At 40.5% G+C, this 71,174-nt stretch overlaps 3 protein-coding genes and 1 pseudogene across 14 annotated transcripts; 2 read left to right on the plus strand and 2 right to left on the minus strand.

The window, feature by feature from the left end:
- The first annotated feature begins 1,320 nt into the window (after positions 1 to 1,320).
- On the plus strand, positions 1,321 to 26,142 carry Nfe2l3 (NFE2 like bZIP transcription factor 3). The gene is made up of 4 exons (XM_076835585.2): positions 1,321 to 1,875; positions 18,007 to 18,183; positions 24,582 to 24,665; positions 24,838 to 26,142. The coding sequence occupies exons 1-4, from the start codon at positions 1,321 to 1,323 to the stop codon at positions 26,050 to 26,052; spliced, it is 2,031 nt and encodes a 676-aa protein (XP_076691700.2). The 3' UTR covers positions 26,053 to 26,142.
- Positions 26,143 to 28,575: 2,433 nt separating this feature from the next.
- Hnrnpa2b1 (heterogeneous nuclear ribonucleoprotein A2/B1) lies at positions 28,576 to 38,325 on the minus strand. 5 transcript variants are annotated; one of them, XR_013088903.1, is made up of 13 exons: positions 38,110 to 38,325; positions 35,449 to 35,484; positions 35,241 to 35,351; positions 34,933 to 35,079; positions 34,362 to 34,572; positions 34,133 to 34,234; positions 33,973 to 34,053; positions 33,253 to 33,315; positions 32,082 to 32,201; positions 31,616 to 31,738; positions 30,909 to 30,991; positions 29,471 to 29,543; positions 28,576 to 28,904 (listed from the first exon to the last, which is right to left on the minus strand). XR_013088903.1 is itself a non-coding variant. In XM_076835614.1 (12 exons), the coding sequence occupies exons 1-11, from the start codon at positions 38,113 to 38,115 to the stop codon at positions 30,930 to 30,932; spliced, it is 1,062 nt and encodes a 353-aa protein (XP_076691729.1). In that variant the 5' UTR covers positions 38,116 to 38,325; the 3' UTR covers positions 28,576 to 28,904; positions 30,909 to 30,929. The 5 variants fall into 5 exon arrangements, 3 of the variants coding, with proteins under 3 accessions (XP_076691729.1, XP_076691714.1, XP_076691737.1); XR_013088902.1 differs by having other exon boundaries at positions 29,408 to 29,543; XM_076835614.1 differs by lacking the exon at positions 29,471 to 29,543.
- Positions 38,326 to 39,277: 952 nt separating this feature from the next.
- Positions 39,278 to 47,092, plus strand: Cbx3 (chromobox 3). 8 transcript variants are annotated; one of them, XM_076835528.2, is made up of 6 exons: positions 39,278 to 39,363; positions 40,320 to 40,373; positions 42,956 to 43,098; positions 43,689 to 43,851; positions 45,348 to 45,442; positions 45,839 to 47,092. In XM_076835528.2, the coding sequence occupies exons 2-6, from the start codon at positions 40,350 to 40,352 to the stop codon at positions 45,963 to 45,965; spliced, it is 552 nt and encodes a 183-aa protein (XP_076691643.1). In that variant the 5' UTR covers positions 39,278 to 39,363; positions 40,320 to 40,349; the 3' UTR covers positions 45,966 to 47,092. The 8 variants fall into 8 exon arrangements, with proteins under 8 accessions (XP_076691643.1, XP_076691632.1, XP_076691663.1 ...); XM_076835517.2 differs by having other exon boundaries at positions 39,285 to 39,371; XM_076835548.2 differs by having other exon boundaries at positions 39,287 to 39,363; positions 40,325 to 40,373.
- A 9,104-nt stretch (positions 47,093 to 56,196) lies between these two features.
- LOC143381859 (large ribosomal subunit protein uL5 pseudogene) lies at positions 56,197 to 56,786 on the minus strand (annotated as a pseudogene).
- Positions 56,787 to 71,174: the final 14,388 nt, after the last annotated feature.

A 71,174-nucleotide genomic window follows, 5' to 3' on the forward strand; every position in this document is an offset into this window, starting at 1 on the left:
AATCCTGGAGTTCAGCCAGCTCCCCTGACCAACTCTAATGGGACAAAGGTCTCTAAAAACACCTTTTCCTGTCCCAAGCCCTTCCCTTCCTGCTGTAAGCCCCATAAAAGTCCAGTCTGGTCAAGCTACCACGCGGTTTCTCCTCAGACTCTTCCCCTGTCCTCTCTGTGGGTCTGATGGAGTTCCACCAGGGAGTGATATCTCAAATAAAGCCTCGTTCGGAGGCCTTTTAAAATATGCCACCTTTGGTCGCTGCCCACCTTGCCTGCTCTTACACTTATTAGTCCTATTTTACATTGAAGAAACTGAGGCACGGGGAGAGTGAACTATTTGTTTAGTGTCCAGCCAAGGAAGCAGTGGAGGATGCACATAGAGGCACCTGTAAACCAGGTGTTTGGAGCACTCTGCTAAAGGAGCAAAGGATACCAAAAGGGAGGGCCTTCAGTAGTGAAGGTTCTATGAGGCTGTGTGAGTGATACTGCTTGATCCCAATGAAAATTTGGAATTCATGTGTCAAATTCCCGACTATGTCTATTTCACCTGGCCTCATCCTATTTGACAGGCGTTATTATCCTCATTTACAGATAAGCGAACTGAAGAACAGAGAGTTAAATAACTTATCCAAGATCACACCACTGCTGGTGGTGGGGATGGAATGTGAATTCAGTGAGCCTACCCTTAACACACTGTGCCAGCCAGGTGTCCTCACACGAAGGAAAGCCCTTTGCAAGCCGCCAGAAGCTTCGAAGCTGCCCAGTTACGTTCCCCCCTGTCTATGCAATCTGTCCCTTCCACCCACTTACTCTGGCCCCACCACTCCTACCCAAAGCCTTCAGTGATGGTGGCCCACTACATGGCCACAGGTCGCCAAGGACCATCGGCTGCCCAGAACAACATCTGTTCGCACAAAGCTTTGTGCCTCCCGACCCCGGGCAAAAAGAGGCCTTGAGCCCAGAGCCCCGCCCCGCGCGGCCCCTCCCACGGGCGCGGGCCCCGGAGGCCGTGGGCGTGTCCCCAGCAGCGGCGCCCGCGGCGCTGGGCGGGGTCTGACCTCCGCGCGGGGCTGCGGGCGGGCTAGGGGTGCAGGTGGCTCCTCCTTTCTCTCTCCGGAGTGCTGGCCGAGCTGGCTGCGGAGGGAGAGCCTTTGTGCCCGGCTGGGGGAGCCCGCGACGGCTGCTGCCCGCCCGGGCCCATTGTTTCACTTCTCTATCTCTTCCGGGCAGGTGCCCGCGGCGCGCTGGGCTCGCACGTGCCGCCGCGGCGGCTGTAGCACTGAGAGCAGCGGACCCCGATAGGGGTGTCCCCGGGCGCGCGGCGGAGATGAAGCTCTTGAAGCAGTGGTGGTCAACCGGCGGCGGCCTCCTCCACCTCACCATGCTACTGAGCTTGGCAGGGCTCCGCGTAGATCTGGACCTGTACCTGCTGCCGCCGCCGCCCACCCTACTCCAGGATGAGCTACTGCTTCTAGGCGGTCCGACCCGCTCTGCCTATGCGCTCAGCCCCTTTCCAGCCTCGGGTGGGTGGGGGCGCACCAGCCTGCTTCACCCCAAGGGCCGGGAGCTGGACCCTGCTGCGTCACTCGAGGGCCAGCTGCTCCGGGAGGTGCGCGCACTCGGGGTCCCCTTCATCCCCCACACTCGGGTTGACGCGTGGTTGGTGCACAGCGTGGCTGCCGGGGACGCGGCCGGGACCCATGGGCTACTTGGTGCCGCCGCCTCGTCGGGTGCGGGTGTGGACGGTGGCAGCCAGGAAGCGCCGGGAGGCGGCGGGGGCCCCCGAGCGGGTCGCAGTAGCCCTTTGGCCGCCGAGGAGGAGGAGAAGGCACCCTTGGAACCGACGGCGCAGGTGCCGGACGCTGGCGGACGCGCAAGCCAGGTAACCTTAGAGAGGGACGCAAGCGAGTGCGGCGTCTACAACGCTCGGGGCTGAGGAATTGGCCTTGAGCCCTCGAGGCTTGTGGTGGAGCTAGGTTGCGGGGCTGTCAGAGTTAGTTGGGGGTGGGGAGAGGAAGAAGGAATGGTATTAGATTTTTTGCGCACTCTTTTGGTTCAGTACCTCGCATGCATGGGAATGTCTTTCCCTGGTACCTGGGACTAGAGGATAATGGAAATGGTCTTGATCTCTATGAGGATGCGCGTTTCTCCTAAGAACCACGCTGCGGCTCACCATGAGTTTAACCCGATGGTTGTCCGTGTGTGTGTCTTCCCGGGAGTAAGGAGCCGAGTCAATGTGCACTCCAAGGCCAGCCAGCAGTCGGTCCCTCAGCGACCTAACTAACCATCAACCTCGCCCAATTATTAGCATACCCATTATTAGCATACAGATAACAGGTACCCTGACAGTGGCTTGTGACCAACATGGTCCCTTTGGTTTATTGGTACAGCCTCTTTTGCAGCTTAACTTTTTTCTTTTAAACAAAATTCACCAAGTTCTGTACATTGAAATATCTAGTGCTGCCCAACACTAGACCTCCTTATCCATAGTTCCTACCAGCGGCTTTTTAAATTCCTTCTTGACCCAAATCTTAGTGTAAACTGGTATGGATCAACAAGTGTTCCTTGGGATATTTTGTGTGTGTGTGTCTGTGTGTGTAGTGGAGTCTTACGCAAAATGGAAATTGGGGCTAAACTGGTTTGTTTGCAGCACTTCAGAATCGCCCAGTTTGTGTAGGCAGTTGCCTGACGGGCTTCTCCACCCTGAGAGAGGGGTCATTGTGCGAAGTTCTAGGTGATTCATTGTTATGCTGATCTGATCTCTTCCTCCTCAAGGCCACCGGAACTAAGGGGGATGGGGTTGGTGAGTCTTGGTGGGCTCCTGTCTTTTAGAAAAGTTGAAGGTTCTTCCTGCAACACTAGCTCTTTCTTCAGATCTGGGGCCTGGGGGGGGCCTGTGGCCTGTCTCACCCTAGGAGGACTGCCCTGCTTCCTTACCTGGATCTGTAATATATGGGGTTATAACCCACTGCTGGATGCTGCACTAGGTTATCATCCTGCCCCCCTCACAGCTGAAGACCAGCCTGTTTGCAAAGTGAGCTGGGACAGGAGGGAGGGGAGGCTGTGTGCTCCTGAGGACCTACTTCCTAGGGAGGACCTGGACTTGCATGTGTGGATCAATTAGCTGTCTTAGCTGCCAGATGACTTGGTTCTGTTCAGTCTGGTAGTGACTGTTGAGACTTTTAGAGTTTCCATGCTATGTCCCCTTTGTCAGCAATGCCTCTTGCTTAAGCCTTGTGAGGTCCAGAGGCAGGCATGTATCTAGTCTGTATTTATGGAAAACAGAAGTCCAATGAGTTAGGGGACTTGATTAAAGCCACACATTAATTAATGACAGAGGTGGGACCAGAATCTGAGTCTCCTGTGTCCTAAACTGGCTCATAAATTAAGCAATGGGCCCTGTACTCAGGCTGTCTGGACAAGCATACACCTGGGATGGGGTGACTCAGCTCCCCCACTCAGCTTGTCTCCTGCCCCTAGGAGAACTGCTCTCTGGTGCTGGGTTTTTAAAGAGATTTTAAATTCATAATGAAGACCATGACTTTGGGGAAAAAATGGTCTAGGGAAACAATACCAGTCTTTGCGCTTAGCTACCTGGTATTTATCACTTACTAGCTTCCCTCCCTCCCACAGGTTTTTTTAATCACTCCAAGCCTCCATGTCTCCTAGGTCAAGAGGAGGATGTTGTGCTAGTTAAATGGGAAAAGCATGTGTGAGGTGCCAATGAATGTGCCTGCCCCATAGGGTCGAAGTAGGAATTAAAATTTCATCCATAGAAAGGGCTTAGTCCTGCATCTGTCTCAAGTACTTAATACATGTAAGCTTACTATTAACTTGGAAGAGGAATCATACTTTACCCCGTAGGAACATTATAGGTATTTTTTCTTTTTTTATTTTTAATAGATAAGTCTAATGGCTTACAATTGAGTTGCAGGACATTCTGGTTTTAGTGTATATTTTTTCATAATTTTTGTACACATGCAAAAAATATTTTGGAGTAGGGGATTTTCCTAGTAGGTGTCAAAAGATGTACTGCTTTGGTCTCACCTCTTTTTTTTTTTTTTTTTTTTTTTTAAGAGAGAGAGAGAGAGGAGAGAGAGAGAGAGAGAATTTTTTTAATATTTATTTCTTTTAGTTCTCGGCAGACACAACATCTTTGTTGGTATGTGGTGCTGAGAATCGAACCCGGGCCGCACGCATGCCAGGCGAGCGCGCTACCACTTGAGCCGCATCCCCAGCCCTGGTCTCACCTCTTAATGGAGCTAATCATTATCTGAAAACAAACTCCTGGAATTCCCCAGGCCCAACAAGCTTCCCTTCATAACCACAGCCATTCACTACAACCAATGAATATGTCCTTCAAAGTTGGCACAGGTTAAACCAAGACATGAACAGCTTTGTAGAGTAGGATGTTTGAGCATATTTAAAGATGCATGGCTGCCTGCAGTCAGCATCAGTATTTGAGAGAACTGTTGCTACTTTGAACCTGAGAGGGCTTGTGGTTTGTCTGTGACAGTGACCTATCACAGGACAGACAGGTCCCATCTGGGACCTCTCTATTTACTGACTTTTGGGCTGCTTTCTTCAAGTCATGGAAATCTAATACAGTTAGTATTTAATTCTAAGAGTAAAGGGAAAAGATAAAAGTTTCTTGATTGTTAAAGTAAAATCTGTTTTCATGTCAAAATCAATAATCACTAATGCCTGAGATGAAACACAGATATTTGCCTGTTTTTAACTTACAGTCATGATACAGAAGTAGTCTCATAATTACATTGTAGCTCAACAAAATTTTACAGTAAGCTTCTCATTTTGCTTACTAACAGACATTGTAAAGTGTTTATGGTCTTGCATGGGAAAGGAAGGCACAAGTTACTATATTAATGTCATGACTGCTGTAGCAAAATGCCACACTTAAATAGAAATTTACTGTCTTACAGTTTAGGAGGCAAGAAATCTTCAAAGTGTTGGCAGCATTGGTTCCTTCTGAGGCCTGTGAAGGAGGATCTGCTTTGGGGTGGGTTGCTGGTGATCTTTGGCATTTCTTGGCTTCAGCAGCATCACCTCAATGCCTACCTTCATCTTCACTGAGTTCTCCCTGTGGGTGTATCTGTGTCCAGGTGGCCCTTTTTATAGGAACATCATTCATATTGGGCAAGGATCCACCCTGACATCTTAATTTATCTAGTCACACTGGCAGTGACCCAATTTCCAAATAAGATTTCATTCTAAAATTCTAGGAGTTCTGACTTCAGCATAGGAGGGACACAGTTCAACCAATGACAGTCACCATTGCCCTTCTGTCAACTCTTGGGGGTGTTCATCTTGCTTAGGCTCTAGCCATTAAAAGCTAAGTCACCTGTTTCTGGGAGTGACTGATCTGTGTGTAGAACCATCTGTGTGTAGGACTTGGGACAAGCTCTTGAGGAAGTTGGCTTTTGCTGACTTGATGTGCAAACCTAGGAACCTTAGTTCAAACCATCTTTTTCTACTCAAACTTTGACCTCTATTGGCAGGTTACAGAGAAATATTTTATAACAACTTTTGAATCATTCCCCTCCTCGCCATCTCCCCTGCTTCTGTGTTCAGGCAGTGGGAAATCAGCGTGCAAAGCCATGGTCTGGGGGGTCATGGGTACTGACACTGGAGTCTGGCCAGCCAGGGTGATCTCAGCTCTACCATTGTCTGATAACACTTCATGTGTGTGTGCGTGCACACACACACACACACACACACATGTGCTCTGGATTGAGCCCAGAAATGCTTTACCACTGATATACATCCTCAGCTCTTTCTTTTTTTATTTTGAGCCAAGGTCTTCCTAATTGCTTAGGGTCTTGCTAAGTTGTTGAGGCTGACCTTGAACTTGCAATTCTCCTTAGCTTTGCTGGGATTACAGGTGTGCCCCATCATTCTTATCTCTCTGAGTTTTGATAAGAGTACCTGAGAGAGTTGTTGGAGGATCAAAAGAGATAGTGCAGGTCAAGTGGGCAGGGTTGGTACGTAGTAGACTTTCAGTATTAACTATTACTGAACTGAGAGCTCTATAATAACCCCTCCCCAGCTTAGCCCCATCACTCTATTGCCAGGTGCAGATTTCTAAAGCACACCTTGGTGCATCTCCCCACTTCCATTTGGAGAGCCGCCACTAGCTCCCTATCACCTACTAATTCTATATATTGTCATTCAGGGCTCTCAAGTGGCCCATTAACCCATTCCCCACCTGCCCTTGCTGAACTTGTTACCCCTGGTGCTCTGCCTGAAGCCTACTTTCCTGCTCAGATCTTTTCTCCTTCCACTCCCCATCCCCATGCTACCTCTTTACTGTTTCCCTTGCCTAGAGTTTCTGCCTTTCATTCCTGCCATGCTTTCACTGTTAAATTCTCAGACTGTTCCTGTTCTTCCTTGGGCTCCATTGCACTCTGGAACCTTTTTTTGTAAGACTTGGCACCCTCTACTTTGAACTGTGGTGTCTTGAATGTGGAAACTGGGTCTTTACTTTTCCTGCAGTAGCACCCAGGGCCAGGGTTCAGAGCAGAGGACAGTACAGTTAGTGTCTGTTGCCCACTTACTGTCCAGGGTTGCACAGGGGCTTTACAGCCCTTCCAAGGTTGTCACAACTCTGAAAATGCCTTGGGTCCTTCGGGGCCAGAGTTCCAACTAGAAAGTAGGTCAGACCTGAAATCCTGACCATTTAATGCCAACTACTTCAGTGGCTGGAGCAGAGGAGGGCAGACCGTCAGGTTGGCATTATAATGAATCAGGTGGTGAAACTTGGGATTGCCTCAAGTTGTAGAGCACGGCAGTGACCTTGCTGGAATAGAGCAGGACACTGTTCCTAAGCACCGAGTAAACCACACCTCCCGCCCACTGCAAACTGCCAAACAATAGCTGCTCCCTTTCATGGCAGCCTTGTGAGAGGGATAGTTCGTTCTCAATATCAAGTTGTTGAGGATTTACATTCATACTTAGGTACCAGGGCAGCTGAGGTACATGCTTGGGTTGCTTTTGGTCAAGTTGTAGGCGGTGCTTGGCAGAATATGGCCATGTCATGGAGGCAAGAAAAGACCTTTTGAAAGAGGCTAGAACTGAGTTTCCATCTATGAGTCAGGCTCCTCCAGACAAATAGAACCAGTAGAGTATGAATAAATAAATACACAAAGATTGATTTCAGAGAACTGGCTGACACAGTTGTGGAGGCTGGCTGTCTGAACTCTGTATAACAGAAGTCTTGGAAAGAGCAGGAGCTGGGATGCTGCATGCTTGAGGTGGAATTTCTTCTTCAGAGAATTTTGTTTTTAAAGCCCTACAGCTGATAAGACGAGGCCCACCCAGATTATTGAAGGTATTTGAAGTCAGCTAGTTTATTGCTGATGTTAAGCACATCTACAAATGTCTTCAGAGCAGCACACAGGCAGCTATTTAATTGAAGAACAATACTGTAGCCTAACCACATTGATATAAAACTAAGCATCTATACTCCATGTTCTTCTGGTCTGTCATTCACTCCCAAATTGGCAAAAGGAGGATATTAACATCTTTCTTTGAGCCTTCTTGTGAGGATTAAATGACACTACATTAAGCCAGGTGTGATGGCACACTCCTGTAATCCCAGCGGCTGGAGAGGCTGAGGCAGGAGGATCTCGAGTTCAAAGCCAGCCTCAGCAAAAGCAAGGTGCTAAGCAACTCAGAGAGACCCTGTCTCTAAATAAATACAAAATAGGGCTGGGGATGTGGCTTAGTAGTTGAGTCCCCCTGAGTTTACTCCAAAAAAAAAAAAAAAAAAGACACCATATTGAAGGGTTGGTACCAATTCCTAGTGTGGTAATAGATGCTCAACTAATGACTCGCTGCTGCTGCTGAGCCCCAGGTGAAATTGCCAGGAAACCCTTGCCTCTCCAGGAAATTGCAAGTGATTGCTCAGTCATGCAGTGACCTGCTTTGGCCTGAGAGAAACCCTTCCCTCCTCAAGGGGGAAGTCACACTGGAAATGGTTGGATGAATTGGGGATGTTTGCATTAAGATCTGGATGAGGGGGTGGCTGGGACTCAGTGATAGAGCACTCACCTGGCGCATGAGGCACAGGGTTCAATCCTTAGCACCACGTAAAAAAATAAAATAAAGGTCTTCATCTACAACTAAAATGTGTGTGTGTGTACATATACATATGTGTATATATATGTGTATACACACACACGCACACACACGCATGTAAGATCTGGCTGGGGAAGGAACACAAGCACCATCCTCCAATATCTGAAGAGCTGTCTTGTGAAGGAGACCCTGGACTTGCTGCGGAGGGAGAAACCCCGAGCCAGACTGAAGCTTTCCTGAGGTTCAGCTACAGGAGAGACTTCACCTTTCTTCAGAGCTTACTTCTCCTGGAGTGGTCGGTGACTGCATCAGTCACCTGGGTGCTTGGTAAAGTGCAGAGGGGGTGGTGACAAATGACTTGTGTAAGTTGATACAGCAGGAATGGAAGCCGTTTATTGTAGGATCTGAGCGATATTTATACATTTTACACAGCTTATCTAATTAGCATAAAATAGATACAGCAGTCAACCAATAAGGAATCTCCACACTTAATGGCTCGCTTTTGTTACTTCACAAACCACTCCCTCTGGCATTTTGCCAGGCACCATGCAGACTTGTTTACAGACTCTAACATTTCTTGTCAAAATACCAGGTGCCATCCTGATTTGTTTACAGACCTTAACATCCTCCCTCAGGAATTCCCAGTGTCCAGCAACACCTGGGTGGAGGGAGGACTATGCCAACACCCCTTCTGGGAATTTAAAAGCTTAGGATAACTAAAGGACTGGGCCAGCGGGACATGCTTGGGTAAAGGACCAGGGCTACCCCAAGTGTTTTTAAAGTTGAAGCCTAATTTCTTTTTATTATTTCCCTGCATATTCCAAAGAACTTTTCTCTGGATGGAAATGGAGTAGGTTGGGGGATGTGGAACTGTCTTGCCAAAAAAAAAAAAAAAAGGTACTAATTATGAATGCATAACTTGCATGTAGATGCAGCTTTAAACTCAAGTTCTAGAACTAGAGAGGCTGAGGGAAAAGTACCAGAACAGGAGGGAACTTTCTGAAGTATTCTATATTGTGGTGTGATATGGGTTACATGGGCGCCTGCATTTGCTAAACCTTTGCTAAGGTTTCTGCATTCCTGCATGTGTCAGTCCAACCCCAAAACTGAAAGATGAATTGAGTGGGGAGGGGTGAAGTTATTGACATGAATGCTGGGTAATTATTGAAACTGGGTGATGGGTACATGGAAAGTTCACTGTAGTACTCTGCATTCTATTTACATATGCTTGGTATTTTCTATAACTTAAAAAGTTATAGAAAAGTACATTTCGAGGACCAGGTAGCCTATCTGACCTGCTGGGGTAAACAAAAAATTAAGTAAAAGAGATCCTAAGGAAATCCCCCATCCCTGGCCCTGGCCTGCAGGAGGGGTTACTTTCTTGAGAAGCAGCCTCATTTCAAATCAAAGCCTTTGAGTTGGAGCTCAGGCCCAGTGTTGCAGGCATTGCGGTGCTGGTGGTTGGAAGCCTGGTGGTGGTTTTGCCTGACCTCTTTTGGAGGGGGTTACCTCAAGCGGGTATCTGTCCAGTTTATAGCTGTCTCCCTACTTCCACCAGGGATCTTCAGAAGTGAGTTTGGCTTATCACATGTCTTACTACAGAAAATTCCAAGCGTACATCACCAGTGGAGAGATGGACACTAGGATAATGACCTCCATCTCCCATCGTCCAGCTTCATCAGGTCTAGTTCATGATGGTGTTGATTCATCCATGAGTCTCTCACCCTTTCCCCCTTGTAATATTCTGATTTTTTCCCCCTGTGCTGGAGAGTGAACGCAGGGATTGGACCCAGGGCCTCCACATTTTGGATAAGCACTCTACCACAGTGCTGGGCCCCAGCCCCTCCCTGCTCCCTTGTTTTAAAATAGTCCCCAACATAATTTTTTATTTCCCCAGACATTTCTTGTGTAAACTTTCTGCAGGGACTTTCCAAAGAGAAAAGTCCAACTTTGATTCTTTATTACTACTCTTCCCACTACTTTTCATTGGCTAGAAAACCTGCAAATATTTCAATATATACTCCTGAAGTGTGAATGTGAAAACTCTTCTAAACTGTGCCATTAGCATACCTATAAGAAATTAATAACAATTCTTTAATAGCAAATATTCAGTCAGTGTTCCAAATTTCCTAATATTTCATGAATAGTCTCTTGTGGTTGGTTTGAAGCATAACCCAAATAAGATCCCACCTGGCATTTTTGCCAGCTGTGTCTGCATAATTAAGAAACAAACAGATAAGAACATGATCTGGATGGGATCCGATGTTCCACCACCACGGTCAGAATCTGTGCCTCAGTATGAGGGAGCAAGTGTGGGTCATAGTGGTGATAGGGAGCAGAACTCCCCCAGGTGGCTCATGAAGAGACTGAAGTGAATGACTTCTTACAACCAGGTGGATTAGGGCAGATGGGGGTGTTGGTGTTGAGGAATGTTGGAGAACCCTGGAGGAAGAAGTGCCCTGACCCTTCCTTTTCCAGCCTCCTCCTAGTGGACTCAGCTGATTTCCAGCCAGCTTCAGAACCTCAGATGGCAGGACTCAGCTTCCAGGGGATGTACATGGATCTGGAGGGACAGACAATACCCCAGTACTAGGGCTAAGAGCTGGCCATGGAATAAAAATGCTTGCAGCCAGATTCCTGGTTTTGTCACTCACTAGCAGTGTGACTTTAGGAAAATTGTTTAACCTCTGTCCTCACTTTCCCCCTGTAAGAAGGATGGTAACAGTACCTACCTTGAGGGGATTCTGAGCAAATTAGATGAGATAATGCCCATGATGCCTGGTCCACAGTGAGCACTCCATAAACCTGAGCTATAATTATTATAAGCTGTTATTAAGAACCACCCAGGCCAAACAGGGCACTGTCTCGCTTTATCTGGCTTCTTGTCTCTGTAGCCCTGATGACTCCAGCTTGCCTCCAGCCTAGAGACCAGCCTCCGAATTCTTTGGCCCTAGTGTTTCCCTCTGATGTCACCCTACTCATAGGCACCACACTGTTCTTTGTCTTTGAAGGTTCATCCAACCCCAAAGGCCGAAGCAGGTCTCAATCTCTCCTCCCCATGATGAGTAAATGAAGGGGCCTGTCAGTCCAGCTGGGACTGCTCACAAAGGGTCTTGTTTTCAGGAGGAAAGTCTCCACCCCATTGTTCAGGTTCTGAGGGCCCAAGCTGAGAGGGTTCTGGCTCCTTGCAGAGAATGAGATGGATCAGTTCCCAGCTGAGAATGTGGTAGAGAGGACCTTTCCTGGAGGTTCCAGTTCTCTGTGAGTCACCAGGGTTTTAGTTGTGATTAAGGGCCCCAACTCACAAGTTTATGATGGCTTCCTATGGTAAGCGTGGAAACTGACTTTTTTTTTTCTTTCTTTTTTTCCTTCTTTTTTAAAAAATATTTATTTATTTTAGTTTTCGGCGGACACAACATCTTTGTTTGTATGTGGTGCTGAGGATCGAACTCGGGCCACACGCATGCTAGGTGAGCGCGCTACCGCTTGAGCCACATCCCCAGCCCCTTTTTTTTTTCCTTCTTAATTGGGTCCCAGTACCACAAGGGTAAAAATCACCTACACACAAATAAAAAGGAACTTAATGATGGGTTTAGCTTGCCTATTCTTTAAAAGCCTGGACCATAAACCTCCATCATATACAACACTACTTGTAAAACATCCATGTATCTCAGTTCTATGCCATTGAGTTGAGAAAACAGGAAACAAGAGAACAGAGATAATAACTGCTTCCTACCAGGGGCCGGTATTGCTTTCTCTTGAAACTGCAGTTGAGTTATTGACAGTCCGTCATTGATTGATTCTAACTTCTCAGAATCAAAAAGGGGTAGTAACTAATGTTTATAAAGTGTCTTGATATGTATGAAGACACTTTTTTCAACTAATTCATTAAAATGGGAATTATTAGATAATACTGACCTCATTTCAGAGTTGGGGAAACAGGGTCAGAGAGGTTACACAGCCATCAGGGTGCAACAGGCCTTTTTACTGTCTGTCAGACTTGGGCCCTTGTAGCAATAGTCCATTTAAGGCTTTACAGGCTGCAAATGATATTACAAATGCCACAGACCTTTTTCACTTTATAAATATTATAAGAGTGAATCCTACTCTTCCCTCCCTTGAGATAACTGGCATAGTTGGATTCTCTGGAATGCAGACTTCCAGGCTGAGTTTAGTGTGCAGGAGGGAAAGCAAGGGTCCAGCTATGGTGTGATCAATACTGGGATGTGGAAAGGCATGATCTTGGGTGAGGGAGCTCTCAGCAACTGGAGGCCGGCTGCTCATGGAAGTTACAAGTCCTTCCTTGTAGGGGATCCGGGGTACATCCCCACATGCATCATGCTAACTAATTGTGGGGATAATTTTTTTTTTTTTTTTTTTTTGTCTATACTTGTGAAGTATAGACAAAAAAAAAAATTTAGCTTCCTAATATGTTCTGAGTAAATGAGAGGTAAATGAATACAGGAAAGACCATCTAAGATATTTATTCCTTAGGGCTGTGCAAGTTTTAGCATTGCTCTTCCCTAGGTCTGTGGGATTCAGCCAACAGTTTGCAATCAGGATTCTCAATAGTTATGTAGGCTCCTCTTTCTCCTTGTGGCCTCATAGGCAAGGTGACCATATCAGACAGTTCTGGTTTACCCAGTTAATTATTGACAGCACCCTCTTATCCTCTCAAAAGTGAACTGGTGAACTTAACAGCTGTGATGGCCACTTATTCATAGACCTCCTGGAATGTCAGAGATAAGGAAGCCTTTGAGGAAACCAGATTATCAAGGTTGAAATGAATCTGCCCCGGGTCTGTCTGCCTCCCAGTCTTCTAGAACTGGAGAGAGAAGAGGAAATACCCAGAGGCAGCAAAGCATAAATACCTACCCCAAAGATGACTTGAACTTAGTTCCTTGAACAACTCACTGTGAGAGCACTCAGGCTTTCTCTTACTATTCGAATCTGTCCCCCACTTTAGTCTAGAGCTGCCCCTGCTGTCTTCATATTCAGACATACATTGTTATCTGTGGGGTTGTAGCTGCTGATGAGCTGCATTTTTAGTCTTTTAATTGTTGAATATTAAGAAAGAAACAGACCCAGGGTAAAGGGATGTGGGGAAATGGGTATGCTCAAATACTATTGAAGACAGTGTTAAAATGAAACAGCCTTTGGGGGAGGGGGGGTAGCAAATTGTCATATCCCATGAAAAAAAAGTTGGAAAATTGTCAGAATAATTTCTTTGGAAAGCAAAAATTCCTAGTACAGAACTTATGGGGAAAAACTCTTGGGAATAGTCATGAAAAATATTAAACTAATAGCAAGAATCACAAAGAATATAGATGCCAAACTTGTAGCCTCCTCATTGCCCCTCTCCATCCACTTCCTATCTTCCTCAGTCTGCTCTGTTTTGGTGGCTTCTCTTTTTGTTTTTTTAACCCTTGAACCCAGGGGCACTTCATCACTGATCCACATCCTCAGTACTTTTTATTTTGAGACAGTCTCAAGACCAGTTGCTCCAACTGGTCTTGAACTTGATCATTCTGCCACAGACACCTGAGTTGCAGGGATTACAGCATGCCCTGGGCTCCGCCTGACCCTTCAATATTAGGATTCCAACATTACAGTTCCTGAAGACTCTGCGCCAAGCCCCTCCTCGCTCTGTACTCTCTTGCTGGGAATCTCATCAGTTTCTGTGACCCTGCTCCCCACCCCAACCTGTCTTGATGTGTTACCTTCAGGTCTGACATTTACTCTGATTTCCAGAGTCTTAGTATGATTGACATTTCTACTTGTCTTTTCACATCTTAAACTGAACCATGTCCGAAATGGAATAACTGTTTCCCATTTCAGTTGTTTTCCCCTCAGCTATCCCAAGTTATTCAAGAGTCAGATCTAAGAGTCAGTTAGTTCTTCCCTTTACCTCCTGTTTCTGTTTCAGTGACAAGCCCCAACTAATCTTTTCCCAAAATATATCATGGTTTTCCCCACTTCCATCTGTATCTGTCACCATCCCTTTTCAGACTGTCATCCACTGAGATCACCAGAGTAGCCTCCTCACCTCTTTTCCCACTTCCACTCTTGTGAAGACTGGAGGTGAGACAAGTAGAAATGACCTAACACGACTACTGATGAATGAGAAAAAGACTAATGTTTCATTGTAAAAATGAGCAAAAGAAATACATATACTTTTAAACTTGTGAGACTGAACATCTTTTCAAACTTAAAAAAAAGTAAGAAGAGTACATATATCCTTTGCCCTGATTTATGTGTTGTTTACATTAAAGAGTGAATTAAAGCTATTGTATCCCTCAATTCCTAGATACTTTAGTGTGTTCCTTGAGAACAGTGATTTTCTTTTCTGTATCCAGTTATCAAAGCCAGGAAGCTTAACATGCATCTAAGATTATTATCTACCTTACTGTCTATATTCAGAATTGGTTGCCCATGAAGGTGCTTTATAGTTACTTTCTCTTCTGGATTACCATCTAATCCAGGATTGTACATTGCAATTGAGTTACTGTGTCCCATTAGTCATCTTTAGTGGAAAAGTTTCAATTTATTTGATGTTTCCTCATAATTAGATTGAGAGTAATGAATTTTTGACAGGAATATAGAAATGGTAGTGTTCTTCATATTAGGAGCACCATGATGTCAGTTTACCCATTTGGGAAAGATGGTATCTGCCAGGTTTTTCTTGTAGTGTTTTTCTCTTTGTAATTAAAAATAATCTGCAGTGATAATTTGAGACTATTATTTAAGAATCTTGTTTCTTACCAAATTTTCACTCCATAGTTGTAGCATCTATTGATGGTTTTCTAGCTCTGTCATTCTTTTTCCATATTTATTGTTTGTATTCTACTGTAAGAAAACATTTTTCCCTCATTTATTTAGCTGTTTATAGTTGAGTAGATTACTAAATAACTTTATTCAGTGAGTTATGATCCATTATTCTATTAGATTTTTAACCTAGTTTTAGCTTCCTGCATTGTGTGTTCTGGTCCTGTAGAATTTCTCTGTCCTTGGTCCTCCTTTCCCTGAGCTCACACACACCCAAAAAAAAAAAACACAAAAAAACAGTTTTCCAGACTAATGTTTACTTGATCCATTTCCTTGTGGGCTTGATTTGTTTCCTTTTGCTATTATTTATACAATTTTATGGGTAACATTCTCAAGTTGGCATGTTGACATAGGTGTTCATCTGTGTTGTATTAATTCAACATAATACAGAATAAGGGGACCTTGCATTGTGCTTCTAAAATTGATTGTGTGATTTAGAAATTAGAAGCTCCTCTGTCCACCAGCAGCAAAGTTAGCTGTGTTGGGAATCAGAATTTTTCAATTTGGTCATCTTCAAATTTAACAAACCTTGCTTGAGCAAAAGATGAAAGGTTAAAAAAAATAAGTAGTGGCCATTTATTCCGTTTCCAGATTTAGAGAGTATTAGCATTGTAATTGCATCAAAGAACAATCCATCAGACATAGGATCCCTACCAAAGTCTTAGGATGTTGTATCTAAGAATTGAACATTCAACAAATGTCTGTTTTGGGTCTACTATGTGCTGGACACTAGGGTAGACAGATGGCATATAGCAGCCCCCAAGCAAACAAGAGACCCTCCCTCAAGAAACTAGCATCCTAGCAGGACAGACAAGAATGCTAACAAATACATACAGTAATTTATCAGTTAATTGCTGAATTCTGTGGGGATAGGAGACACAGAGCAAGAGAGGTAGATGTTGGACTGAGAGGTTTTTGTTTTTTGGTACTGGGGATTAAACTTAGGAGCACCGCATACATACATTTTTATACACACACACACACACACACACACACACACACACACACACACACGAGGGTCTTGCTGAGTTGCTTAGAGCCTCACTAAGTTGCTGAGGGTAGGCTGACTTTGAACTTGTTGGTGGGATTATAGGCGTGCACCACTGTGCCTGGCAAGAGGTGCTTTTTAATGGCATGGTTAAGAAAGAAAAGTAAACTTAGGGGTTGAGAATATAGCTCAGTTGGTAGAGTGCTTGCATTGCATGCACAAGGCCCTGGGTTCAATCCCCAGCAACACACACACACACACACACACACACACACACACACACTGAATTTAGAGAACTGAATGAAGCCACAAGAAAAGGGGGTAGAGTTGAAGTCAGCACCTTATAGGGCAGCCAATCCAAGGCTGCAAAGTGAAGGGGTCCTTGGTGGGCCTGAAGACAGTTTGGGGACATTGCTATTTAGAGATCAGGGGATGAGTCAGCAAAGCAGAAGCCTTAGGGGATCTAGGAGAATAGGGGAAGAGGTACTTGGATGCAAGATGAACAAACTGTTTCCAGGAGGAGGCAGGAACTAAAGTCAGATTTTGCTGGTAGGTCAAATGAAGATGGAGAACTGTTGGATTTGGGAGACCTTGTAGGCTGTTTTAGTGGAGTGGTGGGCAAAAAAATTCTCATTGAAATAGATTTGAGAGAGAATACACTGAGTCCAGATAACTCTTTGGAGGATTTTGCTCTAAAGGGGAGCAGAAAAGTGGAATGGGACCAAGGGTAGTGTGTGACCGATGGAGGGGGTTTTTACACATGGCAGGCATACATTAGTAGGCTGATAGAAATTGCCCGACTGATGGTGCACCGCTGTTGACACAGAGGAGAAGGGAGAGTAGCAGGTCCAACTCAACTTACTAGCGGGATTATGAGGTGTGTACACATGAGACTGACTATGCTGGGAACCAGAGTCACCTGCAGTGTTGGGAGGGAAGCAGAATGTGTCCTGGAGTTTGTACAGATAGAGAAGCCAGAGAAACCAAGTGGGCCACCAGGATATCTGCATCCCTTTTCTGCTTTTTTCCTTGCTTCTGGCATCTGTGGATTTTCATTTCTTTGATCTTCACCTTCCTACCTCTCCCCCACCCCCCAACTTAAAGAATGAACATTTCTTTGGATTGGTGGGGGGGGGGGGGTGCTATCCTTGAGTTAGTCTAGTTAGTGCCATGTTCCTAGAAGTCAAAAATTAAAGAGATCCTTTGAAAGAGTTTGAGAAGCCTTATTGTTACAGGAAAAAGATTATAGAAACTTCTAATATCATAACTGAAATAAACAGTATGTGTTAAATTGTAACTGTCTAGAAGAATCTTTTTTTTAAGTCTCCTTAGCAAATTAAAAAGTGGAAGGACTCATCTGAGTAAATAGTCATATTGATATAGTTCTGATTATAAAAGGAATACGTGTTTGTTGTATTCAGTTACAGAAGTATGTATAGCAAAGTCAGTCCTTTCCCAGTTTGTCCCAACCCATCCTGCCTTCTAGAAAGAATCACAGTTAATAGTTTGTAAAATAACATTTCCCAGATTTTTTGTTTGTTCCTGGTCCTGGGGATTGAACCCACAGCTTGGCATCTGCTAGGTAAGCACTCTGCAGCTAATCTACATTCTCAGTTCTTTTTATTAATTTTGAGACTAGATCTTACCAAGTTGCCTAGGCTGGCCTAGAATTTGAAACCTTCCAGCCTCAGCCTCCTGAGTTGCTGGACTTTTAGGTATGCGTCACTGTACCTGGACTCCCAGATTTTTCTACATACACAGGTATTTAATCAATGTTTCTTTCCATTTAGCTGCTTGATGCGTTTTCAATAGAGAACTAAAGAAAAACTAACTAACTGCAACACTGATTTCCAGATTTAATATGCAAATATTTTAAATTCAAGGTCTGTATACACGCTTATAATTTAAATTGTCCGTGTTGGAATAGCCCATCTCAAAATTAGTGCTTGTCCTCGTTTCAGAATTAAATGTTTCTTTGATACTGAAATAATGAAATGCCTGTCGTAGCATTTGACGTAAGGGTTTATAAAATCACTAAACAATTAAGTGAAATGCCATTTGCTTATTTTATTTGGGTTTCTAAGCACATTGTTGGGTACTTTTTAGGAGAATCAAGTACCAAGAGAGAAGTATGAAGGTATGGATCACAGATCTGAGGAGGAAGAAAAGGAGGAAAGGGTGTGGGGCCAGAAGGAGAAATTACAACAGAATAATGAAGATGAAAACAAAGTAGCAGATAAACCTGAGTGGGAGGCGGAAAAGACTGCTGAATCTAGAAATGAGGTGAGCACATCAGAATCTTCTAGTCTTGCCATTTTGGCTTTTGTGTAGCTTTGTGGCATTGACAATTTACATTGAGAATGAATTTTGCATGTAAGTATGCTCCGCTGTTTCAAATCTGACATGAAAAAGTATAATTAGACTTAAAAAAGAATCAGCTCACAGAATGTTTTCTCTGGTTAAACTCAAGATTTTGCAGTACATGCACACATACCCTCCAGCAACCTGCTAGCAGGTTTTGCTCATTGTGTTTGCCAAGATAGGGGATAAGTACATGACTGACATTCTGGACCCAAGCTGGCTGGGTCCTGGAGAACAAGAAAGAAGACTAACCCTGTAGCCAAATCACCCTCAATTCCTGCTAAGGCTTGAGTCCAGATCTGCAGTCTGCTAGTGGGCCAAGCAGACCCATTGACATCCAGGAGCACATTTCATACTTCTGGTCTCTCTTCTAAGGGGCCAGGCCTGGTGGTCCACCTTATTGGCTACTCATTGACTAAACGTACTCTGAGAGAAGAGGTATAGAAAGATGAACTCTAGAAGCTTGGCTGAAGGGATGGGTTCTTCCTGCAGCCTGGTCTTACCCTCTTCTTTTACTTGGACCACATCTGGTTTCTTTTCTGTCCTGCTGAGGTCCTGCCTAGAAGCCTGGCACACAGGTGCTCCAGAAACAGGCCTGGGGATTCCACAGACCTTTAGTCACATGGCACTTCTACCCAGAAGGAACACCCTTGCAGATCTTGTCCTGATGGGCCTTTTCACCATGACCTGCTTCAGCATGTCCCCTCCCTGGGAGGTAGGGGTTGACCCTGGTCTGTGAACCCTCTTGGAGGATGGAAAATACCATGTCTGGCCCATCCCAGACAGTCCAACCTCACTGAGGTTTTGACCATGTAACATTACAAACATTACTTGATTTTTTTATGGAATGAAATCAGAAATAGCTTTGTTCTCTTTGCCTACCCACTACTCTTCCTGCCCCTTCCAGCCTGTTCTAACCTGTTCTAGGGGAACCAGTTCTTCCTTCCACTGTGGGTAAAATCTAGGGCAGGTCACATGACTTCTAGATAATCAGATTTTAAAAGTTCTTCTGGTCATTCTAATGCACCAACTGACAAAATAATCCAGTGTAGTTCTCAAAAATTTACAACCAAAATTTAGCTTCTTCCCTCTTCCCATCTCATCTGTTGAACCCACAGGCTTTTTCCTAGTGTGGAAAATGTGTGTATGGCCATGTCCTCTAATTCCTCAGTTTGTCCTCTTCTGTCTATTAGGCTGTTTTCCCTGGGGCTGAGGATATGGAGTGGTAAGAATTCAGGAGAGGTTATTTGGCACCAACTGGGCATTGTTTCCCTTGACCTTGGGATACAGTTTCATTTCAGATTAGTTACTTTCATTTTGTAGATTCTTTGGGGAATCCCTGCTCTTGTAGCTAGGCGTCTTTCATCTACCTTTCTCTTGAAAAGGGCAAATGCATCTTCACCTCCATCTGGTCCTCTGGATTCTTAAATATTCAGCCACAGTCTCCGCATCAGGCCCTATCAACCACTAGCTGGCTGTCTAGCATGGGTTCCTGGCCACATGCTTTTTACACCCTTTGTATTTCTCAGGCAAGACCTGAGAAGTAGACTGCAGGGAGCACACACCAAGTTTGTAAGTAGTTCTGTCTGAGGCTTTTCTGTTCTTTAGGTAAGAAGGAGGGTAGAGAGATTCACCCCATTTTCATTCCCTAACTTCTTCAGCTTCAACTCATGTATGCCCTCCATCTCAGTCTAGCATTTCATTTCAAATTTCTAAGCATTTGGCACCTGCCTGTGCTTTTCTTCAGCTGGTATTCTCCCTGACCCCTCATTTACTTATACTTTTATCTTTCCTCAGGTATCTTTTGTGTGGCTTTACTACCATTGCCCACACACACAAGCAACATAAGGTGATGTCAGTGCCTATGGACATATACTGAAAAATCCATATTTATTTTGCAGGAGACATCATTTTTTAGCCCACATTCCTAAATGAATGTGTGTGTGTGTGTGTGTCCCAACACTGGGGGTCGAACCCAGGGCCTTGTACATGTTAGGCAAACTTCCCCTGAACCACTTCCCAAGCCTGGGAGAGTATTCTCCCACCACTTATTTAATGCTTCTTGGTATATTTCCTCATGCTGTTGTGTACTTTTTCTCCTGGGTATGTGGTATGTCTTTGCCTTTACTCCCTCACTGGGTATCACAGAAAAGCAGGAACTATTCAAGTCTTTGAATTAAATGTTAGCAATTAATTCCCTGCTAGATAAACAGTGGACACTCATTCAATTTTTTATTAGAAACAGTGTCTCCCAAAGTTGCTTAGGGCTTTGCTAAATTGCTGGGGCTGACTTTGAACTTGTGATCCTCCTGCCTCAGCCTCCTGAGTTACTGAGATTACAGGTATGCACCTCCATGTCCTGCTCATTAAATGAGCAAATAAAGCAGGGAGCTGAGTTGAAAAGAAGGTAAAATGTAATATGACTTAGGAAAACATCAGTTTGAAATACATTAATCAGGGGCTGGGGGTGGTGACTCAGTGGTAGAGTGCTGGCCTAGCATGCATGAAGCACTGGAATCCATCCTCAGCACCACATAAAAACAAAGTAATGTATCCACCTAAAACTAAAGATACATAAATAAATCACTCAAAGAGCAAGGCATTTGTGCCCCAGGTCCTATCAGGCTCAGCTCCTCATCATTTACATCAGAGGTCTTCGTATGATATAAGTTGTACAACATTTTTAAAATTTATTTTTTTATTAGAGCTTTATAGTTGAATGTAGTTGGGGTTTTTTTGTTTTGTGGTGCTGGGGATTGATCTCAGGATTGATCTCTACCAACTGAGGATTGATCTACCAACTGGGGATTGATCTCAGGATTGATCTCTACCAACTGAGCTATATCCCCAGCCCCTCAACCATTTCTATTGAAAGTCTCACTAAGTTGCTTAGGGCTTTGCAAAGTTGCTAAGGTTGGCTTTGAATTTGTGATCCTCCTGCTTCAGCCTCCTGAGTCATCAGGATTACAGGCGTTTAAGGTAGCTCTAACTAGTAATTTGCACTTTTAAAGATATTTTGTCAGGTGAGTGAATCACTGACATTTCCATTCATTTGGATGACAACCCTAGAAGAATACCTAGGGACAGTGATAAAATTTACCACATGCTTTCTCTCTAGCTCCACTGCAGGCAGTTAATGAATTCATTGTTTACGCAGATTAAATGGTTCAAAGACATTTTCTTCTCACTAAGGGAAACTGAACTGAACTGATCTTATGTGTATCCACCATGTTCTTTGAATATTCCTAGTGGTCTTTGTTCAAAACGCAGTGAGGTCTTAACCTAAAATGGAACTGTATGTTTTTATTTTATATGAGGATTAGAAACAATAACAAGAATCTGACTTAATTTCCTGGCACTCTAAATTGAACTGAAGTAAGTAGTTTGATTTTTAAGTGCTGGAGTTCTTTGAAATTAAATGCCTCAAAATTGTCCTCTGAGGTATAGTAGACCGAAAAACGTATTGCTTATTGTCTACTACAGAACACTTTCCATAGTTAAAATGCTCAATTAGAAGGTATGTGATGATGAAACTCTGGGGAAAAGAATGAATTTTTCATATAGAGGTTATGACCTCTATATCAAAGAAAACACTGAGGAATTAGCAACAACATGAAGCTCTTACCACCTTTAGGACCTAAAGGAATCTGAGGAGAAACAGCTCAGTGAGAACTGGAATTGATGATTCAGCGAACCCTAGTCTTTAAGGGAATCACTCTTACATCTGTCTCCTGTTGGACATGTCACCCTACCTGGTGGGGATTGTTAGCCCTTCAGCTCTCAATCTCCTGGGTGCTAAGGGGAATAATAAAACACAAAAACAAAAAAAAAAACCTCATAAAACACAACAATTCCTACTCTAAAAGACCAGTCCATATTTCACTTTTAAATAATCCTTGAATTGTTTTTGCAGAGGCTGGGGTTGTGGCTCAGTGGTTGGACATTTGCCTGGCATGTGTGAGGCACTGGATTCGATTCTCAGGCCCACATATAAATAAAATAAAGGTCCATCAACAATTAAAAATATATTTTTAAAAAATTGTTTTTGCAGTAATCCAAGTAGATTTGTGCTGATGTTACCCATTCTCATTTGTGATTATCAATAAATTTTGGTTGGGGGCCAAAGAAAAATCCAAAGTTGGGGTCATTAATAGAATACTTCAGAGTATTAAAAAATGAAGTCTAGGAGTTGGGATTGTGGCTCAGTGGTAGAGCTCTTGTCTGGCATATGTTGAGGCATCAGGTTTAATTCTCAGCATCACATACAAATACATACATAAAATAAAAATTTCATCAACAATAAAAATAATTTTTTAAAAAGAGGTCTCATTTTAATAACAATAGTTTGGTTGGCAAATAAGTCCACAGTCGTTAAAACATGTAATTTCCCAAAAAGGAGCAAGAAAAAAATCTTATCTACTAATTTAGCTTAAATAGTCCTATAGCATCTACAGACACAGATAAATTATCATGGGTCCTACCTAAAAAAACAGGACTTCATAGAACTCGAGAAATTTGGCAGAAAAGGAAACTATGTATCTTGACTGATTTTTTTTATTTATTTTTTTATTTATTTATTTTTTTTTAGTTGTAGATGGACACAATACATTTTTTAATTTTGTGTGGTGCTGAGGATTTGAACTAAGTGCCTCACACATGCCAGGTAAGTGCTCTACCACTGAGCCACAACCCCAGCCTTGAAACTTTTTTTTTTTTTTTTCCTGGTAGTGAGGATGGGCCTCAGGGGCACTCAAGAACCACATCCCCAGCCTTATTTTGTATTTTATTTAGAGACAGGATCTTGCCGAGTTGCTTAGTGCCTCACTGTTGCTGAGGCTGACTTTGAACTCTTGATCCTCCTGTCTCAAGATTCCCAAGCTGCTGGGATTACAGGTGCATGCCACTGTGCCCAGCTCATGAAACTTCAACTCTCAGCCTCTTGCATGGTCTGAATCTTCAAAAAAACAAACAATAAGAAAAATATATATATATAGGAGGGTAGGAGTGAAGCACAGAACATGAATACTTCATTCAGGACCGTGAATTCACTAACATAAAGATAATCTAGCCAGGTGTGAAGGCACACACCTGTAATCTGGTGATCTGGGAATCTGGCAAGAGAATTGCAACTTTAAAACTAGACTGGGTCACTAAGCAAGACTAAAGGGATAGGGCTATAGCTCAATGGTAGAGGGCCCCTGGGTCAATTCCCAGCACCTAAAAAAAAAAAAAAAAAAAAAAAAAACCCATAAAACCCTTGTGCACGCACTAAAAACAGAGATCCTGAATAATAAAATGGACAATTTCAAAAGATTGAGTGGCTTGGAATGTGAACTAAAAGGTCTTGATCTGTACTACCAACACAAGGAATCCTAAACCAAGAAACAAAAAAAGTTTAGAAAATATGAACAAGTTTTGGAGAGAAAAACACAAAATTGCTTTAGTTAGTGGCTCTTCATTGTGTGAAGTTCATACAGAAATTTCCCAGCAAAGATGAGTTTACAGAAGGGCATGGTGGTGCCTGCCTGTAATCTCAGTAGCTCAGAAGGCCAAGGATCATGGGATCGAAGCCAGCCTCAGCAAAAAGTGATGCACTAAGCACTCAGTAAGACCCTGCCTCTAATGTCTTGAGAAAAAAAAGACTGAAATCTGAGGCATGCCAGGCGCTGTGGCACATACCTATCATCCCAGCAGCTGGAGAGGGAGGCTAAGGCAGGGGGATCAAAACTCCAAAGCCAGCTTTAGCAAATTTAGGAGGCCATAAACAACTTGTCTCAAAATAAAAAATAAAAAGGGCTAGAGATGTGGCTCAGTGGTTCTGGGTCCAATCCCTGGTATCAAAAGAAAAAGAAATCCTCAGCATGAAAAATGAGATAAATACCCAGAATATACTACAGAGATGCAAAATATTAAAAAATTGAGGCAATGGGAGAAAAAAAAATCTAACCCCAGACGTTAGAGTTTGAAGCATGAAGGCAAAATAGTTCCAGGATACAAAAACTTTTATTATATTCAGGTTTTCTGTCAAAGGAGTTACATAAAGAAGCTTTATGTTGAAGGCAGAAGTGAAGTGAAGCAAAGAATAAGTTGGGAAAGACATTAGGGCAAATATAAACATGTGGCTTTATGGAGGAGCAAAATAAAATAAGGCTTGGAACAAAATAGTGGCTAAAAATTATGTGGAAGATGGTTAGGACAAGAATGGTGGGGTTTGTAGTTTGCAAAATTAAGTACTACGGTAAGATCCAAATTGAGCCTAAAACCCCATACAACCAGTTATCTTTTGTCTGAAGACTGGTGTGCCTGTTTTGTTTTTCTAGATACATCTAAATGGGACAGATACATCTTTCTCTCTAGAAGACTTATTTCAGCTGCTTTCTTCACAACCTGAATATTCTCTAGAGGTAATTGTAATCTTGATCTTTAAGTACCATCCTTTTACTTGGATGACATAGTAGTTTGTCAAACTTGTGAATTAAGCACACAGAACTATATACTCATAGCTAAGAACAGTTCTTTTGTTAGTACTGTCGAGAGTAATAGAACTTAAAGTGCCATCTTTCCATTCTTTTTCAGAACATCTCAGAAGATTTTCCACCTCTTCTAGGGAGTACCAGTGATGGCATAAATTCTTTAGCACATTACAATGTAAATTTTACCCAGGCTATAAGTCATGATGTCAATCTCCATGAGGCCATGTTGCTGTATCCCAACACCACATTTATCAGAGATCCCGTAGCAAGGACTTCACAGACACATGAACAATTTTTGCAGCTGAATTTTCATTCCAATCCTGAGCAAACCCTTCCAGGAACTAATATAACAGGATTTGTTCCACCTGTTGACAATCAGATGTGGAATCTAACAACCCAAGACCTTCTGTATGACCTTGATGCAAACATACTTGATGAGATAAACTTATTGTCATTAGTCACAGAAGAAAATTTGGATCCCATGGAAATCTCTCAGCTTTTTGAAGAACCAGACTCATTGAATTCAAGTCAACATTGCAATTTTTCTCTCTCTGTGTGTGATGAAGAAGGTGCTATAGGTTATAGTAGTGACCCTGTTTCCCCTCATTATGACTTAGAAGGGGCTGTAGGAGGCTACTACCCAGAATCCAGTAAACTGTGCCACACGCAGAGGAATGAATCTGCTTCTCATGAGAATCTCACATTTCACATATTTCATGACCACACTTACCACACGAAGCCAGATGAACTAGAACCCACTTCTGAATCGTTTTCATGGCCTGGGAAATCACAGAAAGTGAGTAGGCACCTCAATGATACACATAGAAATCTAAGCCGTGATGAACAACGGGCTAAAGCTCTGCATATCCCTTTTTCAGTAGATGAAATTGTCCGTATGCCTGTTGATTCTTTTAACAGCATGTTAAGCAGGTATTATCTGACAGACTTACAAGTCTCGCTCATTCGTGATATCAGACGAAGAGGGAAAAACAAAGTTGCTGCCCAGAACTGTCGTAAACGCAAATTAGACATACTTTTGAATCTAGAAGACGATGTGTGTAATTTGCAAGCAAAGAAAGAGACCCTTAAAAGAGAACAAGCCCAATGTAACAAAGCAATTAACATAATGAAACAAAAACTGCATGACCTCTGTCATGATGTTTTTAGTAGGTTAAGAGATGGTGAGGGTAGGCCTGTCGATCCAAACCTGTATGCACTTCAGTACAGTCATGATGGAACTGTTTTGATTGTGCCCAAGGAACTGGTGACCTCAGGCCACAAAAAGGAAGGCCAAAAGGAAGTAGTGAGAAGAGATTGAAGATGGATTCCTTTTAACCATCGGAACAGCGTATGTATCTTTTACTGCAACTTGAATCACTCAGTTAAGACGGACACTGGGGATCATGGATCATAAGTACAAAGCAGCCTTAACATTGTTTGGTACGCTTTTTAATTTGTATATTTAACTTATACTTTTTTTGTGAAAATAAACTTTATATTTGAATTTAAAGAATTTGTTGATGGACCTTATTGAACCCAGTGCCTCACGCATGCTAGGCAAGTACACTACCACTGGACCCACATTTGTTTTTCAATTGTCACCAGCATTTGAAAATGTGGGAAATTTCCTTTCTAGTTGAGGTAAAAAAAAAAAAAAAAAAAAAAAACTTCACCTCTCCAATGAGCAAGGCGGCCTTGACTACTAAAGGCAGAGTACCTAGCAGCACAAAAACCAGATGACCACACTAACATGATTTTACCAGTTAACAGATTTCACCAAAAAAATCAAAAATGGTCAAGTTACAGCTATATGGAAAGATCCTCTGATAAGTTTGATACTAAACTGCTAGGCATCAGTTCAATGATGGTACTTGTCAAGGATAAGTTTTGATAGGTCAGGTTACACCTAAGCATCCTGGATTTGGGGCATGTGAATAGATACAGGAATCAACTGAAAGTTGTTGCTAGCCTGAGACTCTTCCCCATTACCTCTTTAGTTTTGCCCAGTAGACCAATGTGCAGTTAGCCTGTCATGTCCATCTCAAGTATTCTCTAATGTACTTTAATTCCAGGTGATGCAAATTGGCCCATCTGTTACGGACTTACCATTTTGTATTAAACAACCAGTGACTTTTTCCAAAAAATCTCCACAATACTACCAGCAGTGACTCACCAGGATTGACAGATGACTTTATGCTCTCCATGTAAATGTATGCTAATTGAGGACAGTTGGTCCCAACATCCACTCATTCTGTACTGACCTTCAAAGCACAGCTTATGAGGTCTTGAGAGCTTCACAAGCAAAATTCTCTTCCCCAATCTACCTACCAAAGAATGTTTTCTTGCTGGCCTCACCCACCTTTAATATTCTCCAAAACGGCAGGAAGGAATGCTCAATAGCCAAGTGTTGGCATTAAGACAATCAAGGATCAAGGTACTTTAAGTTCTGAATGTTGTTAAAAGTGTATATACATGCAGGATTGTTATGAGAAATGTTAATCACTGCAGACAACTATTAAAATCTTTAATTACCTCCTAAATCCTCCCAAGACTTGTAAAAGCTTTCCCAATGTGGCAAGGCACCGTGTCAAGCCTAAAAAGGTGGCAGTTCCCAGTGATGTTTGTTATTAATGATTGTCAGTGGCACCCCATCAAATTGTGGGAATCAATATATTTGGCTGTGTCTTGTGGATTTTCCTTGCTCCTCAATCTCAGGAAAAACAAATGTTTCATGACCTTTCAGTCCTTAAGAGCCTCTTATGGATGTGAAATGTCCAGTTATACCCAAATTTCCTGTTTCCTTGAGTTTAAGCCATAACCATATCTAAGATGCTCCCCACCACTGACCCACACATAAAGCACAAGTTGTCCAATTACAGAAGTGATTTCAATAAAGTTTATGCCTAAGACAAACATGCCACCACCACCTCCACTAAAGTAATTTCCTTCTTCTTAAGACACATCTAGGATTACGAGAAGCTACCCGGTTAATTTCTGAAATATACAAACATATAGAAAATTTGTCGTTATCATGTGCCAGTTCATTTTCCCCATTATATTTCCCTTGACTTTGGTTAGAATTGGTACTGAGGTTGTGTGTTATACCAATTTACTTCAGTTCAAAGTTTAACTTGTTTGTGGTCACTTTTTAAACCTTTGAAATTTTTCCTTAAAAACTGAAGGCTAATATTCAGACAAGCTCATAGTTGATGACAGGATAACTGCAAAGTATTTCAAATGAAGACATGAGAGCTGGTAATATGAGCTAGTCATTAATCTGACTTACCTGTTAGTTACCTTTTATCAAAAGCAAAAGAAATTAATCAGACCAAGTAAACTTTGTATGCCTTTTTCTGGTTTCTTCAATGCATTCAGGTAAAGATGTCCATATTAAGTTCCCATTATGAAATTGACCCACAAAACTACATTTTCCAAAGACCATCACTATTCATTTACAAGCATAGATTTCAATATAACCCTTAGTTGACAAAACACTACAGCATGCCAGGTTTTTGTCTTGGTGCCTTTCACAAGCCAATTTTCACACACCACTTGAGCTGGTTAAAAAGCATGGTTTTAAAACACCAACAATGTTCGACAGAGGAAAACTGTAGCAGTATTCAAACGCTGAATGTATAGTGCATGAAGAACAGCATTTTATTAGGGACAGCCAATAATGTCCACAATGCTTTTCTCATTTGTCTATAATATTCAAAGAAAAATGGCAATATGCATAAATCTGAAAACTGCTTTTAAAAAAATAGGGGATGGAAATCTTGTAGACAACCGAATGTTGAAGAACAAGATTCACACATTTTATGTGTAAACATTACACCAAGTATTTGGATACAAAAGTATTTATTTTTATAAATTTTGTATTTAAAATAGAACTTTATCTGTCTACTCACAAAACCTAATTTAAAACATGATACATTTATCTCTCTAGCTTATTTTGTTATTTTACAAACAACACTCATTTTGTAATTATTTTATCAAGAACCTGTACTAGATATTTGTTTTTATCAGAAAACATTTCCCTTTTATGTTAAAGAGTGCTTCTTAAATGAAGGCACCAACAAGAACTACTTTCAGATGGTACAGTATTTCTTATTTCTTGAAGACTCTGTGGTTGACCACTTCTTCATTAGTTACCTGCAGCAAGACACCTTCCTGCCAAAGGAAAAAAAAAGTATCTGAAGAAGTTTATCATGTTTGTCCAAAGAACCTAAATAACTTCAGTGGTGGTCTTAGGATCAAAGAAGACTCACTGATGCATACAGAATAAGCCCTGAATATCACATTCCTGAAAAGGCAATAAAGCCAGGAAGTCAATCTGAGTAATATAGTCAGCAGTCAACCTACAGCTGTTTAGGATAGGTCATGAGGTAAAAATTACATTTTAACCCAACTATCAGTAATGGGTACATACTAATGTAGACAGACATTTTACTTGTAAGTATGAGGTATTATCTGGAAAAAAATCCATCTATTTTGTCCTACCTTCTGTCAGCCTCATCATCAAAAGTATGTAAAGTTAGAACCATAAACGTCTATTTTATTTAAAAAAATCCTAGGTTCACTCAAAATGCCTGCTCCAAGAAATGTGAATACACAAGGGTGCAACGATGGGAAATCTCATGATTTATTGAACTTGCAGCCTAACTTTTACCTACCATTTTACTACCAACACCACTGAAGGAACCAAGAAAAGCTTTATTAATGATCACTTGGCTTGCCTCAGCTGTTGAAATGAAGCACTTTACAGTCTTTGTGGCAGCAGAATATACTTGTCCATGGTTCATATCAATGCTAAATTCCAGCAGGGAAAAAAATGATATGTTAAGCACCTGAATCTTCATGGAGAGGGAGGGGGTGGGAAAGAAGGAAAAAAAGGGAAAAACAACCAAAATAATTTAAGTAAATGACAGATTGGAAAACAGGGTTTACAAAAATTATTCTCTTTTGAGTTTATATATTGTTAAACTCAATTTGTAGCTATGTTAAACTACATAAGAACCACTATACTGTAAGACCATTGAAGAGTTATTAGTTTATCTTTTAGGGAGGAAAATTAAGAAAGGAAAAGTAAATAAGATCTTACCTAAAGAAGTTTAACTGAAGCTTAGAACTATTTTGCTCTACACCCTCAGCTTTCGTTGGCATCCTTATAAACTACTGTAGTTAAAACTTTGTAGAAAACAGCACAGTTTTTTAAGACTGGCTGAACTTAGTAGCCGTCAAGAGTTCTCTTGTACTAGACCTGTGTCCCTGAAGAGTACCTCGCTGGGGTTATTTCCTTTCCTTGCATTGAAGAAGCAGCATCTAAAAGATCTAAAAAGGTGTTTCTCCTTGCAGAGATATCCCTTAAGTTATCTAGATAATTTAATCCTGATGAATTGCAAACAACACACTTACATCTGACCACAATTTATCTTATACAATATAACAACAGCTTTGAAAGACCTTAATTATACTACCCACTCCTTAACTTATTTAAAATAAAAAGTCTATAATTACACAATTTCCTTTAGAATTATTTTATTAAATCATAAATGTACAACAGCTTCTTAACTCTACACACGCACTTAAATTTTTTAAAGGAAAAACGTTATGTCTTATTACACCATGATCCTGGCTAATAGCTTTTCAAAACTTTGAGAAAAATCTTAAAAAAGGTTTCACATGTCACCTGAAACTTACAAATTTAACATTATCAAAGAAGGAATGCTTCTACACTCTTACAAAGACCACTAGAAAGAAACAACAATTAAAAAGCTAAGAAACTGTCTCAAAGGCATTTTTTTTTTTACAATCCTTCCTCCACAGTAAGGTAATGTTATTAAATAATCCAATCCATTCCCAAAATGGCTCTCTGCATCTGCTCTGGTGTCTTCTGCCATATCACTGCATATTTATGCATGACTGAGATAAGAGTTTCCTTAACATTGTTATTTCGATAACCTGAAGCTGTTCTGTTACCTCTGGGCTCTCATCCTCTCCTATTTATACAGTGAAGCCTGTTTCAACAGAAGTAAAGAGTAAAAAAAAATAGGTTATGAAATTATCCATCTAACCAGATTTTAAGGAAAGATTAACATGATCCTAAAAAGCTTTTTACTCCTGCAGCTAAGTCTCCCAAGACAATAATAATTGTAAAACTCAAAAACTACTTACCCAAGGCAAATAGGATGAAGCTCAGTATCGGCTCCTCCCACCATAACCCCCACTTCCTCCACTTCCTCCAGGACCATAATTTCCTAGAACGGTTTAAAAGAACAAAAAAGAAAGCATTCTGTCATTTCCCATAATCATCCCCAAATCAAGTTTTTACTTTATAAACAACATAACCTTTTATGTTCAGTTAACTTGATTACTTGGGAAATGAAATATCTGGATTCATGAATATTCTAACTTTGTTCTTAGAAACACTATTGATGCTAGTTTTACAAGAGGCTCCCCCCATCACCATTTGCTATTAATTAAGGGATTTTAGAAGAATATATCAACCAAGAGGCTGAAGAATCCTTTCCTACTAAAACCTTTCTCAAGCCAAGTATCAGCTTGAATAAAGGCACTCATTTATACAGATTCATATCATGTTCTATGTACAACAATTTGACTTGGCTATCTCCTTAAATAAAGGGCCCCACCTAATATCTACTTTGCTAAGCCGTAAATATCTTATACAGTAAGAGCATTCCACCTTGCCACACCAATCTCTAATCTGACATTAAAATCATTGTCAGAGTCTTTGCAGATTTTATTTCGGTGACACCACATATGGGAGCATTACCTCATACTTATTTCCCCTTATAAATTATGAAGGACTAACCCTATAATCACTAAATTCTTAAGAACCTCAATTTGTCTTTGTATATTACCTCCACCATATGGTCCCCCCATGTTCCTGCTACCACCAAAGTTTCCACTCTTCATTGGACCATAGTTAGAAGGTTGCTGGTTATAATTTCCAAAATCATTATAACTTCCACTTCCATAATTTCCTATAATAGAAATGAAGTATCAGTATAACAGACCTCAGAATATACCCAAACATCAAACCAAGGACAGAACCAAGTATTTAGGACACTCCCACAAAAATAGAGGGTTCTAATCTAAAATTTTAAAGGCACTTAGTGATGGTCAAACAAGCAAAAATCGTCAAATAAGATTAATTCAAACCCAAATTCCCAGATAAACGTTTCAGGGATGGGAGGTGCTACGGATGTAGCTTGGCAGCAGTGTTTTGCCCATCATGCCCAAAGCCCCACATTTCATCTCCAGCACCCACCTCCCCACACAGCCCCCAACAAAAAAAAAAACTCAGGAAAGTTAAGATGAAATTACCTCCTCCATAGTTGTCATAACCACCTCCATAGCCCCCACCCTGATTTCCATATCCAGGTCCTCCACCACCATAGCCTCCTCTTCCTCCTCCATAACCAGGGCTACCTCCAAAATTGCCACCTAGTATAAAATAAACCTTTAATTACTCATGTTTTCTATGCCACTTCATCATATTGAACCCATTTACAATTTCTCAAAGCGCACACTTTTATGAAATGGAATGTTTGTATACAGTAATCTCTTCTAGAATAACCTTATAAACAGAAACACCTATCTTGTCCTGGGAAACATTTTAGAAGAATGTATCAACCAATGTATCACCACTCCAGAACTAAAGATATTGTATTAAGGGTCCCTTTTTTGATGGCTTCTTGAAATATTGCATGTATTTTGGGTCAAGATTATGGGTGCAGCCACTGGCACAGTTACTATAAAGAGCCACACCCATTCAACTTGCCCCAAAGATATAAACTTCCCAATTCATGTTTCTGTGAACTGCAAAAACTTTCTTATACAACTGTTAACTATCTTCTCATGACTAGAAATAAACTGATAAGCTTTCTTATAGTTTAAAACTTCTCAAAGCCTGGTACACTAAGCCTCACATTGCTTGCAGAAAGAACAAGAACTCTGCTTTGTCCAATAAAAATTTGAGTTCTGAAGCAAGGTTTTTACAGTGATAATACAGGAGTTATTTAGTCATGCCCAATAAGGAGCAAAATCAAGTCTATTAGTAACTCATGGTTTTAAAGGTCTCTCATATTAGTAAAGTCTGTCTGGAAGTGTCAACCTTTTCTGTATTTTAACCAAAGAAATACTAAAGTTCTCTTAGGACATCCATCATCTAGTTGAGGACTAAGACAATCCAACTGCTCTTAGATGTGGGTCCTCCTTATATCCTAATCTCAGGTAAGTCTAGTATCCTACATGTTTGCAGAAAAGCAAAAATACAAAATACCACATCTAGCTCCAATTCTTTTTTCAAGAAATGAAATTCATGACATTATCCATCTATGATTTTGCACTTTATGTCAATAACTCCAAGAATGTACTAAATTATAATGACTAAGACACAACTTATTTTACAAAAGCCTAAGTCCTTTGAAATATAAAACACCAAACATACAATGTGATTTGTTACCACATAAATCAACATGTATAAGAAACTGACCTCCAGGTCCTCCTCCATATCCATTATAGCCATCCCCAAATCCACGTCCACTTCCATAGCCATCTGTCAGGAATTTAAAAAAAAAAATGATTTTAAGCTGGTTAATTCTATTCATCTTAAATATTCTTTCCCCACTTTCTTGAAATAACCTGGAACAATAATGAAACACAGTAGTGTAACTGGTTGATCTGTAAAAATTCATACACCGAAGTGCATAATTAACAATTTATTATGCACAGTAACTAACCTTTACACTTAGACTTAAGCAGTAAATTAAGATTCTATTCATTAATACAATGGAAGGAGTCAGCGCTTTTTTGAAACCTCAGTACAGAAATTCTGGTAATAATTACACTTGAAGCATATAGCTTGCGTGACATTACCAATATTAAACACTGTTAAAGTCACTAACAATTCCTGTGTGTAAACTTACTATTTAGGGGTACTTGTTGTTTAAGGCTCTTGCAACATCAACTGTTTAAAAACTGAAGGTGGCCAGAAAACCTATGTGACATCCTGAATGCAGTTATCAAAAAAAAAAACAACAACTACCTACTACTTCTTTCTTAACCAAATTAGGATCCTGCCAGGACACACTGATCTAAAAAAATCTTTGGGACAAATTTTTAACTTAGGTTGTAGTTCTTACCAAACCTAATCATACTTTTTTCTGAAATCAAGCATATTTTACCCTTCAAACTTTCTTAACTTGGAACTTACCAGATCCTCCTCTAAAGTTACTTCCTGGTCCTGGTCCAAAATTTCCACCACCACCACGGGAGTCCCCAAAACCAAAGTTGCCTACAATAGAACCTCTGATTAATAGCAAGCCCTCAACTAAATAAAAAGGGAAAGGGGGGGGATTGGATAAAAATGTTACCTCCTCTTCCACTCCTGGAACTTTGGACTTCTTGCATTTCTTGTCTAGACAAAGCCTTTCTTACTTCTGCATTATGACCATTGATGGTGTGGTATTTTTGCACTGGAATAAATGATTCAGACTCCATTAAATGATCACACTTTAATAGTGAATAACTTTAAAGTTACCTAATATATGTGTTCACATACCCCAAATCTAGACCACACACCTAGTGCTTATAGACACTTACACACAATTTTGTCCACAGGATCATGGTCATCAAAAGTAACGAAACCAAAGCCTCTTTTCTTTCCAGACTGCCTATCGGTAATTATCTCAATGGTGTCAATTTTCCCATATTCTTCAAAGTAATCTCTAAGGTGGTGTTCCTCGGTATCTTCTTTAATTCCACCAACAAACAGCTTCTTCACAGTCACATGAGCTCCTGGTTTTCCAGATTCCTACAATAGTGGGGGAGAAAAGTTATCTTGACAGAAGAAACCAGACATGATCAAAAGTACACCATTTGGGAGCTGTTAGTTCAGCTCAGTGGTAGAGCACTTGCCTAGCATGTGTGAGGCACTGGGTTTGATCCTCAGCACCACATATAAATAAAAATAAAGGTCCGTCAATAAATGAAAATTTTTTAAGTATACCGTCTTTGTATCTTACAATTCAACTTTTGAAAAATAAGCAGGGAGGGATGTCTATACATTTAACTCAGTTTTAGTAAAGTCATTCAATTAGTAATTTTTTTAAAAATTATATTCTGATCAATAGGAATTTTTTTCCAAGTTATTGCAGAAGTTACATTAACTTACCTCTCTTGCTACAGCTCGTTTTGGCTCAACCACTCTCCCATCAATTGAATGAGGTCTTGCAGCCATGGCAGCATCAACCTCAGCCATGGATGAGAAAGTTACAAAACCAAATCCTCTTGATCTTTTGCTTGCAGGATCCCTCATAACCTTTAAGACCAAAAGAAAACTTTAGCATTTATAACTAGCAACAAATTAGAACTTTTACTGTGAATACTGTGTTGAATACTTTCTGCATGAGTCACATTTTAATCACAATTCCAAGAGATAAAGGGCTAGTGTCTGCAGCCAACTTTCCACAGTTAACCTACCACACAATCTGTAAGTTTTCCCCATTGCTCGTAGTAGTTTCTTAAACTTTCTTCTGTGGTTTCAAAACTTAAGCCACCAATAAAGAGTTTACGGAACTGTTCCTTTTCTCTCTGCAAAGGAAAACACCATTTCAATTTTTATTTACATTTTCTCTTTGTATGCAGGAAATTAAATTCTTAAATATGAGGTGACCTGCTGGCAGAGTACCTTTTTCCTCTCCAAAGGAACAGTTTCTAAAGTTTTCTGGGGGGGGAAAAAAAAAACTTACATCAAATTTAAACCATATGTTAAACTGCATATTAGTGTGTTACACCAAAAAAGTTTCAGCTGAATTATACAAGTTTCAATATCACCAAAGCTTGCTTTAAATATACTTCACATTAAATTATCTTAACCTAATTAAATATCATGTAAATTTTTACAACTTTCTGAGGAGAAACAATCTATTCCATGGTCACTGGAGAGTTATTAACAAATTCTTAAAATTTTCATTCGATTCTATATCCTAAAACTACAGTTCACTTTACTCAACCTGGAATTTTTCATATAAAGCCAAAGCTTACCAAGTTATTTCAGGATTCATTAGCCAAGAAGCAACATTCCCTTAACTGCTCCCTCTAGTGGTAACTACAAGTATCTCAACCTAATGAAACCACTGAAGCAAGTTTCCATGTAACTTTAAGATTAGAAAAAAATTAATATTCAAAATGTGCATAATATTAACCTTAACTTTAACCTCTCATAATCAGGCAAGTTGTTTTGACCAATACCATTTTTAAAAATGTCTTAAAAGTTTAAAATGCTGGTTTCTTGGCGGGCACTCCATTAATTTGGTTACTTGACAGTACAATGTCAGCAAATAAACAAAAAAAATACATTAATAGATATATTTCAAAAATTATAAAGTTTCATATTATAACACCATCACTTACTTGCTCAATTAAAGTAGTTCAGGCTCACCGAACTTAGCATCCATCTGACTAACCACAAGTCTTAAACAGTCAAAAACATAATACTGGGCTGAAATCTTTTAGTACCCTCAAACCAGCAAAAAATATACTGGATATACAATCCTTAATTCTGGGTAATTACTAAGAGTGACTACTAAAACTGGGCTTATGCAAGATACATTAAAAGGTCAAATATGAGTACAAAAATAATCTTCCTACTAAAGCAGCACTACTGCTCTCCACACCATTCTACGGAGGTTCTGGCTCCATGCAGTATCCCATCTGCACATATAATGATTAAAGGTTCATTTAGACTTTTTTTCTCTGCTTAGTTTTGAGGATTCTGAAATTTTAAACATAACAAGTTATCAAACTAGTTCTCTTAAAATTTTCAGTTTCAAAACAATGGCTATTCAGCAAGACAGTTTCCACCTAACTGCATTTACTGTTAGGTGTTGTAGTTAGATCACTAAATCCATAAAGTGTATCTACAATTCTTACGTATCACTACAAAAAGCAAAAACTCATTACTTACCTCAGTTTTTTCCAAACTTACCCGAAGTCGACTATCGATTATAAACAAAATTACTTTATAAATGTACTTAAGGGTCAAAGAAAATAATCAGGAAGACCCCCTTTGCTTGAAACTTATGCTTATCAATGTAATGATCAACCATGATTGCAAACAAATGAGAAAAGCAAGTGACAAAGTTCAAACACACAGTGGTCCATGCTTAAAACAGTAATTTACATTGCAATACACGCATTATGAAGGACCGAGCCATGTTGTAATCTTAGTACCAACTAGAATAAAACACGTTTTTGCTCCACTTTCTTCATAACTTCTGGCATATGTTGTAAGTAAGCACCGGTAGTTTTATCCAGTTAGGTTCAAGCTTCCCAGTAAAAATATTTAAAATACAAATAAATTCCATCATTCAAGCAGAGCACTTCAGGGCAGTAAAAGGACTCTAAATGAATACCCCTCCCCCTCAATGACCCTGCTCGTTGCTACACTCTCGGTACAGAGGGCTCCAATTTTTTTTTTCACTTCGAATTTGCTACAATTCGACTGCTCTTAATAAACGCATACCCAGATAAAACCATTCGTCTTAAAACATCAAGGCCTGGAAAAGTGGTTTCTTTGTAAAAAGCTCGCGGAAACAGCGCCCAACGCCCTAGGTGGAGATACCTTCTCTGAGCCCGCGCCAACAAGCCCTGCGGAACCCCCCCCCTTCTGTGTGGCTTCTGAACGCAATGGCGCCATTTCATCGAGGGGAAGGCAGAGCGCATTAAACGAGGTGCGCAGGACGCTGAAGATCCAAGCTCAAAAAGCACTCTAAATCCACCTCGAAACGATATGAAAACAGCCCGTGAAGAAAGAAAAATAGTTAACTACCTCTATGCTTTGATAAAAGAATTAAACTAGTAGAATTCACGGAGTTATAAGAAGATCACAGCGAAGAAGGAAAGACAGGAAAATGGCGGCCGCCAAATCCGGTTCCCGGGAGAGGGGGGGAGGGGAAGCTCCGCAGACTCGCTCACGAGGGCCCGATGCCCGCCGAAACGCTCAAACGCGTAGTAGCCCGGGTCCCCAAATCAGCGGGCCTTAAAAAAAGAGTGCTATTTCCCACTTGCGCTCCCAGCTTCCACTAAAAAAGGGCCGCGGCCGCCATGTGGAAGTTCCCCATCCCCCACCCCAGTACAGGGAAATGGCGCCGGGAGGCTGAGGGTGGGGAAGGTGTTTGTAAGGATCAGGCCTCCGCTATCAACCCCTCTTGAAAACACCAAAAGGCCAAGCGCTACTGAAGCGGCCCGGTTTCCTGCCACTCTCCCATGGAGGCGGCGTGCCGACTTTCATGGCGCCAACGGCCTCGCCATGCCCTTTCCAATAACTCATTGATTTCAAACCCGTTACCTCCATCGCGGACTCAGTCGCTTCAGCCCGATTTCCCGCAGCCGAGCGAGATGAGAGAGATCTCCGCGGACGAACACGAACCGGACTCGTCCTGGCGCTGTAGTGAGAACTGCCGCTGCTCGAGAAACAACACCGCTAAGAGCACCTCCACTCGGGACCCGGCGCTGCTGCTACTGCCGCTAGAGCCGCTGCCGCCGCTTTTCTAGAACCTTCCCCCCGACTAACGCGTCCTCCCCTACGTCAGGCCGTTACGTAAACGCCCTAACCGCCGCCAATGGCGGGAATGCGCTACGCCCTCCTTACACCGAGTGCGTGCTCCTCCCCCCAACTCTGCGGATAGCAATAATGCTTTACGTCACTTGCGTAAATTGATTCAGTGAATTGCGGAAGGCTCGAGTCCTTAGTGTTAATCCTCTCGGAACTAAGTCCAGCCCCCGCCTTAGCGCAGGGCAGGTGAGAAACGGTCGCGCAGTTTGAAATTAACGCTGTCGGGAGGAGCTTAATCGGCCGCTCAGGTCCGGCCCCCTGATCCCACGCGTTCCCCTAGCAGCTACACCTTTGATAATCTTATCCCCCTTGGTTCTCCCGCCCAAAACCCTTTAGCAAACCTTCGTTTTCCCTCCCCCAGCATATGGTAACTGACTCGGCCCCTTCCGGAAACACCCGAGGAGACGTCTAGTCAACAATTTACACTGTTCATGGTGCACCAACCGAACCCTGGCCAATGCCTTTGGGGCTGACCACTCGGATTCAGGAGAGTCTTTTCCAGAGGGGGGATCCGAGAGCGACACTAGTCCTTAGCTCTCTATTCCCCCCTCTGCATTGGAGGCACCCTCTCTGAGGGGTGAGGAAGTAGGCGGAGTCCGGTTTTGGCGGCACCCGCCGCTACTGCGACACAGAAAAGCCAACGAAAAAACTCTGGTCTCAGTCCTCGCCCCTCCCTACCCATCCTCTTGGGGACCCCCGCCCCCCCCAGGCCCCAGCCGCGGACTGTAAGTGCCGCGGTTGCCGGTGCCGCGGTCTTTTTCTTTCTCCCTTCCCCCCCTTGCATTGACCCGGGATTCCAGGCGGGCGCGGCGCCCCCCCCCCCCGTCTGAGCGCTCGGCCCCGCCCCTCGCGGCCGCTCAGCGTGGGCGGCGTCACACCCCCCCCCTCGCGCGCTTGGTGCCCCTGCCCCTCCCCCGTCTGATGTGACTCGAGCTTGAGGCGCGCAGGGCTGGAGACGCTGCAGATCCGCGACCTGGAGCATCGGAGGTGGTGATGTCGGTGGCTTGCTTTCTCTTCCCCCAATTCGGTGGTAGTGCTTAAGATAACCCATGCGCGCCGGGGACCCTCATTTCCCCGCTTCCCGACCCTCCCCGCTATACTCCGTGTCCGGAGCTACGGGAAGGAGCGGAGGGGCGAGCGGAGGCCCTGCAGATGGTCTGGCGCTGCACAGGCCGTTAGTTGGGGGGGGACGACTGTGCTCTCGAGAGGGTAGAAACCTGTGGTGCCAGCCGCCTTATTTCTAGACAAAGCGCATGTCCTCCCCTCCCCCGTCTCCGATCAGGAAGAGGGGCCTCCCGCCTCGCTGCGCTGCTAGCGGAGTTGGGCCTCCTGGGAAGGCGGTGCATTTTCCTGCAGCTTCGAGGCCTGGCGCGCGTGTTCCCTGTCCCGAGGCCGCGGCGTCAGCTCCGTTACGTGGCCGCCGCCCGAGGGGGTGGCGCGGGCCCTGTGGCGCAGTGCCCTTGAGCCCCCGCGCCGCGGCCTTTGTTTCTCCCCGCGGATCCGCTGACCACGAGGCTCGCGCTCCCGGGTGGGGGTGGGTGCCTGGTCTTTAGGCCTCCAGTCGAGGGATTAAGCTGCGAAAGACCCGGGGCTTAGGGAAGAGAATATATAGGGGTGAGTGTCTAGTGTCACGAAATGGGTTGGGGCATGTGTTTTTCCTTTCCTTTCAACTCCCAGTTGAAAAGAGGGAGGTTTTCAGAATAGAAATCACCTGGAGTTATGTATGTAGGAGACTGTTAAAGAGATTTGAGAAAAGATTCATGGTAGTTGACCCTTGTGAATTTAGTAATCATGCCTGGTTTTGAACCAAAACGTTTGTTCTTTTTTAGGGGAAAAAAAATTGAATTTATTGTAAATGGGACCTAGTTGGGAAAGTATTTCTCCATTTTTCTCTAGGTAAAGCTACTTAAGATACCAGTTTTAACTGTTGTGCATTTTTCTAGTGTAGCTCTTCAAGTCTGCAATTTTAAAAAATGGCCTCCAATAAGACTACATTGGTAAGTTAATTAAAACCTAAGATATTTAAGGATCTAGTTCTAATTTTTTTCTCTAAAAATTATAACTTGCATCTCTGTGGTTGAGAAGTTTATGTACACACGCTTTTCCCAGTTCTCCCCAGTAGTCCAATAGGGGAGAACTGAGAACAAAAACGAATTTGTTAACATTGTCTCCTTTGAATGTAAGTGTCATATAGAACACCTATAAGATGTAAATTGAGCAACGAATATACTTCTGGTAATTTAGGAATAATGTTTGAATTATATTCACAGAATTGAAATTTTGGGAGTTAATGAGTTAAAAAAACTGATCGAAAACAGGAGTTTTGCTGAGTGTTTTTATTTTGAAATAAAACTAATTAAAGAATGTTACATGCTTTTTTGTGTTTCATAACAGGCTGTGCAAAAGTGTAAGAACATGTCTATTTAGATGTGTTAATTATGACACATTGCATTAATAATAATCATAAGCATACAAAGGTGAGTTAACATTTTAAGTAAAACAAAACATCTGGTTTTAATCTGTATATTCTCCCCTTGGGTTTCACACTGAAAAGGCAAGTTTGTGATTTTTAATTTGTGCCTCAACCAGATGTACATGACGTCAGATACTCTGGAAAATAGATTGAAAGATGTTATATGAAGCCTGTGATAGACTCTCATAAAAAGCACAATCTTTGCCTCTTAATTCCATAGTCTGTAAGCCAAATGTAGGTGATCAAATAGGCTTTTTATTCACCTGTACCCTTCCGTTATTGGATGGGAAAGGCATGAACTGTCAGTGAGGCTTTGAGGATGTATATGGAGAACAGAAAATCAATATACTGAGCAGGGCACAGTGGTGCACACCTATAATCCCAGCAACTAGGGAAGCTGAGGCAGGAGAATTGCAAGTTCAAAGCCAGCCTCAGCAGATTAGCAAGATCAATACACTGATGTTCATTAAGGTGAAGTTTTTTTGCACAGTTTATTAGCCTTTGGTGTTTGTATTTATTGGTATTTTCTGGGTTTTTTTTTTTTTTTTTTTTTTTTTTTTTTTTTTTGGACCAGATGAACCACTTAAGTTTTTAATCAATTTTGCCCCATTATCCCAGATGAAAAACACTTAAAAATACAAATTGAATGCTGGGCATGGTAGTGCATGCCTGTAATCCCAATGGCTTGGGAGGCTGAGGCAGGAAGATCACAGAAATCAGTGTATTCTAGGAGAGTCGAAACATCTAGGAGAAAGAGGTTCAAAACCTGCCCCAGCATCTTAGCAAGGCATTAAGCAATTCAGTGTCTTTAAATAAAATACAAAAGGGGGCTGAGGATGTGACTCGGTGGTTAAGCACACCTGGGTTCAATCCTCAGTATACTCCCCCCAGCCAATAAATGAATAAATAAAACTAGAGCAATGAATATTAACAAATTTTAATGCACCAGTATTGATCTAATTTTTTTCATTTTAAAATAATTTCATTAGTGTTGTGGGAACTCTGTGTGTGTGTGTGTTTTTTAATAGCAGGAATGTATTTTGGCTCCAAAACCTACCCCATGCTTGGAAAAGACTGCTGGCTTAAGCCAACATATATTTTAAAAGAAAAAAAAAAATGGAACACTGTAGATTGTTGTGCTAGTAATAAATAAAGCATTTTGCCTGCTGGAGCTTTTTCTTTGTTTGTTTGATCCTGGTTTCCTTTTTGTCTTCTATTTTTTTATATATGTTCTTTATTAGCCTTCTTCCTTCATGGAGTAGCTGTTTTTTTCTTTTGTTGTTCTTCAGTTAGGATCAATATCAAAGAAACTTTTTGCTGCAGTTCTTTGATTATTAAAAATCATTACAGAGGACTGGAGTTGTATGTAGCTCAGTGGTTGAAAGCTTGCCTTGCATGCGTGAGGCGCTGAGTTCGATCCATGGCACCACATTAAAAAACAAATAAAATAATAAATAAAATAAAATAAAGATATTGTGTCCATTTACAGCTTTAAAAAAATTTTAAGTCATTTAAGGTCTGACTTGGAAATAGAAACCTGTAAAATCAGATGTTTGATTCCAGAGAATTTGTTTCTTAGGTATATATGTATATACCCTTATGCTTATAGCATATTGTTTTACAGTCTTGAGCATTGCTATTTACTTTTTTCTGCTTGCATGCTTTACTTGTGGGATGGCTTTAATGACTGGGTAATTCAGTAGTTCTGATTTGGGGGTTTTTAGTAGCATTTCTTGTAAGAAAAAAATATCAAATACATTGTGTGAGGCAATTAACTGATTAAATTTTAACTCCTATTTCTCTTAAATAAGATAATGCAAAAAAAGGACAGAAAGAAGAAACATGCACATCTCTGTTTAAAGTGAATTTGGTTGGCTCCCAATGTAAAATTCTTTCTTTTCAGAAACCAGGAAGGAGTTCACATTAGAGAATTAAAGTGAAAAGCATTTTGGCCTGTAAAAGTGACATTGATGTGTTTGTCCCAAAGGGTCAAGAAAATCAGTTCATTTTTTTTATATTTTGAGATTTTAACATTGGTTTGAATTGGGAAAGGCATTGTGACTTAAGGCCACCAGAGGTTCTAATGTTTCTTTATTTCTCTTTTAGCAAAAAATGGGAAAGAAACAGAATGGAAAGAGTAAAAAAGTTGAAGAGGCAGAGCCTGAAGAATTTGTGGTAGAAAAGGTCCTAGACCGACGTGTAGTAAATGGAAAGGTGGAATACTTTCTGAAGTGGAAAGGATTTACAGAGTAAGAAACTTCTCTGCATTTTTTTTAATAACCTTTAATTATGGTCCTAAAAATTTGGTTTTTGGCCTTAATGTAGTTAGGAAGATATTTTTAAAACTTAGTTTGCTAGTTGTAATAAAGACTAGATTTAGCTTTTGGTTTGCCTATTCCTGGTATATACCATTTCCAAATAGTCTGAGCACCTACCAGAAATTGAAAACATTGTTTCACAGTTGAGAATTCCTCAGAGTCATTGTTTTAACATTTTAAAACAACATTACTATATACCTTGGGGTGGGAATTGGGAGTTTGTGTTTTTAAAAAGACCCAGTCAAGTTCTTAATTGTGAAACTTGGAATAATGTTTGCTTCAATTCTATTGGAGTCAGGTTCAATTAATTTTGGAGTAAAATGGCAGATTGCCTACTTAGGACAGTAGAGTCAGTCACAAAAGAATCTAGACACAATCTCTCAAAAGCATGCAGAGGATAAGGGAGGGAATAATTAGTAACTGTAGTACAGAGAACTATTTTCCAGTAATCTATAAATAGATGCAGATGATGAACCATGTTTGATTGAATCTACATTTTTGTTTTGCTTTACTGAGCACAGTGCTGACAATACTTGGGAACCTGAAGAAAATTTAGATTGTCCAGAGTTAATTGAAGCATTTCTTAATTCTCAAAAAGCTGGTAAAGAAAAAGATGGTACCAAAAGAAAATCTTTATCTGACAGCGAATCTGATGATAGCAAGTCAAAGAAGAAAAGAGATGCTGTAAGTATAAAACATTACCCACTATGCTGGCTCTTCATAAAAGACAAGGTTTTTTTTGTTTTGTTTTTCTCCTAATCAAGTAATTTCAAAATACCATTAAGAAGCCTTTTATAGGGCTGGGGATACAGCTCAGTTGGTAGAGTGCTTGCCTCACATGCACAAGGCCCTGGGTTCAATCCCCAACACACACACAAAAAAAAGTCTTTTATAAACAATGTTAAGACTGATGCCTTTGCATTACAGTGAAGGCAATTCAGATAGCATATCCTCATTATAGTCCATTAGTGGTATTGACCACAAGAAAGTACTTTTCATATGATCTGTGGTACAAACAATACTTTGGTTTCAAAGTATATGATCTTTGATAACAATAATAGCTTTATAACTTTTGGCATAAATTGAGATATTTGGTTCATTCACTACATAAATTCTTTGATCCAGTCTTTGTTTCATTAGTGTCTCGCATTGGGCAAATCTGATAACTTCTACCCTTGACTTAAGAACAGATTATACTTGTCTTACCAACTGGCCTAGCATGGCAATTTGGAGAAGTGTTTTGGTGATGAGTTAGTTTCTAGGCTTAGGCACTAAGTATTCAATACAATATAAATTGGTAAAGGATTATAGATTTGAAATTTGATGATTTGAACATTAAATCTTTTCAGCATCTGGCTTAAGGAATGCAGACAGCTCTACTGTTGCATTTTATTGCTGGGATATGTTGTTTAGGTGGAGGTATGTGAAAATAGTCCACACTCTGGTACATGAAAAGGAAACTTAGCAGAACCTCTTCTCCAGAAGCTTTAGAGATTCCCAAGGATCCTCAGACCACTCATTGAAGAACCACTTCTAAGGTTTTTCCTATTTGCCTAATTCACACTGATTACAATATTAAGTTTATAAAGTATTTAAAAATATTTATTGTCATTTCTGGAACTAAAAGGATTAGTTTTACTGTAATCTGCACAATTCTGCCCTTGATATCTGTGAATGAACAAAGTTGTCTGAGTTTGGTTTTGTTTTGTTTTTTGGTTGTTTTTTTTTTTTTTTTTTTTTTTTTTTTTTTGCTTTGTTTTTTGTTGTTGTTGTTTTTGTACTGGGGATTGAACCCCAGGGGTGCTTTAGCACTAAGCCACATCCTTGGCCCTTTTTTTGAGACAAGACTCTTGCAAGGTTGCTTATTAGGGTCTCTAAATTGCTGGTGCTGGCTTGAATATGTGACCTTTCTACATCAGTCTCTGGGGTTGCTGGTATTATAAGCATGTGCCACCACATACCCAGCCAGTTGTCTGCTTTTGGTTCAGTTTTTTTGTTTGTTTGTTTAAGCCTTCTACCTAAGAAATAAGACATGCACAACATGTCTTAGTACCATGGCTCTTACTTCAGTTGTTTCTATTTCACTATTAGAAGATTTTGTTGTAAAAGATATATTTCATGAAGAAAAACTAGAAGTTATTTGCTATGAAAAAAGTAATCACCTGACTTCTTTTAAATAGGCTGACAAACCAAGAGGCTTTGCCAGAGGTCTTGATCCTGAACGAATAATTGGTGCCACAGACAGCAGTGGAGAATTGATGTTTCTTATGAAATGGTAAGTGATTGATTGATACTTGGTTGATTTTGTATTTTTGGTGACCTAGGAATTGAACCTAGGGCTTCTTGTGTGCTGGGCAAATGCTCTACCACTGAGCTACATCCTCAGCCTCATTGGCAGATTTTTCCCAAAAAAAAAAATTTTTTTCAAGCCATATCTTAGAAAGATTTTATAGTTTCATTTATAAAACACTGAAGAATTATCTACTGGAGAATTATTAAGAGAAGGTCGGCAAATCTGTGATCTCTTTTGGAAAATGAAGTTTATTGAAACATAACCACAGCTACTACATAATCCTCCTGAAACACTTAAATACTGTTTAATTGAATTATTTCCTGAGTAGTTTTCAGTTGACATAAGCAATTCAACTTGAATTTTTTTTCCTTATAACAGGAAAGATTCAGATGAGGCAGACTTGGTGCTGGCAAAAGAAGCAAATATGAAGTGTCCTCAAATTGTAATTGCTTTTTATGAAGAGAGACTAACTTGGCATTCTTGTCCTGAAGATGAAGCTCAATAACTATTTGCATTGTTTTTTATATATATTTATATATATATATAAAATCTGGGTCTTGGTTTTTGATTTACTAGTGTGAAAAAATAACTACATTCTAATGAAAATCAAGTTTGATATGTTGGTTTTGAAAGTAGTATTAGGGAGTTGTTGGGTTTTATTTTTTTGTTTTGCTTCAGTAGCACTGGTTACTTTGAACAAATAAAAGCTTTCTGTAGTCGCTTCCTTTATCAGAAAAGAGCATTTGATATGATGATATGTTTCCTCTGCTTTTCTAAAAGTTGGGGAAATTTCTGTAGTCATTACTCAGAACTTGTTTTTAACTCATATGCCTAAGGACCATTCTGGGGGTTTTGTTTATTTGTTTGTGTGTGTGTGTGTGTGTGCATGTGTACATAAAATACTTACATAATGGTTTTGATTTTTTAAACATTCACCAACACAAAAACAATGGGTATAAACCCAAGTTCCTGAGATGCCATCATCCTCTGCAACCTAAGAAATGTCACTTCAAGTTAAATTGAAATTTTCCCTAAACTTAACCTTTCAGATTAAATAAGTGATTCTGTAGTTAATTGGACACTTTAAATTAGATGATTAAAAGCACATTAAATTTACATCTGTCGTCACATAAATGCAACAGTTTTATTTGCAAAATTCCTGAAAGGAAAAATACTATCACTATGCCACTTCTGCACCCAGGCAAGTAAACTAATCCTAGTTTGTCTTAAAATTATTGAAGAAAGAAGTGGGCATGTTAAGAGTTCTTCTAGTTAGCCATTCCTTTTTTAAAAGTTGAAATATGCATACTAAAAGGTCATAATTCATGGAATGTCTTTAAGATTTGGCTCATGGAAACCTGATCAGATGGCTAAAGATGTTGGCAATTTATAACCTGCTCACATAAATTGGTGAGGGAATTTTTACAGTCTAAACTATTGACCTGCATGTGTTTTCTTCACCCCAGTTCATCCTTAACATGTAGGCTCAGTCGTTTCAGTATTTGGATTACTGGTTCAACACAAGCCAGGAAAATAACTTTGTAGTAATCAGAATGTTACCCAACTGTATATTGTTTACTTTATTGTAAATACTGGTGAACAATGGTCAATAAATAGTTTTATATTCCTTTATGTGATGAGACTTTCTTTACCTGATTTCCTTTATAATAGGGGTAGAAACTCCCATGCAGTTACTAACTTACCTTTATAAATTGGGTGATACCTCTGAGGCTTTAGAGTATATATTTTAGATCCTTTCTTACCAATTGGTAACTCTGTTAAATTTTATTGTGGGTATTTATTGTGTTTTGGGTGTTATATTAGTTTTCTGTTGGTTCTGTAACACATTTATCACATTATTTAAATACAGATTTAACATTTCTGGGGATTGGAAGTCTACAGTCAGTCCCAGTGGTCTAAAGACAAGTTATCAGTGGGTCCTTGGATCTTCAGTGTCAGCAAGCAATATAGCACCTTCCAATTATCTCCCTCTCTACTGTAGCTAGCTGTTTTGTGAAAAGATTGAGCCAAACCATTCGAATTCTTGAATACCTGAGTCCTAAGATTTTTAGCTGAAAGAGAGGGGAAAAAAACTTTAGCACTTTATTGTAACAAGTCAAATGTTACAGAAATAAAGCTGCTTCATTGATCTCCCCAATCCCCAAATAGCTCAGTTGTACATTTATTTGCTGTTTGTACTATTTTATGCATTTATGCTGCTGTTTTTAACAAATAATTTTATGTATCTAAATTTTTTTTAAGCAGCTTACATTCAAGCCTCTACGCTATTCTAGCATAGCTGCTGGCTACTACAGTCAAGAGTTTAGATTGGAATCTGCTGTCTTCCATCTTTTATTTCACCACTCCATACTTTAGGTTTCTCTTGTATGAAACATTCTTGAGCTGGTATAAGGATGAATATATGTATGTGAGACATTTAGAACAGTGCTTTGTACTTAGTAATCAAGATACATTTTACCTGTTTTTTTTTTTTTTCCTAAAAGTATAGAAATAGGCTTTATATGAAGATTCTCTAACTTAATTCCCCAACTTAACCAATTGTTAGGTACTTACTTTGTAGTTTTTTGCTGTTAAGATGAATGTGAACATTCTTCAGTATAGTAACAAATAGATATAGATGGATTCACAAGTCATTAATGAAGTCAAGGCACTGATTTACTTGTCTACCAATAGCCACCATTCCATATTCTCACTGGTATTACAAATATTTAACATCTTACTAATTTTTAGCCGATCTGATGGCATCTTGTTTTTAATTTGCATGTTAATCATTTTTATGTGGTGCTGAGGATGGAACCCAGTGCCTCACACATGCTAGGCAAGTGCTCTACCACTGAGCTATAGCCCCAGCCCCATAGTTTTTAAATGAAGTTTAAATGAGTTTTTTAATGAAGTCTTTTGTGTTGCAAATATTTTCTCCTAGTTTTGTGTTTTAATATCACTTATGGATAATTGTTCTGTCTTCTGGATTTCTTGTTTGAAAATGACTGTAATCCCAGGAGATCAGGAGGCTGAGGCAGGAGAATCGAGTTTTCAAAGCCAGCCTCAGCAAAAGCAAGGCCAAGAAACTCAGTGAGACCCTGTCTCAAATAAAATACAAAATAGGGCATGGGATGCCCAAACAAAGAAAATATCTGTCCCATCCTAAAGATGAGTTATACAAATACTTTAAATTTTCTTCTCTTCATTGACTTGTATTTATAGTCAGGGGTCTGAGATTATATTGAATATGTGAGATTCTTGCTGTTTTATTGATTCTCAAGAAGGACATCAATACAGCTGGTGAAAGTGTGTCTTGAACATTAACTAAGGCAGATACATGTTGGTAAAGGAAAATGTGAGGAAATCATGAGTTTGAACCTGATCATTATTAGGTCTTCCTATCTGTCACAAAGAACATCCAGGTTTAATTCACCTTAACCATAATACTCTCAAGGCTTCCAACTGTCCTCACACATGGCTATGTGCTCCCACAAGCTAATGAAGACAAATGTTTAGTTTTATTTTTAAATTTCTGTGTCTTAATAGATAAAACTGAAAGGCTGTCCTACATGTTATGTAATTCTTATAGTAGGCATTTTTATCATCAACAGGAAAGTTGGATATCAAGCAAAATATAATCCAATATGAAGTAGGATATAAATAGTATATTTATGTGTAACCTTATATATAAACTCCTTTGTCCTTTGCAATTTTAACAAAAGCTCCAGTAGTCAATTTGCTACAACACAGGAAGTTGTAGGTGCTAATCTTGATATTTGTTGTTTGACCCATCCTCTACTTCTCAGGTATGTGACAGTCACTAATATAACTACTAGTGGAATAATAATGGAAGGGGATAGTGTGAGTTGTTGAATTTCTGGATGTTTCGTATTGTGCACATGTGTGTGTTTCAAAGATAATATTAGGTTGAAAACAGATTTATGCAGTCATCAGCCACCAGGAGTACAAAATATGAAATATTAATTTGGAGACTTTCCCATTAGAGCTTTTTTTCGGGGGGGGGGGTCATAAAAGCAAAAATAATGAAAATGAGTACATGGCATTTCTCCCAGTGAGAAGTATTTAGTTACTCGAAAAATACCTAACATTGTACCCTATCTGCCAGGCACTATGCTGTTTTCTAAAGCTTCATTTAATTTTCTGGGGAAGGCACATTTGGTCCTGTTTTATAGGTAAAGAAGGTAAGAAGATTAAAGATCTTTATAGGTAAAGAAGGTAAGAGGATTAAAGATCAAGTCCATTTGTATAAACTAAGGCATTGACTGTAGAAAGAAAAGAGGAAAAGACTGTATTGTAATATTTTGTCCATTAGTAACTGCCCAATATGTGTTTTAACTGGTTTGAGATATAAAATGATGTGGAGGGGTGCAAAGTAACCAAGATTTCATTTTATAAGTTTTTTTTTTTAACTAAAATAGCTTTGAACATAGATTGAAGAATTTCTTTGATTCCTTCTATTAATGTAATAATATGTCTGCAATATATATAATTTGGCCAAAAGTAGAAGATATCAACCTCAAATTTGCTTAAATAATGGTAATTACTAGCCTACATACAATAACGAGGTGGTTCAGAGCCCCCCCATTTTTTAAATAATAAGGAACAAGTAGAGGGGGTATTATTTTTTTAGTTGTGGATGGGCACAATACCTTTATTTGTTTATTTTTATGTGGTGCTGAGAAACTGACCCGGTGCCTCACACATGGTAAGAAAGTGTCTACCACTGAGCTACAACCTCAGCTCCCAGAGCCCCATTTTGAATCCCAACTCAACTCTTTATTGTATGAAATTAGACAAATTACTTACTCTCCCATGAGGATGATATTCATGAGGTGTTCAGTGTTGAATAAATATGAATCATTTAAAAACCACATAGAGCTGAATATACATATATAACATGGACTAGATACTGCCAATCTCCACTGCAAACCTCAATACCAAACTCAACTCTAATTTTCGACGACTAGAATGCTGGACTAGCACAACCCCAATATGTGCCATCTCATTTCTGCTGTTCTTTTTATGTAAGCTCTCTGAGAATGATTTTCATGAACTAAAACACAGGACTACTGGGTAGGCTGGCAAATCCCAGATTCCCAAGTCTGCTTGTAAGAAACACCAAGTTCCACTGTCTCCAATGTTTAGTTCCAAAATCCTTTAAAAGATCTCTGATTTTCTGGCCTGGGTCTGATATCCTTCCAAGAGCTATCAACTAGTACTATGATTGAATCAGAGTGCTTTCCAGAAAAAGATTGGTATATTTGTCTTAATATTACTAATGCACAGAACTTCAGCCTTTTATTCTTGTTTTTTAGAAAACTTCTCAAATATATTTAGTGTCCTAGAACTTCCTAGATCTGCCTACCAAATTTTACTTTTCAAATGAAAATTGGAACCTGCCCTTTTCCTTTAGAGGAAATTTGACTTGGGAGATAAGGACAAAAACACTGATATTTGAAATATTCTTGTGGCTCCATGAATGCGTAGAGAGTTTTCATTTTTAAAAAATAAGATCATAAACTCAGCCTTTGAACCTTCTACAAAAGTTCTGCATTTTAGCTTTATTTATTTATTTATTTTGGTACTGGAGATTGAACCCCCAGGAATGCTCTACACTGAGCCACATCTTTACCCTTTTTTATTTTTCTATTTTGAGACAGGAACTTACCACATTGCTGAGGCTGACCTCAAACTTGAAATCCTCCTGCCTCAGCCTCCTAAGTTACAGGATTACAGGTGAACACTGTACACTGTACTCTGCCTGGGCCTGGGCTATTGCACAGTGGTAGAGCACTTTTAAAAGAGAGAGAGAGAGGATTCTTAATATTTATTTTTCAGTTTTCAGTGGACACACATCTTTGTATGTGGTGCTGAAGATCGAACCCGGGCCACACACATGCCAGGCTTAAGCCACATCCCCAGCCCTTTTATAGAATATTTCAATTCCTCCTATAAGGATCAAGTTCAAACTTATCTACCAGCTTCTACCTATTCTTTAGTGCATTTATTGAATGCTGATAAACCCTAACTTAATACCCTAAATAGGTAATTCTTGAATATATTAAACCAATATTTTCAGTGCTCTGAAGCCATGTTTAGTGTCTTAGTGCTCTTTAGTCATTTTGATGAGGAGCAGTAAGAAAATCAAGTGGGAAATGAGAGGCAGATATGCAGCGGGGAAAGTTCAGGTGAGAATAAGCATTAGAAAATTGGAATATAAAATAGTAAATAAAAGACACATGTTGCATTCAGGATCCATGCCACCAAGGCCTTAAGGAAGCCTTTTTTTTTTTTTTTTTTTTAATTGGTATTTCAGTAACTGAACACCTCTGGATAGATTCCAGGATGTAGTGTTATGATGAGGTTCCTGTTTTACCTTTTCACTTCTCTAGGCTCTTTGCTTGGCTATCAAAGATATCTGATTCCTCTGCCCCAGGAAAACTTTCTAAATAATAGAAACAATTCTGATGAGCTAATGAAAGGGAGAAAAGTTTGGATACTTTGCTGAGGGAATGCTGTAGCTTTTTTGCAGTTTGTTATGTGAAGTGGCAATACAATGAAAGACGCAGTTGTTCTCCACAGAAGTCCCTCTCTGCTTTCTAAAACCAAAACATTACGACTAATAGAGAATTCTTGGAGCAAATTACACTGCCCTCTTCTGTTATGACATATAAATAAGATTCTGATCTTCCTACTGGTAGTTGTTATGCAAATGAGGGCAAAAACCTCTGATATTTGCTTTTTCCTCTTCTAGAATTTAAATTTCATGGGAGCAAGTACTTGTCTTTTTTACTGCTATATTCCTAGCACCTGGAAGAAGGAAGGCCTTGCATCTATTTTCAGAAAGGAAGATTGGAGGGAAAACCCTAGATTTAAATTTGAGCTTGAAATATACCATTCAAAAGCTCAAATGAAAAAAGGTCTGCCAAAAGGAGAGTAACCCCTAAGATCAAGTTCAGTATATGAATTCTTTTTTTTTTTTAATTGTATCTTTCAGTCACTGGATTCTTTTTTTTTTTTTTAATTTTTTAATATTTATTATTTTTTTAGTTTTTGGGGGACACAACATCTTTGTATGTGGTGCTGAGGATCAAACCCGGGCCGTACGTATGTCAGGTGAGCACGCTACCGCTTGAGCCACATCCCCAGCCCTCAATATATGAATTCTATATGAGACTAGATAGGGCAAAGTTATATTTCACTTAAAATTGAAAAATGGAGAGGGTTGGTTGAGATTAGTGCCTGAAGGCACACACTTTCTTTTTTCTCCAAGTTTCGAAGCCTGCTTACCCTGCATAATCTGCAATAGCCTCCCTTGTACTTATCATTGTGTTCTATGCTGTTAATAACTTCTCCTTCTGTTACTTCTCATTTATTTAAAAGCATAAGGACTTTTCTTTAATAGTAGAAAAGTGGACTAGAATGGGCCCACACCCTGCCATTTTGACCTGAGAAAGAGGGGAAGTGAGAAGGACTCAGGGATTGTGAGTACAAGTTCATTTTCAAGGATGAATTAAATCCATGATGAAAACTGTAGTTCTTCAAACAAGCAGCCTCAGGTTTAAATTGGTGCTATTATGAAACAAGCATTAACTATGCTCTGTACTTGATTGGTATTGAACTAGGTGTAAAATGGTGGCAATTTTGTTTTAAGACATGCTGGTGAGAACATTTGATAAAGCTATCCTAAAAATAAAGGATTGAATAAAACAAAAACATTCAATCATGTTTACTCAGCTATCCTGAAGAAATATGCCATATTGAAGTTGTACCTCAGATTACACAAACCTACCAATATACTAACATATTTAATTGTATACTTTTTAGTGGGTGACCTATATAATATGTGAACTACATTTTAATAGAGCTGGGGGTTTTGTGTTGGAGAGGGTTGTTTTTTGTTTTTTGTATTAGTGATGAAATTCAGGGGTGCTTTACCACTGAACAACATCCCCAACCCTTTTTATGTTTTATTTTGAGACGGGATCTCTCTAAATTGCTGAAGTTGGCTTTGAATTTGCAAATGTCCTGTCTCAGCCTCCTGAGCTGCTGGGATTACAGGCATGAACCACCACGCCCAGCTATTTGAAGAAAAAAAAAAAAAAATTGAGAAGGCTTTTAGCTGAAAACACATACAAAGTCAATTTTTATATGATTATTTTCAGATTAAATATGATTACTTTCTTGCTATGGAGTTTCTTATATATTTTGGATATTAACCCCGTACCAGCTATATGTTTGTATTTTGTCCCACTCCAAATAAACAGGTATACAATAAAGTACATGGAAATACAAATTAAAACCACAGTAAAGTATCACCCAACACCTGTAAGAATGGCTATTATAAAAAAGACAAGCCAGGCGCAGTGGTGCACTCCTATAATCCCAGTGGCTCAAGAGGCTAAGGCAGGAGGATCTCGAGTTCAAAGCCAGCCTTAGCAAAAACAAGCAACTCAGACCCTGTCTCTAAATGAAATACAAAATAGGGTGGGGATGTGGCTCAGTGGTCCAGTGCCTCTGAGTTCAATCCTTGATATACCTCCCTCCCCCCAAAAAAAAAAGAAAAAAGAGGGTTGGGGGTGTACTGCAGTGGTGAAGTTCTTGCCTAACAATCACAAAGCCCTAGGTTCCATCCCCAGCACCACTCACACATACCCAAAAAGACAAAAGATAACAATCCTTGGTAAGATGTGCAGAAAACAACTTTTGGATACTGTTGGTGGGAATGTCATTAGTATAGCTATTACTTAAAACAACAGAGAGGTTTTTAAATTAGAACTACACTATGATCTGGCAATCCCACTTTTTTCATTTCACAGGAAATACAATCAGTACTCCTATGTTCATTGCAGCATTGTACACAAAGCCAAAATATAAAATCAACCAAAATGTCAGATGAATGGATATAATGAATTACTATTCAACCTTTAAAAAGAGGGAATCCTAGCATTTGTGACCATGTGAATGAGTCTAGAGAACATTAAGTTAGAAAAGCCAGACACAGAAAAACAAACACTGCATGATCTTACATATGGAATCTATAGAAGCAAAGACCAGAATGGTGATTGTGGGGGGCAGGGGGATGGTGTGGGTGAATTAGTAAAGTTACAGTAATGATGAACAAGTTCTGAAGATTACTGTACAGCATGGTGGCTACATAGTTGGTAATGTGTCATATGCTTGAAAATTGCTAAGTAAATCAAAAAAATGATTCCTTTATGATGTGAATATTAATTGATTTAATCACTTCACAGCATATACTCAATATTACATTATACATTGTAAATATATACTTTTTTTGTCAAACTAGGGGAACTTTAAAAATAAAACACCAAATTTTTAAAAAGTCACACCTCTTACTTTTCTCCTCCATAGGCTCTTTAATTGGATCATATCGTTTTCTATTGCTTCCTGAAACTTTCTTAATCTTATCTCTTTCCTCCTACACACTTTTGAGTGACATCAACAATGGTCACATTATCCTCTTACAGAGTTAACAGGATGGATGTGAGAGCATTTGATACATAATGGCCTGAACTGGGTAAACACCTGAATCCTAGAATGCTCTTCACTCCACAAAGCTGGGCTGGGGATGAGTGTCATTCTTAAAGGCAGGTTTCCCAGTCAACTAATAGGATGGGAAAACAGTTTATGCCTTTCTGGTGGCTTATACCACAGAGAACCCAGATGCTATGCATAGGGACTGGCAAGAAGGCCCCATCCATAGCTGCCTTTCAATGCTACAACTTCTGGGTTAATTCTTTTGGGGTCCCCTGGGGATCTTTCTAACCCTGCTGGGTTTGTGGTTATTTCCTACAGATTGGAAAACCAAGCATCAGTCAAAATAAATTAATCAGGATGAAATTCATCTTCAAAATAATTCCTCCTGGCCGCCCCCAGAAAACAAAGTGTTCTTGCTAAATTCCAAAATCAAAATGTAAAGCAATCTCTAATTCAAAGTAAAACCCTAAGATAAGCTACTAAAGTAAACTGGTGAATTTTTAAAATAATCTCTAACTTGTTAACCATATACTATAGCAAATTTGTTCTTAGACGGAAACAAGGCATCAGTTTAATTCCCAAACAGAGTAAACATAATCTTTAAGATAAAGACTTAGGGGCTGGGGTTGTGGCTCAGCGGTAGAGCACTTGCCTCACATGCACAAGGCCCTGGGTTTGATCCTCAGCACCATGTAAAAATAAATAAGTGAAATAAAGGTATTGCGTCCAACTATAACTAAAAAATAAATATTAAAAAAAAAGACTTTAGAAGATTGTGGATCAGAAAAGGGGCTTTAGAATTTAGATAGAAATTGGGGCTGGGGAAGGTGCTGCAGATCTAACCCAGGGCCTCACATGTGCTAGGCAAGTGCTCTACAACTGAGCTACACCCCTAGCCCAGAAATTTTCTTGAGGAATTTTATTTCATTATTGTAGAAAGGGCTCTTGCATTACAGTGGTCAACTAAATCTTGGAAGGAAAAAAAAACTTTTGTAATTGTCACAGTGCTCTAATTTGTAGCATAGAAGATACTACAGATACTTAAATAACTGCGCTAAAGTTTAGCAAAGTGACTATCCCAGCCAGTGAACAGATAATTCCAGTAAGAGAATAGAAAGTAAGGTGGGTTAACTAAAAAGTTATCTCCCGATTTTACGTCAGGTATTTTCCCTTGCACTTTATTTATTTATTTTTTTTTCACTGAAAATGTTTTATTGGCCTTTTGGATAGAAACGGGAATTTATTTGCCAGGAAGGATGACCCCATCATACTTCTGCTGGAACCAGTGCATGGCCTCCTCTTTGCTGATTCTGTGTTTGGCCCCAATGCAGCCTGTCCTGCGCTGCTTGTCTGCGATGCTGAAACCTGGCCTACCCGGCACCACATAGAAGTCCAGACCGTAGATACCAATGCTTGGATCATATTTGATGCCCAGATCGATGTGTTCCTGGATCCCAAAACCAAAGTTGCCAGTATCTGAGAAGTTATTTTTCCGTAATTCATACTCCCGCACCTTTAGACCTTTCTCCAGGATTTCTTCTGCCTTGGCCCCACGAACTGTACAGTGAACAGCAATCTTTTCATTTCTCCTGATGCCAAAAGATCTGACAGTGTATCTAGCTTTAGAAAACACTGGAGTCTGGCCTGTAAGCTGTTCCAACACCTTGGCAGCCCGGGTCAGTCTGTCTCCACTCTCCCCAACACAGATGTTGAGGCAGAGCTTGCGGATGCGAAGTTCCCGCATGGGGTTCTCCTTTTCGCCTTGATCCGCCATGATGGAGAACAGGAAGAGAGAGTGGAGCTTCCGTCCCCTGCACTTTAAATAAAATATCACCCTAACTTAAAGAGTTCATATGTAGATTTAGTGTATATTTTAAATTAGCTTTAGTGATGTTTCCTAAAGATTAATACAAATGTCAGGAGTACAAGACATCTTTTGAAAAATATCTTGTAAACTGATATGTAAGAAATTAAAAGATCATGGGAGAGGAGGGGAGGAGTAAGGAAGATAGGAAGGGCAGCAGAATAGAATTGACAATATGATTGATGTATGTACATTTCATGTGTGTATTATATGTCAAAATTCATTCTGCTGTCATGTATGAATAAAAACAAAGAAAGAAAGAATTTTAAAAAAGGAAATTAAATGATCTACTTTTATGGAAAAGATTATTTCATTGATAGTAGCCCCAAATAAGACATTATCACTTAGGTCTTTTAATGCCTACTAATTTTATTCTAAGAGATTGGCAAACTCTCTAAAGGACTACAACATAGTACATATTATTTAGGTTTTTGTGGTTATGTGGCTTCTGGTATAATTGCTAACTCTGCCACTATAGTACAAAGCAGCCATAGATGAATGAGTATGATTGTGTAATAATAAAACTTTATTGACACTGAAATTTAAATTTCATGTAATTTTCATATATCATCAATTCTATTTTTCTGTGGTGCTTACCAGTAGTCCCAAGCACTCAGGAGATGGAGGTAGGAGGATCTCTTAAGCCCAGGAGTTCAAGCCCAGCCTGGGCAACATGGAGAGGGACCCATATCTCAAAAAAATAAAAAGAAGTTAAAACCATTCTTAGCTTTCAGATCACACAGAAAAACAGGCAGCTGGTCATATCAAAATGAGCCATGAGCTAGATTGGGCCTAAAAACTATAGTCTGACTACCCCTATTCCATAGGATTAAGACTGTAGGTATACCTTTCCTCCTAAAAAATGGTTAAGTCTTTACCCAGAAAAAAAAAAAAAAAAAAAAAAAAGCCTTTACCTGACATTATCCAACATGGCCATGTAGCTTCTTTTACACCATTACCTTCCATGGCCAATGTTGGGAAAATTGTGAAGTTTATTTGTTTTGGTACCAGGAATTGAACCCAACAGACTTACTAAACCAGGGCCTTGCTAAATTATTGAGACTTAACCTCCCAAGTTGCTGGGATTATAGGCCTGTGTCACCATGCCCTATGTGACAGTTCATTTTGAGTTTCTCCCCCTTTCTCTAGAGATTTCCCTTCCGCCTCTCTGGTTTCCCTACAGCTGCTGGGGAACTCCTCATGTTGCACGCCACTGGGAACGGCCCATACCTATGCTTCAAACCATGAGTTTTTAAGTTAATGCAGAACTTGGTGGGGTGCAGTAGGGGTAGGTTTTGCATGACCAAAAATAAAAGTTGGTTTAAAATTACTCAAACCTACTGTTCCTGGGTTGGGGCTATAGTTCAGTTGGTAGAGTGCTGGCCTTGCATGCACAAGGCCCTGGGTTCAATTGATAGCACCACAAAAAAAAAAAAAAAAAAACCCTACCATTCCTGTTTCTTATTCCTCAGAATGGATTCTGCTTTTCAAGGTAAAATTTATAAGCTAAGGAGCTAATTTGCCTGCCTTCTCCATCCTTTTGATAAATGTGTACTTTAACAGTGTCCAAAAACAATGGTATCCAAACACAGAATTCCACTGTTAGGATTACAAGGACCCTGGTAGGATGGAGCTCTCGTGGTGTCCTCCAGAACACACGTGTGTGGTGCTGAGACAGGCCTGGACATTCTGTGACCTCTCCCTACTTTTACCTACCTCTTCAATTCCTTACCTTCCTCCTTGTGCTTTCCATTACCTTTTTCTTCTCCTTCATACTTTTCCCCCAGAAAGAAATTTATGAGTTAGGATTCCTCTCATGAACTTCTGTTTCTACCCCATCACATCTCTTACCTCCCAGTACAAAATTGCTAGCTAATTTGCCTGTCTTCCCCTGACAAGCTCCTAGGGAGCAGAAACTGTCTTGTTCGCTGTTTAACCCCTATGCCTAGCACATGCGCAGCTGGTTCAGGTTCACCATTTGATGAGGCTCCACACCCATGCCCCAGAGCCTAAAGGGGATTTCCACCAGAGTTCACACGTTCATTCTGGGCAATGTCCTTGTCTGACATTGACCCAAAATTCAACTTACTTCACAAAGCAGATATTTCCAAAACAGATACAGTTGGTATACATATATGATATCTTCTTTAAAAATTTTATTTGTTCTTTTTAGTTATACTTGACAGTAGACTGTGTTTTGACATATCATACATACATGGAATATAACTTCCCATTCTTGTGCTCATACGTGATGTGGAGTTACACTGGTTGTATATTCCTATAAGAACATAGCAAAGTAACATCTACTTTCTTTCCTATTCTCATCCCGGCTCCCTGCCCTTCTTTCCCCTTTGTCTAACCCAGTGAATTTCTATTCTTTTCTCTCCCCCATATGATATCTTATAAAATTCAGAATATCTCTGATATAACAGTTCATCTGCATCACACAGTGTTACTGTATCATAACAACAAAGGAAGCACTAGTCTGATTTTTTATTGACTCCATATCAATAATTCATAGCCTTTTTGCTCCTACATACAGAATCCATTGTTTGGGAAGAATTATCATCTATAAACATGAGATAGACTCTCAAAAAGCTGTTAAAAAAAAAACAAAAAAAAAAACCACTCTACAATTAAAAAAAAAAAATGGAAAGAAGAACAAATAGTTTGAATACTCAATATTTTCAGCCAGAGACTAAGAGCTCTGTGACTTATTGTCATCTTTAAAAAAAAAAAAAAAAAAAAAAAGCATTTATTCTTTAGTTGTATGTGGACACAATACCTTTATCACAATACCTTTCTTTTATTTCTATGTGGTGCTAAGGACCAAACCCAGTGCCTCATGCATGCTAGGTGAGTACTCTTTCCTCTGAGCCACAATCCCAGTCCTTATCATCTCTTCATGGCAACTCTAATATCTTAACAGAGTTTTAAAAGTTCAATGGAAGAGCACTTGACTAGCATGTGTGAGGCACTGGGTTCTATTCTCAGCACCACATATAAATAAGTAAAATAAAGGTCCATCAACAACTTTTAAAAAAAGATTAAAAAAAAAAAAAGCTCTAGTAAATAGCAGAGCATCTGGATTACATTACTGGATCTCACTCATTCCTAACCCTCTTCTTTTAAAAAAAATTTCCTTTCTCTAAATTCCGTTTGTACTGAGGTTGATCCCTGCATTGATTATGGGAGGAGATATGAATTGAAATCATTAAGGGATTTAAAAAAAAAAAAAAAGGTGCAGTGTGTAAATGCAATGATCAAATGGAATGTAAGGGGAGGAGGTGCCCAAGCAGAAGCAGCTCTGATAGTGTCTGCAGTCTGCATTAGTGGATAGAAATTATCCAGACCAGAATGTCAGCTTCATTAGAATCTCACTGTTTGTCTCTCCATTATGTCCCTACCACCTAGAATAGACCCAGGCCCAGGTGGAACAGATGCTTAGTAAATAATTGATGAATGGATGATTGCTGGGAAGATACTGCCTTCAGTACAAAATTAACCCAATTTCAACTTTTCCTTCCTATTGCCCTGGAAGGGGATCAAGTTGGCCTCAGGATACAGAAGATCATCTATCCTTAGGGATCATGGCTAAATAAAGTTTTCTTCACTAGTTATATCCCCAATACAGCCATTACACAGAGCACATTTTATAACATCCTGATTGCAAAACTTAATGAAAAACAGATTTTACATCAGGATACAGTTTATGCAATACCTATCCTCAAAAAATAATTTCTGAAAATAATTTGACACAGCAGTATTTCTACATATGTTCAAGGTGTTTTTTGTTTGTTTGTTTGGTCTTTCATTATTTTGCAGCAGGTTGAGGAGTACCGGGGATTGAACTCAAGTACACTAAACCTCTGAGCCACATCCCCAGCCTTGTATTTTGTTTAGAGATAGCGTCTCACTGAGTTGCTTAGCACCTCGCTTTTGCTGAGGCTGGCTTTGAACTTGGAATCCTCCTGCCTCAACCTTCTGAGTTGCTGGGATTACAGGCATGCACCACCGTGCCTGGCTGTCTTTCTTCATTATTGTTGTTTTTGTTTGATTCCTGGTCCAAGGTCACTGCTAATTTCACGCACAAAAGACTAATAGAGGGCAAGGGTCAGAGCGCAGTGGTAGAGTGCTTGCCTAGCATGTGTGAAGCAAAGGATTTAATTCTCAGCACCACATATAAATAATTAAAAGATCTATTGACTACTAAAAATAAAAAATTAGATAGTTAAACACACGAACACACACACACACACACACACACACACACACACACACACACTAATAGATCCAAACCTGAAGTTTGAACCGCATGGACATCAGACCTGTCCTAGCTGTTCCTGATTGTTAGCTAATAGAGACTTGTACCAAGATGGAGGTAGTAAGAAAAAGAGCATAGAAGCCTACACAGAACCTTGACTACAAATTCTAGTTCCTCCAGGAAAACTATCTTGTCTCAGTCTCAGTGTCCAGGGAAAGGAAACTGAGGAAAGGACCAGGATGATAATAATCACACTTGTGGGGCTTTGGTGAGGACTACACAAGAATGTATGCCAAGGTTTATCAACCTCAGCACTATTGACATCTGGAGCTGGATAATTCCTTCTTGTGGGGACTGACCTGTGCATTCCAGAATATTCAAGAGCTTCCCTAATCTCCAACCCACAAGGTGCCAGCAGCACCCTCTTCAGTGTGACAACCTTAAATGTCCTCAGGCATTGTCAAATCTTCCCTGGCTGAGAGTCATTGATGTTTATAAAATGTCTGCCAAAGTCCCCAGCCACTACTGTTCCCAAAAGGCTCCTTGCTTTGGAGAGACTTCATTTTAATTTATGGGAGAAGACCTACAGGAACATACAGTGCCAAGCTGTGTGCCAACCTCAGAAGTGAGGACATGTAGTGACAGAAAGAAGGCAGGAACTATGAGGAACCTCATCCAGCAAGGACACTGCATTACAGCTGTCACATTATAGTGGGGGCTGTGGAAAAAGGAAATGAAGAGCTGGATTTGCACTGGCAGGAGACAGTGAGGGCTAAGGATGAACGGGGCCTGCTGATGACTGGATGTGGAAGGTGAAGGAGACTAGAGCAGAAAACCAGCAGGCACCCTCACCTGGACTGCTCAGCGAGGGTGGGTGATGATAGTGTGGATGGGGAAAGGAGAGGGTTAGCAGAGGAAGGCTCAGGATGGATGACAGCTTGGCCCCTCAGAGAGTGGCACAGTACTGACTAGAACTCCAGACCTAGGACACAGCTTATTGTTTCAAAAGAGATCAGGAATCATTTCTGTATTTGCTTAAAGGTCAAGGAAGGGATCCCTTAAATTCTGCAATAGTGGATGCATTCCCTTGAATACTAAGAAGTAATGCTTTAATTGTACAAAAATCTTGGGAAAAGATGAGAACACAAAGCCATAACTTAAATAAAATATTGATTTATATTACCTGATGTTGCATTTATATCATTGGAATTAATATTCTTTATCAGGCTTTTGTATTCCTTATTGAGAAACAGAACACCTAGGATCATATGGTACAGTGTAAAAATAGAAGTGTTATTTTTTTTTTTCTGGATATTTTATCAATTTTCCAGAATATTGGTGGAAAAATTATTTTTTGTTTGTTTGTTTTTTTGGTACTGGATATTGAACCAGGAGTGCTGAGCTACCTCCCCAGTTTTGTTGTTGTTGTTGTTGTTTTTCTCCAAGATAGGGTCTTGTTAAATTGCTAAGGTTGGCCTCAAATTTGTAATTCTCCTGCCACAACATTCCAAATCACTAGGATTATAGTCATATGCCACTGCACCTAGCTTGGTTGAAAATAATTTTAATCCACAGATTTTTAAGTTAAATTGTGGGTTAGTTAGTAGAAGCTTTAATTTAGGCATAGACAGATTTAAGAATAAATTATATATATTAAATTCACTCAAATGCCCAAAATAGTATGTGTGTTTCTTTTCTAATATATATTAGGCTATGTGAATTTAAGCCCCCATAGGAAAACAAAGTCTCTATTTTTAAAAAGTGTCATAATCATTAACATATAATAATTATAATATATTAACATATAATAATTATTAATTATTATAGCCCTCAGGGGGCTTAATGTGGAAAAACACTAGTAACCCTATAAACAGAGAGTTGGTAAGATTTTATATAGTTAGTTGCTTTGAGGGAAGAAATAAAGACTTATCATGAAGAAACTAATATCAAGCGTGCTTTGTAGATAATAATGTCCAGATGTCAGATAAGCACAACAGAAAACATGGCAAAATGCCAATTAAAAAACACCAAGAGGCTGGGGATGTGGCTCAAGCGGTAGCGCACTCGCCTGGCACGCATGCGGCCCGGGTTGGATCCTCAGCACCACATACAAACAAAGATGTTGTGTCCGCCGAAAACTGAAAAATAAATATTGAAATTCTCAAAAAAAAAAAAAAACACCAAGAGAGCAAAACAATTTCTCATTCCCTCTAACATATGACTTTATAAATGACACGGGACTTGGTAAACCATGGGTGGGTTTGCATTTCCCAGAGTGACTAAGTAGTAAGCTCACCATTTAGCAGTGAACTTGAGGTTTTTTTTTTTCGTTCAGGAGATCAGAGTGGGTTAAAAGGCAGTAGATATTATTGGATGCTGTGGTATCTAGGCTCCAGGTTCTCCCCTAATGACTCTGCCTTCTGGTACTCACACCTAAGCCCTTCCTATTTTCTTTCAACATTATTCTACAGGACCCAAAGCATATAGCTCAAAAGATGATATGCCCCTTCCAAGGCTGGATTATGAAAGATTGCAGCTTCTGTATTGGGTGCTGTCTACCTCACTTCCAACTTCACATCGCTTATTCTAGGCAACAAGGTGCCATGTGGTAAGTGGTCTTATAGACAGGTCCGCTAGGTGAGGAAATGAAGGCTCCAGCCAACAGCCAGTGAGGAATCCAGGACTACCAACCACTGCCAGCAAGAATGAGCTGATTCCCCAGGACAGCCTTGAGGTAACTGACCTCCAGCCAGCAGCTTGACTGCACCTTATGGGAAACACTCAGAACAGCTTAGCTAAGCCACCTCTGGGTTTCTGACTCTCAGAAACTGTGTGAGATAATAAATGTTTGTTGTTTGGAGTTTCGGTTAATACAGCAAAAATGTATTAATACAGATGCCTTCTGCAATAGACTGAATGTGCTTCTCTCAAAGTCCCACATGAAAATTCTACACTCCAAGGTACCAGTGTTAGGAGGTGGGGGCTTTAGGAAATGATTAGGTCATGAATGCAAAGCCCTCATGAAAGGGTCAGTGCCCTTTCAAAGAGACCTCAGAAGCCAGGCGTGGTGGCACCCACCTGTAGGATCACGAGTTCAGAGCCAGCCTCAAGGAGCCAAAAGCAAGGAGCTAAGCAACTCAGTGAGACCCTGTCTCTAAATAAAATACAACATAGGGATGGGGTTATGGCTCAGTGGTTGGTGCCCCTGGGTTCAATTCCCAGTACCAAAAAAATTAAAAAAGAGACCTCCTTAGCCTCCTCCACTGCAAGGTCCTTGCTTAGCATCTAGATGGCCATCTTAAGTGACAGCCACCATTTTTCTTTGTTTTTTTTTTTTTTTTTTTTTTGGTGCTGGGTTCAATCCCCAGCACATTGTGCAAGGGAGACAAGCTCTCTACCAACTGAGCTATATCTCCAGCCCTGACAGTTATCATTTTAAGGAAAAAGTTTCACTCTCTGAGAAAGGCTCACCACTCTCTCAAACCAACCCAACCCTTAACCACTGGCATTAGGACCCACCCAGCTCTGTTTCTTGAGCCTCTTCCATAAAAGTCCCAGAACTCAAGCCTGTTTTGCCTCTCTCTCTCCTATACAGAGATGTCCTTCATGTGTCAGCTCCGACAAATAAACTCTCATGTGTATCTCTGCCTGGTCTCCTTTCATTTCTTGCTTACCCTCTCTCGTCTTTCTCTCCTTGCTTTCCCTTCATCCACCATGTTTGGTTACAGGAAAAGATGACTGTCAAGGACCCAAGAAATGGGCTGGGACCAGCTGCTAAATCTGCTGACATCTTGACTTCCCAGCCTTTGCAGTTGTAAGAAATAAATTTTTGTTTATAAACTATCCAGTTTATGGAATTTTATTATAACTGCCCACACTATCATGTCTTTCACAGAGAGAACACTTTTTGTTGTTGTTGTTGTTTTGTTTGTTTGTTTTTTGGTAGCAGGGATTGAACTCAGTATCACTCAATCACTGAGCCACATCCCCAGCCCTATTTTTGTATTTTATTTAGAGATAGGGTCTCACTGAGTTGCTTAGTGCATCACCCTTGCTGAGGCTGGCTTTGAACTCACGATCCTCCTGTCTAGAGCTTCCTGAGCTGCTGGGATTACAGGTGTGCATCACAGTGCCCAGCCTCACAGAGAGAACTCTTGAAAAATTGAATGAAATAAGTTTCGTTAATCTGACAACCATAAGCATGGGTGTTAAAAATGAGAGAAAAATCAAGCAAGTGAATAATCTCTCAAAGAGAAATGATACCTTATTAGATGACTCCTATATTTCTCCCTTGATTAATGAAGTATTAACATCCATGTAAGTCTTCAAAAGATTCACATCATACCCCTGAAACAATGTTTGATTTAGGATTTCTGCAGAGACATAGAAGAAAGGAGACACTTCAGTACTTTCTCTCAGCGTCTTCAGAGGGTGGGTGACTCAGCCAGTAACTGTCATTGAACTCTTACAAAACTATTATATGATGGTTGGGACAGGCCCAAAATGGCTATAGTTAGGCTTCCTCAAGGAGGCTTCCAGCAGGGCTATGTTATATTTTTAGTTTGTAATCAAGGCCATGAATTGGCTATGTCATGGTCAGTGTGTAGCCAAGGTCAGGAAACACTCTGATTCAGCATATGTACTCAAGGTCGTAAACATTTTCTCGGGAGCATGCACCCACTTATGTAACCTGTTGGCCTTGTGCCTTCTTTGTTTGGCCTGTGTATAAAAAGGCCTATGGGAAAGGCTCAGGGGCTGCGTGGAGCTGACTGGAGCCAAACAGAACTGACTGGGGCAAAATGGAACCGGCTGGGAGCTAAAGCTAAAGCTGGCTAAGGGCTAAAGACTGGAGGCTGGGCTGGGGATGTGGCTCAAGCGGTAGTGCGCTCACCTGCCATGCTTTCGGCCCAGGTTCGATCCTCAGCACCACATACAAACAAAGATATTGTGTCTGCCAAAAACTAAAAAACATAAATATTAAAATTTCTAAAAAAAAAAAAAAAAAGACTGGAGGCTGTTGCCACCTCTGAATGATGCCGAAAGCTGGATCCTTGTCCCTAATGCCAATCCAATAACAATGACACGGGGAAAAGATTTATTGCTTTTCTAGCAAAGGAGAAACACAGGGGACTTCTCTCCCAAAGGCTGTGATTCTGCTTCTGCCCATTAGCAGGAAGGGGGTGGGGCACGTTAAAGAGGTGATTCAGAGAAAATGTAATTAGGAAGAAGGGATCTGGAAGGAGAAGATCAGAGAGATAAGGGATAAGAATAGGGAAAAGAAGATCAGGGAGGAGAAAGTCAGGAAGAAGAAGTTTGGGAAAAAGAAAAAACCATGTAAGTTTCAATGCCACAAGGGACATAGTCAAAACATCGAGTGAACCCCTGTTACATGAACAAAGCACATCTACTATCCCAACTGTCTTCTATCTTCTTCCACCTGCTGGAACCCAAAATCTGTTTTCTGAGTCTGAGCCCCACACAATAATGATATATAAAAATGAAGTTCAAATGACACATGTCTAGCAAAATACCCAATTTATAAGCACTGGACCTGGAATCCAAACTTAGACAATCCGGCTCCCCAGCCCATTTTTAAATTTAATCACACTACCTGAAATTCTTTTCATTGTTAAGAGGTGGAAATTCTGGACATAAAGAGACAGGGGCCAAAGAGTTTTGTATTAGTCTTTATCATAGGCGATGCTGAAAAACCAGCCTCTACCTCAGAGCAAAGCCTGTCCAAGGAAGGGACATCACCTTTGTCCTTGGAAAGACCCACAGAGCACTCCTAGGCACATTCCCACCATGCTAAGTTGGTTATCTACAAATAACAGGAGAGATCTGCTGCACCAGGTGTCCCTGACTCAGTCAGGCTAGGTGGGGATCCATAGCAACCCCCAGCAGCCACCAATCAGCATGAGACAGGGAAATACCTGGGATGCCAGATGACCCTCCCAGTAGTTTAAGGTGGATGATAACGTGTTGGGAAACCATGTAGTTCAGCCTGAACACCCCTTTTGGCTTAAACCAATCAATTCAAATGAATCCCCCTCTTGTAGTAACCCATCACCCCTACCCAACTTGTTCCTGCCAGTGAATGTGCTAATCATGTTTTAGAGTTGTTATTTGATTTTCCTGCGGTGTGTGATGATTTGCTAAGAGATGCTATGATGTATATGGGGGTCCCTGCCTTCTCCAAAGAATGTATAAAACTGCTGCAAACCCTGGGCTTGGGGCCTCTCAGCGTCACCAGTTATTGTGTGTGCATGGGAGGACCGAGCTAGCTCGCAATAAATACCTCTTTGTTGTTTACATCGATCTTGGTCTCTGGTGGTCTTTTGGGGTCCCGAATTTGAGCATAACAATGCTAAGCAGATTTTCTTTCTCTGATCCTTGAGCTGGTGTGGTTTCCTGAATGGTAGAGGTGGACCCAAGTGGTTTATCCACAGCTTCCCACTACATCCATTTCTTACATGTCCTTCCTGGGCTATGTAGGAATGGCACTCTAGATCCTCTCTAATTCAAGGTGGTTGTGTTTTGTACCAGGGATTGAACCTAGTGGTACTTACACACTGAGCCACTTACCCAGACTGTTTTCATATTTTATTTAGAGACAGGATCTCACTGAGTTGCTTTAGGACCTCACTAAGTGTCTAATGCCTGGATTAAATAACGCCTTCCATCTGACACCACCCTACTCCCTACAGTCCCTACACTGACTGATTCCATCCTTTTGGATCACAAAAGGATCAATCCATTTGATGGACTATTAATTTGAGTGGATTATGGGTAGAAACTAGGCAGGTGGGGCATGGCTGGAGGAAGTGGGTGATAAGTTTCCTCCTCCAAGTTGTTCTGCTTAGGTATTTTGGTCATAGTGATGAAAAACTAGCACAGTCAATAACTGCCTATTAAGCAGGAAAGGAGTGAGACCGGGTAAAGGACAGGTGGTCAGCAGAGCTGGTAAATGATGGGTGGGAGAGATGAGGGCTAATTGGCTAATTATCAAAGAAAAGGAAATAGGTTGCTAACATAGCCTGCCAACACCAGGAGTTGCTAATGATCACCCCCTGGGCTGCTTTTTCCTTCCTTCAGGCTTCTAGGCAGGTTTCTGGGGAGAGGACACCTGGGATCTATAAAAAGGCAAGACACACCCACTCACCCCTCCCCCAGTTCTAGGGTCCCCTTCTCTCCCAAGAAGTCTATCTCTGTCTCTCTCTTAAATAAAACTTGTTTTCTATGCTTGCCTCAGTGTTTCTTGGGTGTTCAACCTTCAATACCACAGGAACAAGGACCTGATCCTGATTTCCAAGGTATCAGGAGTACAAGGAATAGAGGACATGCCAGAATTAGACAGGCAGATAGGCAAGGGAATGGAAGGATTGAAATATTAATTCCTTCTGAGCCCTTTCTCCACCCTTATCCAGATCACCTGCCCAACCTGTTGGAGCAGCTCCAACCTGTTGCTAAGGTAATCTGTTTCAGGGATTTTCCATCCCTACAGGGGGTTGTTAATTATGCCCCCTTCCACCCCAGATCACTCCAACTTGGCCCCTCTAGCCCATCTGCTTCTCACCTTTTGGCCATCCCAACAAGCATCTCCTGGGCCTAGTCACTAGGCATGAAGAAGAGAAATAAGGGGAAGTTAACAGAATAAAGGAAGCCTAAGACCTACAAAAAAAGGGAGAACACCTTTGCTTTTTGGGATACCAGAATACCCGCTATGGCCCCCTTCTCCTTTCTGGAAGATATTACCCTGGTGTGCTTCTCTAATGTTATATTTCAAAATGTGAGGGAGTAGAACTCATCACCGATAACTGGAGGTATCACTTATCTCTTTCACTGGAAATTTATAGTCTCTCCATTGTAAATTAACAAGTAGACATGGTCACCGTCACCATAAGTCTGTCTGCTTAACTCTGAGCTACAGACAAAAGCAAATTTCTAGAGCCACAAATCTGGCCATGAAACTCCAGAACGCTGTGATCACTTCAGATGAGGACTTACACTGCTTGGTGACAGATTTTAAATCTATCTTTGACTGTGGGTATGTGAGGGTCCAATATGTAGAAACTTGTAGATCATTGAAAGGACTTTGGCTTTTACTCTGTACTGGGAAACTATGAAAGGATTTCCATCAGAAGAATGTCTTTAAGGGGAAAAAATGCAGTCAAATTATCCATCTCTTCTTGGTCTCTCCGCAGATAGGTTTTGTGAAAATGTGGCTAGTTGTTGGAGCATTTCTAACCCCCCTAGTTAGTTGTTTCTTTCAAATCATAAAATAAATTCATCAATATTTTATACTCAGACTGGGCATGGTGGTGCACACTTGTAATCCCAGTGACTTGGGAGGCTGAGTCAGGAGGATTGTGAATTCAAAGCCAGCCTCAGCAACTTAAATAGGCCTTAAGAAATTTAGTGAGACCCTGTCTCAAAATAAAAAGGGCTGGAGATGTGGCTGAGTGGTTAAGAATCCCTGGGTCTAATCCCTGGTACTGTAAGGGTAAAATTTCTAAGCTGCTTCTAAGCCGCAAAGCCTGAGTTAAAGTGTAAAAGACCGGGCATTGTAAAGTTTTTTAAGCTACAAGGCTTGGGTTAAAAAGTAAAAGACCAAGTATTGTTAAGTTCCCCTGCTATCCCCAAAACTTGAAATTCCTGTAGCTGTTAGGACAATACCCGAATTGCCCAGTAAATATTCCCACTGACTTCCTGGTTGTCTAATAACCTGGGACTCTGTGAAGCCTGGCACGTAGGCATTGCAGGACCTAAACCAATCCGTTTGAATGTGTACCCCGCTTAGGAGTGACCAATCACCCCTGCCCAATCTGTTCCCGCCAATGAATGTACTAATCATGTCTCAGAGTTGTTGTTCAATTTTCCTGCACCTCATGATGATTTGTTCTGATATATGCAAAGTCCCCACCCTCCCCAAAAAGTGTACTTAAGCACTGCTTGACCTCTGCTCTGGGCTCTGGGCTGATCTCCCTTCTTGAGCGAGCCTGCCTGGAGCCTCAGCATGCTGAATTGGATCCTCAATAAACTCCCTCCTGCTTATTGCATAAAGTCAGTCTCTTGGTGGTCTCTTCCTCTGACATTTCGCCGGACCCTTACAGCACCAACAACAATAACAAAAGGACAGATTTTATATTCAGGATCATGTTTCAGATTTGGGGCTTATATACTATGGGGGCACAACTGTGGCTAGATCTGCTCCATATAGGCAAAAGGAGGAGACATGATCTTACAGGTAATGTTACTCCTCTATTATTAGAACTAGCAAGGATCTGGTCTTGAGTTACCAGTTGGACCACTTAGATTTGGGGGATGATGATTTCTTTAGGTATTATTCAACTCTGCCTTTTTCTACTTGATTCCCCCTGTCCTGCACTCCAGGCTGTGGAGTGTGAGTGTGATATCACTACTAACACCTTCCTGTGGAAGGTGAGACCTGCAAATATTATGTGACTATTATTGATGCATTGATGTAATCAAAGACATGATTACAGCATGTCAGGCTGACTGTGTTGTCCTGATTGTTCCTATTTAAATTTAAATTTGGCACTAAATTTAAAGCTGGTATCTCCAAAAATCATCAGACTGTGAGCATGCCTTCTAGCTCATACACTGGATGTGAAACAAATCAATGTAGGTGTTCACGAAATGGATTCCACTGAGCTGCCCTATAGCCAGAAGAGATACAAAGAAATCATTGACGGGGGTGGTTGTGGTTCAGTGGTAAAGCACTTGCCTAGCATGTGTGAGGCACTAGGTTTGATCCTCAGCACCACATAAAAATAAATAAATAAAATAAAGGTATTGTATCCATCTTCAACTAAAAAAAAATTGAAAAAATAAAGAAAAAGAAAAAAGAAATCATTGAGGAAGTCAGCAACTACATTTTAAAAATGGGCTACAACCCAGCACGGTAGCATTGTACCCATTTCTGGTTGGAGTGGTGATAACATGCTGAGCCAAGTGCTGACATACCTTGGGACAAGGGATGGCAAATTTCCCATAAAAACCGCAATGCCTTGGGGTTGGGATTGTGGCTCAGTGGTAGC

The sequence above is a fragment of the Callospermophilus lateralis genome, chromosome 1, assembly GCF_048772815.1.
Source record: "Callospermophilus lateralis isolate mCalLat2 chromosome 1, mCalLat2.hap1, whole genome shotgun sequence".
NCBI lineage: Eukaryota > Metazoa > Chordata > Mammalia > Rodentia > Sciuridae > Callospermophilus > Callospermophilus lateralis.

Excerpts from the sequence above, each read along its gene's own strand:
- Cbx3 (XM_076835508.2), top strand. The coding sequence starts at position 40,815 with ATGACACATTGCATTAATAATAATCATAAGCATACAAAG. Across the intron at positions 43,099-43,688 it reads AAGTGGAAAGGATTTACAGA|TGCTGACAATACTTGGGAAC; the intron begins GTAAGAAACTTC and ends TACTGAGCACAG. Across the intron at positions 45,443-45,838 it reads TTGATGTTTCTTATGAAATG|GAAAGATTCAGATGAGGCAG; the intron begins GTAAGTGATTGA and ends TCCTTATAACAG.
- Nfe2l3 (XM_076835585.2), top strand. The coding sequence starts at position 1,321 with ATGAAGCTCTTGAAGCAGTGGTGGTCAACCGGCGGCGGCCTCCTCCAC. Across the intron at positions 18,184-24,581 it reads CTGCTGAATCTAGAAATGAG|ATACATCTAAATGGGACAGA; the intron begins GTGAGCACATCA and ends TTGTTTTTCTAG. Across the intron at positions 24,666-24,837 it reads AACCTGAATATTCTCTAGAG|AACATCTCAGAAGATTTTCC; the intron begins GTAATTGTAATC and ends ATTCTTTTTCAG.
- Hnrnpa2b1 (XM_076835614.1), bottom strand. Across the intron at positions 35,080-35,240 it reads GAAAACTTACAGATTGTGTG|GTTATGAGGGATCCTGCAAG; the intron begins GTAGGTTAACTG and ends TTGGTCTTAAAG. Across the intron at positions 32,202-33,252 it reads ATATGGAGGAGGACCTGGAG|GTGGCAATTTTGGAGGTAGC; the intron begins GTCAGTTTCTTA and ends ATTTTATACTAG.